Source organism: Strongylocentrotus purpuratus, unplaced genomic scaffold (genome assembly GCF_000002235.5).
Source record: "Strongylocentrotus purpuratus isolate Spur 01 unplaced genomic scaffold, Spur_5.0 spur5_scaffold_18, whole genome shotgun sequence".
Classification (NCBI taxonomy): Eukaryota; Metazoa; Echinodermata; class Echinoidea; order Camarodonta; family Strongylocentrotidae; genus Strongylocentrotus; species Strongylocentrotus purpuratus.
The window spans coordinates 32,555,787-32,627,875 of NW_022145603.1; the positions used below are offsets into that span (position 1 = coordinate 32,555,787).

At 35.9% G+C, this 72,089-nt stretch overlaps 3 protein-coding genes across 3 annotated transcripts; all 3 read right to left on the reverse strand.

Moving 5' to 3' along the window:
- Positions 1-47,231: 47,231 nt before the first annotated feature.
- On the reverse strand, positions 47,232-48,970 carry LOC115925349. The gene is made up of 2 exons (XM_030989017.1): positions 48,891-48,970; positions 47,232-48,640 (listed from the first exon to the last, which is right to left on the reverse strand). Exons 1-2 carry the CDS (start codon positions 48,940-48,942, stop codon positions 48,366-48,368), a joined length of 327 nt encoding a protein of 108 aa, XP_030844877.1. The 5' UTR covers positions 48,943-48,970; the 3' UTR covers positions 47,232-48,365.
- A 919-nt stretch (positions 48,971-49,889) lies between these two features.
- On the reverse strand, positions 49,890-54,695 carry LOC115925280 (ankyrin repeat and protein kinase domain-containing protein 1-like). Its single transcript, XM_030988945.1, has 7 exons — positions 54,523-54,695; positions 53,307-53,684; positions 52,621-52,716; positions 51,514-51,563; positions 50,874-51,020; positions 50,457-50,527; positions 49,890-50,039 (listed from the first exon to the last, which is right to left on the reverse strand). The coding sequence occupies exons 1-7, from the start codon at positions 54,693-54,695 to the stop codon at positions 49,890-49,892; spliced, it is 1,065 nt and encodes a 354-aa protein (XP_030844805.1).
- A 6,365-nt stretch (positions 54,696-61,060) lies between these two features.
- LOC593635 (ankyrin repeat, PH and SEC7 domain containing protein secG-like) lies at positions 61,061-62,960 on the reverse strand. Its single transcript, XM_793106.4, has one exon. The coding sequence runs from the start codon at positions 61,805-61,807 to the stop codon at positions 61,130-61,132; it is 678 nt and encodes a 225-aa protein (XP_798199.2). The 5' UTR covers positions 61,808-62,960; the 3' UTR covers positions 61,061-61,129.
- Between the last annotated feature and the right edge of the window lie 9,129 nt (positions 62,961-72,089).

A 72,089-nucleotide genomic window follows, 5' to 3' on the forward strand; every position in this document is an offset into this window, starting at 1 on the left:
CGTATCTGAACAAGCAATTGATTAAGCAAATACAAAGAGGGAGGGAGAGAGAGAGAGAAAAAAAAAGAGAGCGCGAGTGAGCAAAAGAGATAGAATAAATGATTGTGTAGACAGGAAGTAGGTATACAGAGCAAGCAGAAGGCGTGCAAGAGTGTTATGGAGATATGGAGAGTGATGAGAGGAAAAAAGGAGATACATTTAAAGAAGAAATAAATCAATGATATAGAAGTAAATTTAGAAATAAGATTGCATAAAATCAAAAAATGGCAACATATGAAAAACAAGACTCATCAAATTCAAAGCTGGTGTTTGCTAGGCTTCTATACTTAAAAAAAAAATCTTTTGTCCGTAGTAGGTCCTTGGTCCGAGTAAACCAATCATATTTCACCATTATATTCTGCCCAGTGTGAAACTTGATGTCATATTGTATTTCCAATTATCCTAAATAGCCCTCAATTTCTTTCAGATTATACTTACATATTTCTTTTAAATTCAACTTAATCTAATTTGTGCACAGATCTCATCACAGACTGAATAAGTATAGATAGAAGCGAAGCGCGCATGCGTTGATGAATGTCCTAACCACAATTCTACCTTTTTAAATTTAAAAACAGACGGGCTCCCACCCTTGGCCAAAAAATAAAATAAACAAAAGATGGTTACCACAATGTTTACATATTTGTTTTGCTCAGGGGCGGGGGGGGGGGGGCAGTTTCGGTGTTGAGTAAAATAAAATATTGCTTACTATCCTCGCCCCCCCCCCCTCCCGATTAATTGCCGACTGAATCGCCACTAAATATTTTCTCACGAATTAGGCCCCCACCCTCGCCGCCGTTTGGATCCGCTCCTGACTAAGATCTAGATTTAATCTCGTGACAGCGAAATCAGATACATCTACTCTACTTTTTACTGCCTTTGCCGAAATTACCCCCCCCCCCCTTAAAAATCCCAATAGTAATTTAACAGAGATGCTGAAATCCTTTCAGCTTGCTTTAAATTTCTAAAATTTCAACCTAGGTCTTTGCATGGAAGTTGGTGGGTATGTGTACTTCTATTTTCGACAACTGTCAGCCAAATTCAATAAAGGGGCTGTCGTCGGCAACGCAAAGTTATTGCAAATATTTCTCATAATACGTATTAAATTATAATGCATTGCTTCAATTATATTCCAAGCGCGCGATTATAATCGTCTCAAATTGACCACAAGTAATTATCTTTACATTGATACCAAACACGTAAAGGACCTAACATACATTTTTTTCCCTCGAGTTTATAGCATTTTAAAGCAGACCAGAATATGAATTTCACAAAATCTCCGCCTCCATGGTTGCTCTTTCGATTGCAACCCATGATAATCCTTATTCTTTGTTTTTAAACTTCTATCAATAACCTTCCCTTATAACCTTTTCTTAGTCGTTTGTTTTCTTCGACGCTTTGATACTCTCTTTTTATCCTTCCAAATGTATTCTTTGTTTGATTATCATCTATCATGTAGACGTGCCGTGGTCGAGTCGGTCACAAGGTCCGCGGTTCGACTACCGCCGCGGCACTAATGTCCTTTGGCAATACATTAATCTACATTTGCCACACAATTAATTCCTTGAAATGCGTAACGGCAGCCGTGCTTAAGCCAAAGGTACTACTCGGGTGTGCCAGGAGTGTCACGTCTGACGGACATGAGCGCTATACAAGAGCCCACTATTATTATTATTATTATCTTCTCACTTGCCATTGGCCAAAAGGAAACAAAAGACTTGTCGTCACTGCACGCATATCGTTGTGACACGAATACTAGTTGTTCATGCACATATTAAAGTTCATGTGTATTATGGTACGTGATAGCGCTTGAGAGAAGAGCCTTTCGTTTAAAACAATACTAAAAAAGAAAACAAAAAATGTCCGTATTTAATGTCCTGTCTGGCGTTGGTTTGCTGGCTGGTATTAGTGAAAGGATCTATGATGCTGTGCATAAGGTAAAACGTTTCAAATCGCAGAGTAGAACCATCGCAAAGAGAATTGAAGTTATCCTTCTACCCGTGAGCGCACTACAGAGGGAAGTAGAGGCCAATCCTGCTGTTCTGTCAGACCTGGAGCGGGCTGCCGTCGAATCCGGCGCCGATGGTGGTGGCTATGATTACCAGGAAGGTCCGATGATGTACATCCGGTATGATTCATGAATATTTTTGTAGACATTATAACTAGTAACTTTGTGGTTTGCATTTACCACAAAACGACAGGCACCAGTGTACTTTCGTATCCATTTTTGACCCGTTACTCCTACTAAAACCATGAACCTGCCTACGCTAAAACATACCAAAAATCAACTAAATCTTCATCAAATGTTCAATAAATAGTTATGATTTGAAAGTTGTTATGTTTGTTACCTGTTTCGTTTCAATTTTCTTATATCTTTTGGAATGTTTTTTCCTAAAGACGGAGACATTATAAATAATATAGGCCTACACTTTATCACAGGTTTCACGGCGAACCGTAGACAAAAATGACCGCCTGGCATGGGCCATTCTTTAAGAAAAAAGACATTTATCAACATTCAGTCATTCCCGATACACAGACGGTAAACCTAACCTAGCCGATTTTGAACCACTTTTGGTACAAAGCACTTCTCCCCCGTTTTTAGCTCATCCGGCCCGAAGGGGCCGATTAGCTTATACCATGGCGTGGCGTCCGTCGTCGTCCGTCAGTCCACAGCTTTCAAAATGCTTCTTCTTCGTTATTTTTCAACCGATTTTGATTCTGATTGTTTCATATAATAGGGCTAGGAGGGGGATTTACAACTTCTACACAGAATCGTGCAATTCATTATCTATGCTAATTTATGCAAATGTATTCGAAATATTAAAAAAATGCTTCTTCTCCTTCATTTCTCGATTTTGATTTGGTTTGCTTTATCTGGTAGAGCTAACTTTGGTACACTAAAATTCTACACAGAATTTTGAAACTGTTCTCCTTTAATTAATTATGGTAATTTATGCAAATTTATTCCAGAAAAACAAAAATTGCTTCTTCTCCCTCATTTCTTGACCAATTTTGATTTGGTTTGCTTTATCCGGTAGAGCTAAATTCGGTTCACTAAAATTCTACACAGAATTTTGAGATTTTGCTACATTGATTAATTAGGGTAATTTCTTCATATTTATTCCCAAAAAAAAAATATTAGGATGATTATTTGCAAATTTGATCCCTCACAGAAAACACTTGATTTGTGGATTAAAAAGAGGAGAAAAGAGAGGTTAAAAATAAAATTTTGTTTTCAGCAAAGCGCTACTCCCGGGCGCTACTAGTAGGGTGATCACACTGCCTGTACAAAAAGTCTGCCCCTCGAACACACACACACACACAACAGCAGTCAGTTGGTAGAAATAGCAATTTTTGTAAATGTATTTAAAAAAAACTTTTATTTCACATATATTTCAAGCATACCTTTAACTACAATTATGTGTAGTTTCATTGTTATTGGCATGTGGGAAATATGTTAATTATTGAATTAGAATATTGTCTTTTCAGCCATTTGACTCGCGCTGCTATTCTGCGTTGTGAACAAAATGCACCTCAATGTATAAAACTCCCCTACAAAAAATTAAATATCCTCATTTTCTCTGAAATTCAGTCCCTGTGGAATGTTGTGGCCTGTTGAATGGTTTCTCGGAAAATCGTCATAAATCCTCAAATCTGACATTTTTTTTTAAAGAAAATATACGGTGATGTAGCTGAAAGTTTACAGATTCTTATCATATGATCGGTTTTTCTGAATAATTTGTGAATCACATGAGGAAATAGCTGTGACGGTGATCCAAGTAATTTCCATCGCCATATTGTATTGGCATTGCAAAAATATTAGGTTACATATTTGATTACATATGCACATATTAATTAGGCGGACTTCGCAAAAATGGCAAAAATGACTTATTTTGTTGGCTTCTGTTTTCAAAACGGTAATAGATATATGAATTTTCTTTTTTGTATTTTTTACCACAAAGATGATAATTTAGTGGTTGATAATTTAATTTATTATTTGTGTCCAAGAAAGTGATGAATTAAGTTGTCAACTTTGTCGAATTATGCCATTTTTGACAATTTGACCATTTATGGCAGGTTTTTCGGTAACTTTGCGATATCAAACAAAATAATGGTATAAAATCACAACGCATTGACCGATTTCAATACTGTTTTTTTGTTTTTTGAAGCTTTTATAAAGCTCGATCATTTGCAACCATCAAATAACATGTGTTGTAATTATTTTCGGTGTGCTATACCTACTACTAGCGCAAGGCAAGGATAGGCCTAGGCATGGCAATCACACTGCATACCCCCCCCCCTCCCCTGCACACACACTTTGGATAAGTAGAACTATGGTAGTAGGGTCCATGGTAGAACATTGCTCACAGCTACTGTTTACGCTGGTGGCCCAATCTGGCAAAAATATAACAATTTTATAAATGATAGGAAATATCAAGAAATGATACATGTACTAGCGAATATAAATTTAGAAAAATGGTGGTCGATTTGTAACAGATTTGTGTTGCTTTCCAGTCTGTTTACCCCAAACCCCCGTTTTGCGAATGGAGCATTCCAGTCCAGCTAATCTGAGTCAACAGTGCAGTTTCAACCAATTTTCATTCCATTTCCTTTAGTTTCTATTTAATCTTGTACAGCTAAATGAAATTATGTCCCTTCCAGGGCATCAAATTTTTATTTTTTGACCAGTTCAAAAGTGTACCACATAACATTTACGATACTTTTTGTTGCGAGATGCGGATGAGCGCTACGTCATTGACGTTCTGGTTCCTAATTTACATCTAATTTCTGATTTATAAATAAAAAAAAAACATGTATATTTTTCTCCTATGTATAAATATCAAAGTTTTATCACCTATTTCCAAAGGCGAATTTTACGGACTTACTTTATACGAGTTATCCAATTTTATCTCAGAACCATTGAAACGGTACGTTCATGCATTCGAACTGGTAATTTATGACATTACTCCGCCGATATATTTCCGGGTCAACTTACGAAAACATAGCCAATGGCCGATCAGAGCACTCGTTTGATAATGGGTTTATGAATATGTATATATCACTGGGTCAAGCCGGGCTGACTCATACGTAGCTATTGAACGTTCGGAAAAAATGATGGCTGACAATAAATCATGTTGATTTAAAAATCATGATATAGATGATGATAATGCTGATGAAAAAGATCATTATGTGATTTATAATAATAATGAATAGACCTGTTTACAAATGTATTTAAATTCATGTTTTTCTCTATGCATGGTTAACCGGGAAGGGGTGACATAAGAATACAAGGGGTAAATGTAAGAGCTATAGAAAATTATCAAAGAACATTACAAAACATAAAAGAGGGAGAACGAGAACCAGAGGCGGGAAAGGGAGAGGGTGACAGAGAAGAAAAAGAGAAGGGCAGAGGCAGACTGAGCAAGATAATAAAAGGGAGGCAAGTCAAGAGAGGGGAAGGGAAACTACGTAAATGAGAGAGAGAGAGAGAGAGAGAGAGAGAGAGAAATGCAATGGAGAAATGGAATCGAATATTTACTCTATAGAGAAAAAGAGAAGTTATACATATTTAAACAAACTAGAAAACTATTAACGTCTGGAAAGGACACTAAGATCATAAAAATGGGACGAGTTTATTTTGTTTTAAATTTGGGAGATTAACCCTATATAGGTTTAATACACGACAAGGATTCAGATTTCCCTGAGGGTTAATAATAATAATAATAATAATAACAACATTTATAATGCGCACATATCCACCCCAAGAGATGCTCAAGGCGCCTAACAAGGTAAGTACATTGAACGAAAATAATTTAACATGATTAAATATAATTCAACAACATTAATTACATCAGATTGTGAAATACACTACGTCTTAACTAAGGAATTCAGACATTAGATAGGTTTTCAATTTTGTTTGGAACAAATTTTGATTGGCTGACATTTTGATTGAATGGGGTAGGGAGTTCCATAACCGGGGTGCAGCAGCTGTAAACGCTCTGTCTCCCCAACTCCTCTTTGTTCTTAATTGTGTTAAATTTGTTGAATTAGAGGAACGAAGACTTGCACGAGAACTTAAAGAGATATTAAGAAGAGAGGAAATATATTCAGGGACTGATCCATTTAGTGAACGGACGGTGAGTAGTAGAATTTTATATTTGATACGCTGTTATATTGGAAGCCAGTGAAGGTTCTTGAGTATTTGAGTAGTATGGGTCGAACGTTTAGATTTAGTGACAAGGCGGGCAGTTGCGTTTTGAACCTTTTGTAGTCTGTGAATTTGGTATTTGGGAAGTCCATAAAGGAGAGAGTTATATCGAGATGAGATGTTACAAAAGCATGAATCAATTGTTGAGTGGTTATACACAAACTATCGATATTCCTCTCTCAAAGAAATAACACACTCAATTAGGCATTTGATACATTTTGTTGTGATTGATTATGTTATGATAGTCAAAGACGGTTATAAAATCAAATGTAATACGGGACAAAAACAAAAACAAAAATTAACCTACCGGGAAGCGAACCTTGAATTTTCAGTAAGACCATGCTTCAAACCTTGGTAGATTGAATGGGAGGCAAATGCTTTAAACAATGGACGAAAATATTTTTCATAGACTTTACATGCAAAGATGACAAACTGCCTTGGCATGGTCACAATTTCAACTTTCTATTTAAAATTTCGACATGATCCCAACATCTGATAAAAAACAAAAGGCACATTTCTCAGCTATAAAATACCGGAATTCGGGAGAAATAAAGCAAAAAAATAAGCAAGATAATGCTCAAAGAACAATATCATGTAGATTCATGATGTGAACGAAATTCACCTCAGTAAAAACAAGCAAATTAAAAAAATTCTGACATGTCGCCTTTCATTAAAATTTTTACTATGATGACGTTATCAAAAAGAAGATTGGTGGCAATTTATTTTGTAGAGTATTGTCTTAGCTTCAACATATCAAATTTGGAAGAAAATCGATCAACATATACGGAGATACAATCAATTTTCGATAAATATGCTGACGTCATAATATGCAAATTCGTATTTTGAGTTCCAAGACCATTATGTAACGTCATGATATTTCTAATGGCCACGTGACACATGAAATTATATGTCCGACTCATACTCTATCTAAATATGAACACAAATTGAAGGTCCCTGCGCATCCAAAAGAGCTATAATGGATTTTTTCTTATAGGCATGTTTTTGCCCATAATGTATTACAAGACCTCGCACGTACGGACAATTATCTTTAACATACATGTACAAATGCACAGAGGGAAAAGTAAGGCGGTGAAGAAGAGAGAGAGAGAGAGAGAGGGGGGGGGGGGGGGAGAGGGTATAGCTCATTTCCCCGGTTCAGATTCAGTTTTCTTTAAATTATTAGACCCGGTACTGATGATCATTTATGAAAACAAGATCAAACACATCATCGTCATCTACAGGGTGCAACCAGACATTTCTTAACAACAAATGAAAATTCTTTCAGGAAGCCTAACAATAAAAGCTGTTTTTTTTTATTCGAAGAGCATTGTAAAGACGATGAACAAATAAGAATGATAATACAACGTCGTTAAGCGTGAGACCATTCACTTCTATCACTCCCCGCCAAATAACACGAACAACAGAATCAACCGAGGGAAAGAACTTTTAAACGAATTTATCATGAGTTCTGACAAAATTAATTACTACTGCTTTTCATAGTACACTGTTGGTCATAAAGGTGGAATAATTCCTCTGTAGGGCCATGTATAAGGGTTTAAGGCAAGGCCCTACACAGGAATTCGTCCTGGTGGGGACCGGGGGGGAATGCAAAGAATTATCGATAATTTATTGCATTTTCTTTGTATGTTTGTATATGTGGGGGCTGCCCCGTACCCTAGCTCCCCTTGCGTACAGTCATGATTCAGTGGCTAAGCAATGGCCTCGTTACCCCAGGATCAAAACCTTGTCGATCAGCTATATTAGTGCTCTTTCGTGAGGCATTAATCCTCATTACTATCAGTTATGACTTACAGACGTAGGTCCCCTAGTTGATTAGCATAGTAGCACACATGTCCTTTACAGTCACACAAAACAAACACTCGCAAACTATTATTCAATAAAATCTGAGAATGTATACTATCATATAGATCTATTAGGAATAAATCATTGTCACAATCATTCCATAAATTGGGGAAAAATAATAATAAATATATTTATTCCATCATTATGGCACAATACCTTTAAAAAGAATTATACAAACAAGAAAATCAACAAGTGGTATAGTTTCTCGAGTAATCACAAATTAGCAATAAACATTGTAGCTTGTATATACAGTGGTAAATGATATTATAATAAATAATTATATGACAAATACCAAACTATGTTTGGCAATTTAGATACACAACAAATGGGGAAGATCGTTTCGATATTGATGTTCTTTAGAAAGAACGGGTGGCATGTTAAAATTCCCCTCGTTTATTTATGATTGTTTTAATATACTTACAAAAGCGATCAATTATATTTTAGTTCTCAAGTTTCATAATGATTACAAATTTCTCTTCACCGCCAAGATCTTTAAACTGTCCAGATATGTCAGCCATTTTATTGAAAAATACCCCCCTTTCAACTTCTTTTTTAGTATGATCCATTATGGTATGACATTCATCCCCAGCCCTTCCAAAGTAACAATCATTACAAGTTTATAAATGTGAAGGTATTTCTTCCGGACGTATATGTCTTCCAGTTTCTTTCGGTAGGTTATGTAAACTAATTCTAAATCGGCAGATATTTGTACGTAGTGTACGGTTTTTAACGGTTTATAAATATTTCTCTGTATACGATAGATTATATGTTCTCAATTGATTTTGTTCATTGCCATTTACACAATCCCTACATAAATCCATCAAGACCTGGCGGTGGTAAATGTCTTCCATTTGGGTTTCTATTTCTTTTCCAAATACCCTCTCACTATCGGTAATGTCATTCAATTATAAACAATCATCATTTTAATCCACAAATAACTTAAATCCCCCGAGTAGCTGGTGCATATTAACTAGCCAGCATTCACAATTATTTTCAGTCATTTTTTGTTTTTTTTGGAAAGAGTGGTATAATAATTAATCAGTACTTATATTTACTCATTCGTGCATAATACTTTCCCAAGTTTCGACAAATTTGTATAATTATAGGGTACGATCCAACTTCAGCAAGAATAGCCAGATGGCTGCTTTCTTTATTAACAATTAAAACATTTCTCAACCATTGGAAGTGAGTATTTCATTTTTTTAATGAAAAGTTTTGGAGTTACCTTTTACGAGTTGTGTTAACTTATCAAAGAACGGCTGTAAAAGCACCCCATACCTCTGATCCATACATAAGTATTGGTTTTATCAAAGAGTCAAATAATCGTGTTGCTTTTTTCATATTTGGGAGGTGATATCCGAATGATTGGAATAATTTAAATACATTTCTCTTTGATCTATCTGCTAGACTAACTCTCGTGTCCTTGAATGTACCATACATATTAAAGACAAGACCTACATAAAATTATGCTGCCTGTTAAGAATTTCAATGTTTTCACCATTCACCTAGAAATTTTGTTCTTTCAACGTCTGTCCGTTCTTGTTACAAATAATAATTTTCGTATTGTTCAACAGCCATTTCTTACAGTACACATCAAGTCTATCTAACAATATTTGCATTCCAATTCTTGGCTTTGATACTAATACAATGTCATCTGCATAAATTAAACAGTTCAATAACTTTCCATTCAATTACACGGGATGAGTATCAATAGTTTCCAACTCATGCGGCAGGTCAGTTAGATATAGGTTAAACAGGGTAGGACTTATAGTACAGCCTTGTTTTATAAATTGGTTTTGGTTTTATTGGTTTCTGCATCTTTTTTCTTTTTTTAATCATACATTTTCATGAACATAATATGGTTTGATACAATATTTTAAGAGCATATAATTATATAAAGATAATAAACGAAATTAAACAAATATATTGAATGCATAATTGACATACATTCCAGCCCCCCCCCCCAATCCATGAACGGAGGGATACCATGCGTGTTCCCAAACTCCCTAAAGAAAAAGGTGTACCCGTATTGACTTTACACACACGGACTTTTGCTGAAGGGGGGGGGGGGGGGGGGTCGCTGGAAACACGCATATGCGTACCCTTAATAACACTGAGTGGGGGAGCCGGGCATACATCATATGCAGGAGGGCTACAGAAAAAAAGCAAAGTAGCTTGACGTGCCCGCAGCCCTTAACTTAGATACAACAATACAAATAAAGATAAAAGAGGGTGACTTGCAGAGTAGAAGAGGAAAGGGGAGATAAGGACGTTGATAATAACACAATAAATCGAATACATTTGCTGATTGAATGCAGGTTCATTCATGGATGGATGAACGATGCTAGGTCATGGACGATTAAACCTAATTGTGAAATGTACAGTCACTGTTGGTTTCAAAATACGGGGTAAATCCCTTCATTCAGCAATTACACTCAGTTTTAGTGGGTTATTTTACATATTAGTAATAATTTCGTAAAACTGGCCTCCGATTCCACATGTCAATATTTTATAAAACAGTCCTTTCCTCCAACCACTATCGAAAGCTTTTCGCAGATCGACAAAGCACATATATACATGACTCTTTTCACCAGCCTTGTTTGTTCTCTCGTATTTGTCAATTATGGTTTAAGTATATGGTCTGACGTTCGCTGTCCTTCCCTGAAACATATTGGGTTCTGGGCATTATATATCATCCATTAGGTATTTGACTAAACGTCTGTATAAAATACTGCAAAATAAATTTCCAACTGCGCTCGAAAGACATCGCAAATTCGATCAGCGTTAGTGTATATGTTTTTTTATTTGGCTGGAAACGGCATATCTTCAAGTATCTAAATCCAAAAAAAGAGTACGGGTTAGGCCAAACAGAACAGAGTTACGGCTACAGAAAGAAAGACAATACCCGGACTGTAAAGGGCGTTATATATTTTGTATAAATTTTGATTGGCTATGCGCATTTATCAGTGATTTCGAAAAACAAAGAATGTAGTGACCTTGATGGGATGCTAGAGACCATTCTTACGAAATTTGAAAGAAAAAGAGTAAGAGGATAGGACCTATAGAAATACCAAGCACTACTTGCACAGCGAATGTGATTTCATGGCAACAAAACGGAAGAAGAAGAACATTAATTGGGCAGAACGTGAACAAAAACAATGCAATGACGAAGAACGTCATTGGAATTAATAGAGAAGAATGCGAACGCAAACAATGCAATGACATAGATCGTTATTGCAATGGAACTTGATGCATGCTTTTATAATTGTATATGCCATGTTTGTCTGCATGTAAGTAAACTCTACAGGTACAAATGCATGTATTTATAAGTTTTGAATTGAGTCTATAATTTTAGTATACTAGCTTTCATTATAAGTATATAGCATTTTTGCCTAAGTCTTTGTCTGTTTTACGGTGAAAATTTTAGTTTGGTACCTAAGACTTCTGCTATCTGAAATGTACAGAGGTCAAAATCAAATAAGTAAACTTTTCTTTAGATTTTTGCCGAAAAATCACCCCAAAACAAGAATACTAAGCCCTAAAGGCATCGTTTAACAATGTTACATATGAGAATCATGGCCTTACGTGTTATAAGTTTCGATGATATGGTGTATATTAAAGATACTATGTCCCTTTTGCAGCCAACATCAAATTCTGTAGAACTTTGCAGGAATTATGAATATGTCATGTATGCCCTATCTGTGAAAGTTAGCAGTATCCTAATATTGAGATTATGCGAGGAAACCCGTTTACTTGCTAGACTTCACTGTCAGACACTATTGAGTGATTCACTGGCTTTTTCCTTGTTTGGTAATAACATACATAAAATGAGCTGTAAAGGGTACATGAGCATTTGTCTACTTCAATAATTCACTTCTTGTAATGGCCAAAATTAAACTGATTGAATCTTTGCGCAGCATAAATGTACGACCATTCCGACAATGGTCTGAAAATCAGACTATTGCTTACTGGCTCTACAGCTTTTAAGTCGAATCGACAACTAAGAGTAATTATTTTCCCACTTAAATACGTTTTTACCCCCCCCCCCCTCTTTTTTTTTTAATTTTAGGGAAGTTCTAAATTAGTATTATCTTTCAAATGTCATTGGAATTTAACCTTTTCATTTTTTTGGCCTGCAAATGGGACATAGTACCTTTAAAGCCCTAACAAATTGCGCTTCAAAATGATCATGAAGTGCCTCAAAAAAGTAAAAATCTTTTAGTGACCGGTTTTACCTTACTCATTTCCCCCAATGGACAGAAGTGATTTAAAAACAGACCATTAGGAAAACGAAAAATTAATAATCTTGATTTTCAATCATAAATATCTTGATAGTCAGACAGGCGATCGGCTTGTGAAATTCATGGGATTTCTGAGTGACTTAAAGGTTTATACTTATGATTGCAGCATGAGCCAAATCCAGGATTTTGTTTCAGAATCTTAGGCAATGTTACCGAGTCACTTTAATGGGGAGAGCTAATTGGTCTATGGTGGACCATATGAAAAGAAAGAGAAGGCGAAAAAGAAGAAGGGAAAAAAGACAACTGGTAATTCACATCTAAAATAAGAACTTCAATATGATTTTACACTTTGCTCTACATTGACATATCTTGCTTCAATTAGTTCCTCCCTGTCCAATGAAATTCTTTTAAATCTTTTATTATTCCATCGCAGACCTCTGAAAGAGTTGCAATCATGCATGGAGAACCTTGAAGCTTTTCTCTTAAAGCTTGGAATTACAAACTGGTTTGGCAAGTTTACGCGCATGAGGATAATCCAAGAAAATTTTGATGTTTACAATGAACAGCTAACCACCTTGCAACAAAGCCTTGGTTTTTGTCTTCAGGTAGGTCTAGTTAACCCTAATTTGGTTCCTTTCTTAGTTTCTTCGCCTATCAGCACGGTCGTTAATTTAGCCACACATGCAATATATATATAATTATATATATATATATATATATATATATATATATATATATATATATATATACACAAAACGGCACATATATGGCATTGTAAAATAAGCTGGAGCGCACAGTTTCATGTTAATCCTCATTTTCTTCATATTTTCGAATGCTTTCAATTGCATGTAATAATGTATAATCGCAAAAGAATATAGAAAATAATAAACAGAATAATAAACAGAATAAACAGTGTCTATAAATTGGTAATGCAGTGCAGAATTAATTGTCACTATATAATGTACAAAACAATCAACGTATTTGTTTAAATAAGTTTTCTCATTTTTTATTTTTTTTTGGCTGTTGCATTTTGTAATTGTCTTTCTGTCTGTCTGTAGGTTGTATCACTAGAGATAGTGACTGAAGATATGAAGAAACGGCTCAGTGACGCTTTTGATAGGGATAAAATGGAAAAGCAGAAGAAAGAAGATCTTCAGCGAGACTTGAAGAGTATACAAGAGGACTTAGATAAACTGAAGCAAGATGGAAACGATCAAAGTCAGGACATTCGAGATTTCAAGGAGAGTCTGAATCTCATATGTAAGTAAATTGTTAAGTTTGTTCCCCTTACTTTATCCTTCAGTTAAGAATTTAATTAAAAAATTATAATACACAAAGCCACTTCTTTTAGAAATCTGAAAAAAAGCAAAACATATGTAATATACTAGTAAGGGCTAATTGATAATGTAAAATATAGTATTTTCTTTGCAAGGTACATGTACATTAGGTTTCAGGAACATTACACAAACTGTATAGCTCCAATGGCAACAGCTGACTGCAAAATAGAGCATGATTTAAGATTGCCAAAATCTAGTATTGTGCACGTCTATAAAGCTAGTGTGTGCTTCGAGTTACCGACCACATGTGAGATTTCACCATACTTGATGACCGTACGTAGAAAGATGATGGCTCCACTAGAACTTAATTCAGCAGGTGCCTGATTTCAGGCCCTGTCGCCTTCCTTTTCATGTTTTTCAGACTTTATTTAACATAGCGGATAATAAATTCCAACAAGCTCATCAGGTGAAACCAACAGGTATCCCTGATTAAAACAGTAACATCAATTGAAATAGTACTTTTATGTCATGTTTATTATTTTATAATACAATTCAATAATATTTGGTTACCTATAGGACAGGAGCTACCTCTCACTTGCCCTGTTGAAGAATGGATGGGAAAGTGTTTACTTTAACCTGTTGCATAATGGAATCGGGTGGTTTATATATTAAACCCACAGGGAATAATTCGAAGTCTGTAATCGATGGGTTAATAATGCTACCTGAGTTCATGAACCTTTTTTTTTCAGTTGAAACAATGAAAAAGAAGATTGAGGGCCTTCGCAAACAAATCGAATTCTCTGAACACATGAGATCTGAGGAAATGTATGCCAGCGGTAAGTTCGAATAGGTGGTAGTGGTTGAAAGCTATGGTCACAACCCCCAAAAGTAGCCCGCTCGGCGGCCGGGCGGCGAGTTGTAAGCCAATTTCGCCCGCGGACACCGCGCGGCGGCCGCCCGGGCACTGCTTGTTTTTAGGGCCCTGCCCGGTCGCCGCCCGGTCACCGATGGGAGATCAGTCGGTCACTGGACGGCGAGTTCATAATCGGTCGGCAACCTTTTACCTAGCGGCTTCGATTTCTGATCTAAATCGCTCGACGGCGAACGATCGATTAGGTCGGTGCCCGGGCTACGACCGCCCGGGCACCGAGCCTATTTTGGTACCCCGCCGAACAACGGCCGGCTGCCGGGCAATTCTTTAAAATCAGCCGGTGGCCGGTGGGAGACCGCTCGGGAATCGGTGGGTCATCAATCGGTCACTGCCGGAACGCCGCCAGGAGAAGCTCCCCGATTTTGCCCAGTTTTGACCTAAAATCGAGCGGCGAATTGAAATAGGCATCCAATAATTGAGACAACCATTTGCTTAAGCTATTAAGCTACAGGTATTGTGAGGCGAGTGAGGCACCCCGATTTTCTGTTCGCATAAATGTTAAATAAACTGCGTATTTTTCATATATGATAAGAAAATTTTAACTTTTGTTTTTCAAGTTATAACCTTCAAGTTAAACGAACTTGTCGAAAGAAAAATTAACATTCTTAAGTTTTCGAATTATGTCACAAAATTTTAACCAAAACAGCCTGCTTGACTCTTCCAAAAATCGTTGGGCGATGCCTAAATTTCAGCGGCGACCGAGCAGGCTACAAATCGGTCTGTCGCCGCTCTGAGTTGTGACCAAAGCTTGCCTTGAGCAAGATCTAGTCACTGTTTTTTAAAGGCTAAAGGCCGTTGTAGCGGTGCCATGGTCTAGTGGATATATCATAAGAGTGTGAATTACATGGCTCACGGTCTGAGTCCTGATGCGGCACGATTGTCCTTTGGCATAATGTTAATCTACATTTGCCACTCTTCACCCAGGCTTAGTAAATCGGTAAGCCTACCTGGTAGGCATTTAATTATTGAATGCCTTGAGCCCCTTAGGACAGCTTGATTAAATCCAGGATGATAATGGTACATGGTAGGTGCCTTGAGCATCTTCTTGGATGGATACGTGTGCAATATGAATTATTCCAACTCCCTTATTACTTACCACTCAATCACTGATAGATTTGGCACCCAAGGATTTGCATCTCATGGGGACCTGCTATTATTATAATCACTTATTCTTGATATACAGAATTCACTGGGACCTGTATATACCCTTTTCAAGCATCGTAAACTTAACTGTCTTAAGAACAATACTTAACCAACAACAAATCCCATTTCATTTCAGTTTTAACGTTAGTCAAGAATTATCCAAAGTTAATGCACAGACATGGAGGAAGGAACTTATGGTCTTATCGTAAACACTTGAATTAGACAAAGAAAGAAAGAAAGAAAAAGTTATTTGTAAGCAATAAACTTCTTCCTAAGAACAGCTGAATGTGTGCACTTACAGGCATTAGTAACATGCCCCTAGGACACTTAGGCACCCAACATCTCAAAATGTTTACATTGAGGACCCTTTTGTAAAAGAAGTAGTGTGGAGCCCTGATGTATGTACGGAATTGTTCATGTTCTCTTTCTTATGCTTTCAATTTTAGAATTAAGAATGGATTACTCAGACTTCACTGAAGTAGAGGAATTGCAGGAAGGAACATACGGTCCTATTTCCAAGACTAAGCACAGGTTTGCTGAAATGCTACTGGTCATGAAAGCGTTTGATGACACGTAAGTACAACTCATCATTTGCAAAACTATAAACAAACAAACAAACAAAAATCGTAGTTTAGTAATGCCTAAAATAAATAATATGTTCTGAGTCTGTTGCATTATACTTAGCATTAATGGTAACTTCCATGGAAACCCTGATATGATTAGTTGTTGAGTGATGTTGCCATTGTAGTTAGGCTAAGTTTCCATCAGTGGTTTATAGTTTAATTCAATGAGCCATTATTACATTACATTGTGAATTTCATCATGTGTAGCGATTTTTAAAAGCAACTTATACTGAATACATGCTCATTGAAGTTATGTTATTCTTAATCTTCTAAAAAGACGAAACAAAAGGTATTTCATTAAATAATGCTGGGCTAGGAAATGTGTGGCAAATGCAAGGAGATGGATTTAGTAATACATGGATTATTCATGCTCTTAAGCTCAGGTTGACTGACATGTCAAAGCAAGAAATTATGTCAAATGTTTGGTCAAATCGCATATGTGTTAACTACCGAATTATCAAGAACGACATTTTATTTGAAAAGTATCTGGTAAAGTTGAATAGAAGAGGTGCAATCACTTTATGTCGATTCCGATGCAGGTCACACCGCTTACCATTTAATAATGGAAGGTTTGAAAATAATCCTGAAGAAAGTAAAATTGAATGTCCTTGTTGTAATTTAAAGGTTTTTGGAGATGAATTTCACTATAGTTTTGTCTGCCCTTTTTTCAAGAAAGAAAGGCAGTTATACCTAGATAGACAGTTTGTTGTGAGTAACCCAAGCACATTTCACATGGACAAATTATTTAATAGATCTAGCGTTAAACAATTAAGAAAACTCGTAAAATTCGTAAGAGTAATAATACAATTCTTTTCGTTGGTTCCTAAGGCTGAAGGGCATGGTCCTATTTTTGTTAATAAAAGTGTAGTTACTCGTTGTGGTAGACAAACCAAACCACGTGATATTTTAGACTTATAACTTTAAACTGTATAGTGTATACTTAGTATTTAGCTCATGTTTATTATGTTTTAGAAATATAAAAATGCATGTATCATGTCTATGTATTTTATTATCATATTTTACTTTGTTTTTATATATCTTTCTGTATCGTGTTGTAAATATGTTGTGCTCTCATACCCCGGAAGTGGGTCGATAGAGTCAATAAAATTTTATCTTATCTTATCTTATCTTATCTCTTATCTTACCTTATCTTATCTTAACTTCTTATCTTATGAAAAACCTTCATTACTTTGGCAGTGATTATTCTAAAATGTTCAAAGTAGGACTTTTCCTTGTAGACAAGATTTTGGGGTTTATTTGCAGCATGTGCTACAAACAAACTGGTTTACGTGTATTCGTGAATGAATTCTCCTTGTTATATAATGATTTATATGGAATAAAGAAGTCGCCTTTATAATAGTCTCTCCTTACAACTGTGGACTAAAATCTTCAGTAATGTTGGTAATTTGGTTAAGGTTTAAGCAAACTGAACAATCATAATGAAATTAAAAATGAAAATACAACAAACAAGATGCCATGGAAAAGAATAAGAGAAACAAATGAAGAGAAAATAATTCTCCTAATTTCTTTTTTTAAATCATGCCGTATCATAATTTATGATGATTTTAATTTCGAGAAAAAAAGAGTACAATTATAATTTGACAAGAGCAGTATAAATATGTGGGAAATGCTAGTTTGAGGTTAGAAAACAAAAGTCATGTAACACGAATATTGAGTTTGTTTTGTTGTTTACATGAATAACTTAAAAGCCTTCTACATGTATTAAGTTCACAATTTTGTATTTCACAGGGAAATATCTGCCAAGGTAGAGCTGAAAGACCAGCTGAACCTGTGGAAGAATCTCCGATTTTCCAGTTTCATTGTTCAGCTCGTCGGATACACCATGGACCATCAAAGTAAGGAGGAGAATAAATACATATATAACTACATATAATCGAAGGAAAAAGTCCATTCTCCAATTAAGTTTTTCTCATAGAAAAATGAGGTTTGGTGCGCCTAATCAAGTGGCCGTTCCCCCCTTATTTTCTAATTTTGAGGCATGGATTGATGGGTTGTGTTAGAGGTAATTTGCTAATTATGAATATCTCAAGAATGATATTATTTTTCCATACTTTTGAACCGTAGACAAGGTTCTTCCAGTTGCTGCAAACCTCAGGAAAAAAATATTGCAGTCCTCTCAACCCCATAGATTCCACTACAATTTGTTCTTAATACCCAGCTAACACTGACAAGATAGACACCAGACAGACGACAGACAGAACACAACAAAACATAATCCTGATTGGCCAGCAACCTGTCGGTTTGGTGTCATTGTAGAGTCTGTTTCCCTTCGTGTTTCGGTGACCCTCGTGAAATAGACCTATTACAGCCACCTTGACTACAAAGATTCTACTAGAGGCTCTCAGGGCTGTACACATTCCTTTCCTGCTCTTCGACTAGTTTCATCCATGAGTAAATCCATTCCCAGCAGAGATTTATAGGCCATAATACTGACAGTTAGAACAGTCATTGGGTTAAAAAATAGGCACAAACCTTCGATTAATTGCAACAGAAAATATTTTACCTTTGCTTGTTAGCTGTTGCTCAGAGTCATTTGGGCTTACGGACAATGGGAAATAATTATCAGTGATTTTAGCTAATTTTTAAAGCATTCCCCCGCTCAGATTCCTTATAAATCTTTTTTTTTCAGGTGCATTTTTGTGATACTATAACAGTTGGTATATTTTTGTTGCAATTAACGGGAGGTAATTTTTGCATGATCTCTGTACTATTTCTAGAACTCTTTCCTCTATTCTAGGTCGTATGTGCTTTGTGGTAGAGTACATGCCTCATGGTACCCTCCGAAGTGTTCTTCAAGACAAGAAGAATCATCCGTTGCCATGGGAACAACGGGTCACGCTTGCCAGGGATTGTGCTCAAGGCCTCGACACAATCCATTTTGGCCAGGGGCAGAATAAAATCATGCTTCATCGAGCAATCACTTCCACAAGATTCCTCATAGATAAAGACTTCAGAGCTAAGGTTTGTACAAAATTATTGTCGGCTGCCCGCAAAAAGTGTCATTGCTGTCATTGACAATACAAAGCGCTTGCGGGCGCCTACATTATTGTCTAATAACAATGTCATTGTTATTGGTTATCAAGTATTATTTCGTTTGTTGTTTAGTATTACTGTTGTTGCTGTATTCTTACCATCATCATCGTCATTATCAGATGCCTTAATCACCTCTGGCTGTTTGTCTAATGCATACTGTTGGTGTATTTGGGAATGTAGTTATCCTCATCAGAAAATGCTGTTCATATGTACTCAAATGCTATGACATGGAGTGATGTTTTATTTAGGAATAGCATTTTTTTCGCAATGATGAAGAAGAAGATCGATACATTCTCTGTATACTTCTGCAGATCTCTGACAATGGTTTCGTGAAGTCAGCATCGAAGATCAGTAAGAGCAAAACAACCATGTCATCTGGGGGTTGTGGTTCCGTTGAACAAGATGAAATGAACTACCTCTGCCCTGAGGAAACAAGTCCACATTTCAAGCCCAGTATCAAGAGTGAAGTCTATAAGTGAGTAAAGTGAAATAACAATGTTTTCTAGTAGTGTAGAGATACACTAGCCAGACTGAAGGTTTTGAGCCGAGCCACAGCCACTAAACTAAAACACAAATCATGTCAACTTGGTAACAGAAAACTGGTAGAAAAGAGTTGGGAACAAGTTTTAACACTCGGGAATTATATTTTTCTAATATGTTTGTGTTCATGTCTTCATGCTAATTAGGGTAATAGTTGTTGCAAAGTCCCATAAAATGATGACAAAATTGTCATGATCAGTTTAATGTTATTATGTAACGACCAGTCCAGGACCGGGTAAGGGTATTAAACAGTTAACGAGCCAGAGCAGTCCATGATTAGGGTTGCGAGCTACAGACCTAGCGTTTCTATACACATTTACCAGTAATGTGTGATCTTTTCTGTTTCCGTCCTGTAGACTTGGAGTCATATTGTATGAGATTGCTTCAAGGATGCAACCCTTCCAAGCCATGGAACAACAAGGTAATTCATTCATGGTACATTGACATGCACATTTGCAAGTCCAAAGTTTTTGTCATGTAATGTCCCATAAAATAATACAATAAACTTCATTCATACTGCTCACATATCCTTCCCACGGGATGCTCAAGGCACCTACAAGGTACTATTATTAGCCTGGCTTTAGCCCAGCTGTCCTATTTGCTAAAAGCATTCGAGGAAAAATTCATACCAGGTACCCTCTTACCACACCTGGGTGAAAAATGGAAAATGTAGATTAATGTCTTGCCAAATTGCCCAATTTAGTGCCGTGGCGTGACTCGAACTGTGAACCATGAGATCCATAGTCCGATGTCGTATCCACTAGACCACAACATCGCCACATAAAAAGATTAAGGGTAAGCCTAAGCAAGGAAGATATCTCTTTGGCCTAAGCTATTTGGTCATGTGGTGTTCCTTGCGTTAACAAGTATTATAGCGTAGTCTTTATTAAACGGGCGTGAGGAGATGCAAGGCAAATATTGGGATAAATACTTGTATAAACTGCAATGGGGATTAATTGACACAAATTCACAAGACTGTGATTGCAGACAGGGCCCCCAGACCAAAAGCCGTCTAGCTCTTACATGCTGGCTGACGTATACTCTGGGGGGGGGGGGGGGGGGGGGGGGGGGGCTGGTAGAGGCCAACGACGTGGCTCGTACCTTTGCTAGATATTGGGGAATAGATGTGTAAAGATTCGAAATGATAATCATCATTACATTTGGTCTCTGGAAACTTCGGAGCTCACAAAAAACCTAGAGTGCTCTTTCTGCACTGATGGACTTTCCGTAGCTAATTAAAAATTGAATAATGCATGAGTGAAGTCCACAGCCGTGAATGCATACCGATTAATATTGAAACAAATAATTCAATGATGGTTCCTTTCTTTTGCTTATTCCAGGTTATGCATTGGCAATAAAACAGTATTATGTTATTTGAGAACATTTTTTAAAACCACAAAACAAGACATTTTTGGATCAAGAAACTTCCACAAATTTTAGGTGATGGCAATTTGAATGGCAAGAAACTTTTGCAAGTTGCAAAAATGGAGTGTTGTGTGCAAAAATGTACTTGTTTTACATTACGCTCTTTACATGAAAATAATCTTAAATCCTTTTTTCCGTATAGCTGGAACTGTCCTGGACCATGAGGAGAAGTACAACTTCATCGAGGAAGGAAAAACAGAAGATCCTCCTAGCGACACTCCAAAACCTTTCAAAGATCTTATTTCTCACTGTCGGCAGAGGGCTCCTGATGAAAGGCCATCCACTAATGGTGAGCTAAGATAATAATATTACATTTATTAAGTGCATTTTCATTAGATACAAAGCACATAAACAAGAAATACCTACTAACATGAGAACATTAGCATACAAAGCTCACACTATTAACAAACAGAGAGGAATCTCACACAAATTAGAAAAGATGTGTTTTCAGGCACTTCTTGAAAACTGTGAGAGTATGGCAGTTCTCAAGTTCAAGGGTTAGGAGTTTCATGTTTTGGGGGCATTAACGATAAAAGCCTATCTGTTTACTGGTTCGAGGAATGGTAAGTGATTTTCTTCTGGCCAATACAGACGTTTAGGGAGCACCAGCATATTGATTGGGGGGGGGGGGACTGGTTTTGGAAAGGAGCTGCAGTATGTCTCTAATTTGTATACACATATAAGGACTTGCCCTAATTCATGACACATTTTCTTTATCATTCACAGCTGTTGTTGCCAAACTTATTAAGATGTGCTAGATTGGATCTCGCCTGCAATTGATGTAAAATGTCACTGCTTCAAGTGAATGACAAAGATGCAGCCTTCTACTTGTTGAATACTCTATGTTCATCATTTTGTACCAGTTCGTCTCTCTTCAAACTACCAGTGATGATGACGAAGCTGAAAGTGATAACGATATTATGATTATGACGATGATGATGTATAATATTTATAATAATGATAATGGTACAGATAATGAAGATGATGATGATCCCGACGAGGTTGATGATTTTAAAGAAGGTCATAATGATGATAATGATAATAATAATATTATAGTAATGATGATGTTGGTAATATGATGTTGATGTTGGTAATAAAGATGATTATGATCATCATAGTAGTAAAGATAGTAGTATAGATTAATGGTGTTGATGGTGATGATTATTACGGAGGTGGTAGTAAGGGGTCATGTCGATCCCACATCTTTGTCGATGGTTAGTTTAATTGTTTGATAACTTCTCTTCATATTCTTTCAAAAAGACCTTAATTGTAGCAATAATTACCTTATAATGATGAAATGGGAGAAGAACGATGTGTTAATAGTCCTTCAAGTACTTGCATTTTCCATGAAAAATAACTTTTAATGTTATTTATGATATTTTTAATGATCATTCCAATTATAATTACTTATGTATTTGATGTATTTTGATATTGAATCATTCAAGGTTATGATATTTAAATTCAGGATAAAGAAATGTATTTGTATAGTCTTCATATATTAGAGCCATAAGGGTTTGAACTCATAATTTTACACAGACCCTGTGTTCTATATTACATTTGCATTTTTAAAGAATTATTGAATTTTAGATATATGGCTAACCATGATATAATTGGATTCAGTAGTTATTGATTATCATATTCAATATATCTGATATTGTACTTTTAAAATGACTTTTAAACCCCCAGATATTGAGAATTTTGGATAAATGTATTGTGATGTTTTTTCTAAATTGAAAATTTGAAATTGATCAAGTTTATTTCTAAGGGTAAACAAATTGTATGTGTACAAAACATACGAGTCAATGACTTTGGGACATTGTACATTGATGTTAACAATGCATTACATAGTAGTTTGTCAATAATTTTGCGTCTCAAAACTCAGCATTGCAAAGTTAGTATTTTACTGTTTTTATGACCTTTACAAGGTGGTGGAGTGTAAATCATGGTTATAATCTCTGTGGACTAAAGGAAGCGTATGTAAGTGTATTATTGGTGCGTGCCCACTGGACATGATCGCTTACGACTTTTTCATAATGCGCCTTGTAAACTGTCGCCATTTCAAAAATGTAGTACAAATGGCAAGTGGGGATGAACAAATTAGCTGCATGAAACAAAAGTCCTACGCATACTCATATTTAATGTGTGATGTATAGTATGTTCAAAGTGTGCCAATCACTAAAGCATGTTCTGCTCGATGTTGCTGTATTGTAGTCAAACTTTGAGGTTCAAATTCTCTTTTACAGTTTGAATACACTCTCAGTGAAATATAACACACGCATACAAACTTGCATAGAAAAAGGTTTGTGTTCCATGCGTGCCCTAAATATGTACACAGGGTTGTGTTATCCTTTATTTCATTCATATTTGCTTATCCACCATGCTATGAATATTTGATTTCTCGATATATCAAGTTTAACTTATTATGTAATTCGTATTTTGCTTTGTATTTCGCATGCTTTATGTACTTTTTTATTTTCTATTGTACGTTTCGCTTTTACATGTTTATATGGTTAATAAGTTCAATTTAATTCAATATTAACCAAATTATGTTAATTGCAATGTTCATGTACATAATGTAGCAATTGAAGACAATACTTGTAAAATGATTCAATATCATTATATGTTTCCTCTTTAACATTTTTCTATTCACATTTTCAACACAAGTCTGGCAGATTAAAAAAAACAAAGGGAAAAACAAATTATATCCAGGAGGAATATATTATTAGGAAATACAAGACTTTATTTAATGTACAATAATAACCAATTAACCATAGCACACAAAATAACATATACCTGATTTCAAACATCTTGAAATCAATCAATTATTGAGAATTTTGACAAATTTGTAATTGGTGGCTGAGCGTACATAATTAACCCAATAACTCTACATTGATGTTTAGAAAGATGAAGATACTTGATTAAAGCCCAACTGTACTACTTGTAGCTACTAGCTCCCTCTATATTGAAAGCAACGACTATTCTGTGTAACTGCTCTCACTTCCGAGGCTCACTATGTAGAGCAATCTATGTACAATTCTGTTTGAAAAAATACAATTATTTGTGAAGATAACTAATCAATGATCACTTATTTTACACTGTATCATCGGTCAAGTCGGATATGCAAAGAAAGAAAATAATACCATGAAATCATAAACCTACAACCTATCTGTAAGGAAATTGATAATTGGAAGGGACAACATTATTCCAATCACTTGTATGAATACAATTAAAACGATTGAATGAGAGATAGCGAAATAAATGATACCATGTTTTTAAGGCGAAATACTCGTTATAAGTTTGATTTAAAAAAATACTTATTTTCTTTCTCCGTCATTCTCTAACAGTCTATGTACAATTTTGTGAAAAGAGAGTAGATTTACAATACTTTACAAATAAGGTACTGTATTCAAAGAAATTATCATTTGTTTTCAACATTGCTAGGTAGGCCCCTCTGTGTAATTAGGGAATGTACACGCATTACTCACGTTGTACAAATAATAGTAGTATTAATACAAAATGAACCAAACCATTGTTGCTTATGTCCAACTGTCTGCTGTATTGAACAAGGTGTCAAAATAAAAGAAAGGTGACAGGCTGCAACTTGTGCATAACCGACTAAATTTATAATTATGCTTTGAGTGCATCAATATTGAATGCGATGGCAACCACTTAAGAAATACTGACCTAAGGCAATTCCAATAGCCTTGTGCGTCACCTTTTGAAACGGGACATACAATAGGGTATTGCAATTTCCTTTGAGTTTAAATTTCGAGAATAGTTGCGCTCGTGTTATTTATAGAATTGAATCTGTGTTTCCTTGTTGTGACTCACGCTGTACGTATGTACATTCATTTGTTGGATAATAGTGCATGGAAATATATACCAACCGCTGTAATTAGATATGTACAGAACAATTACATAATGAAATTATGAATTATGAATACGAAATAAACACTTAACCGGTTTGTCATCAAAATAATCTGTAAATACAAAGGCCCATATAAACTAAATACAAGGTACATAACTAAAGTGAAAACGTAAATAGGAAAACAAATCTCTAAAATGAAATAATTATCTGACTAAAACTAGCATATCTTCTTTCCACACAATTTTAGAACAGTCTGCATGGACAATGTACAATTCCGGCACAGTATAAGACATTTACCATAGGCGCCAGGAGTGGGGGGGGGGGGGGGTACCAAAAGCGCCCCCCCCCTTCCCTGAAGTAGAGAAGAAAGAAAAGCAGTAAAGGAGTAAAGATGGTTTGTATTTTGTAACCAAAAAGAACCTAAATAAAGAACAAAACCTGAATCGAATCACATATGAATTATATTCCATTTAAATAAAAGGAAAGTAGACAGAAATTAAATTTCGAATACATTCCGCATGCCCCTAAATTTATTAATGGAGGTTTTTATAATATATGCTATTCGCGCATATCGTGGAAATATTGTAATAGGATGGGAAAGTGTTTTTTTATTTTATTATAGAGGTGAGAAGACATGAGCCCCAGAACACTCGCTTACTAATGGGCGGGGGGGGGGGGTTTCTAATTCGATACCAGTGATTTACAAATGTTGGTGAAATGACATTATTTTCCGGTATTTGTTCTCAATTGTGTAAATCATACGTTTTTATGCGTTTGTTGGAAAATTACTAATTTCCAAAATGTACAGTCGGACAAAAAAATATGCTTATTTAGAAGCGTTCATATCAGGGCCTGCAGAACAACGGGGCTTGGGGGCTCGAGCCCCCCTCACTTTTTCGAAAAAGAGAAAAAGAAAGAGAGAGAAAAAAATGTGTGACCTACAAATGTCACAAATGAGATATCAAAATATGCTCATCTGACCGTAATTAAATGCCAGCTTCCAGGCGCTCTCCTCCCTGGACATTACCAAGGGCCCTAAGGACAGTCCCTGGATGTTCATTTGACGGTAAGTCGATAACTACCCCCCCCCCGATCCCCCTGAATGTGAATTGTTTTATTTTTCACAAATGGCCAAGAAATTCCCCCAAAGAAGGGCAAAATATTTGTGTGTTCAGAAAATTAATGCTTGAAAATTCCACTTCAGTAGCTTTGTGAAGTGTCCGTAACACCTAACACCCCCTGTTGTGTTGCTGTTCATAAAATGATAACCAAGATGGTTTCCTCCAGGATATTGCAGGGTATTAACCCTAGGGTATGGATAAAAACAATTTGGGGTTGATGAAACTGCTCTATTGGATACTTAATTTTTGGACCCAAGTGCGAGTGGTTTTGCACCCTGATTGTGGCTATGCCGATTGCGTTGTGCAACACAAAGTGAAGAGAGAGAGGCTGCCTTTCATGACCTTCCATCTGATTTCAGTTATATGTATTTCTGTTTTGACGTTGCTCTGCTCGACAAGGGTCTAATCATACACGGTTAAGCCTTCCCTCCCTCTTCTCACAGATGCATTGTCTTTCACAGGTTGAGTATCATTTGCTGCTGTAATGGTGTTACTCTGGTGTCTGGCTGGGGCTTAATCCTGTACAGTTTATTTGTAATTCCTACAGATTCATTATCTGTATTTCCTTTTTTCTTTCAAGTTCTTCGCTGTATAATTGAAGTTTTGAGATAAACAAAATAAAAACTATCTAATAAAATAAAAACACTGTAGCTGTCAATCCCACATCCTTGTTGTTATTTAAATTGTTTGATAACTTCTCTTTGATATCGTCTGATAGTTCAGTAAAAAGAAATTAGAGTTCGTGCATTAGCATTTTAGCATTACTATACTTTGTTCTTGATTTTGGGTGTTGTATGTGCATTTTTGGTGTGTGTGTGTGTGTGTGTGTGTTTTGGGTTTTTACAGACGTGTATCAATCAGATATGGTTTTCTACGTCTGGGGACCAACCTTTAATGTCACCATCCAAAATATATGACTCCATTTTGAACCGGGGTCGTCCGAGCCAGTTTATAGGCGAAGACAGAGAGCTCACCTAGTGAACATGCCAATAGACCAACTCACATTTGTTACCTTGCAATAGTCTTGTATCTAGCCTTGACAATGTATTGATTCAACTAAAAGTGTGTAACATTTGAAGGTTCACCTTAACCATTCGTTTGTATAGTCCTTCAAAAAGACTTTAATTGTAACAACAATTACCTTATAATACTGGAATGGTAGAAGAACGATGTGTTAAATAATAGTCCTTTAATAACTTACATTGATGGTAATGCATTGCACAGTAGTTTTTTTAATAATTTTGCGTCGCATAACTCAGCAATGAAAAGTTAGTATTTTACTGATTTGTATGACCTTTACAAGGTGGTATACTAACATAGGCATTGTGAAGTGTAAATCACAAATGGCAAGTGGGGATAAACAAAGTAACTGCATGAAACAAACGTCTTAACCATATTCATATCTGTGTGTTATATGAAACACTAAAGTGTGATGTATAGTATCAGGGGTTCGATGTTGCTGTAATGTAGTCAAACTATGAGGTTCAAATACTCGTTTACAGTTTGAATACATTCTCAGAGAAATATAAAATATCCTGTGGAGTAGATTACTTAACGCATGCATACAAACTTGCATAGAAAAATGTTTAGGTTCCATGCGTTCCCTATATATATAAACACACAGGGTACTCAATATATTTCATTGAAACATAATGTATAGTTTATACCTGATTTCAAACATCTTGAAATCAGTCACTTATTGAGAATGTTGACAAATTTTAATTTGGTGGCTGAGCTTAAAGAATTAACCCAACAAATGTAAATTGAGGTTTAGAAAGATGCTTAAAACAATGATTTGTGAAAATAACTAATTAATGATCATTTGTTTTACACTGTATAAGACTATGCTTTTCAAGTGGGTATAGCATGACGGACACGTCGGATATGCACAGAAAGAAAATACTACCATGAAATTATGAAGTACAATCTAAACGATGGAATGAAAGATAGCGAGAAAAAAGATATTACGTTTAACAGGCGAAATACTCGTCATAAGTTTGATAAAGACTGATTTGATATCTTTCTCCGCCATTCTCGATCAGTCAATGTATATTTATGTGAGAAGAGAGGAGATTTACAATTGGTTACAAATTAAGGAATGCATTCAAAGAAATTATCGTTTGTTTTCAACATTGTTAGGTAGGCCCCTTTATGTAATTAGGGAGTGTACACGCATTACTAACGTGATATAAATAATAGTAGTACTGATACAAAATGAACCCAACCATTGTTGTTTATGTTTAACTGTCTATGTGATTGTATTGATCAAGGTGCCAAAGTAAAGAAAAGATGACAGAGTGCAACTTGTGCATAACCGATTAAATCTAAAATTATGCTGTGAGTGCATCAATAATTTGTGATAGCAACCACCTAAAAAATACTGGCACAAGGCAATCTCAATAGCCTTGTGCGTCACCTTATGAAATGTGCGAACACGACAATAGCTACGTTCAGTCGGACAAAAGTTAACCTGGGGTACAGGTCGTGCCGAGGTAAATATGGCGGCGTATATGGCGGGCCAAGCATGCCACTATCCCTACAACTATACAACTATACGACTATACGTCTATCCAGCCGGCCAATCAGAACGCAGGAAACTGTACCTCTAAACAACTATATCAGTGGCGGATTCAGGGGGGCAAGGGACATGTGCCCCCCCCCCAGTACAACAAAAAGGGGGAAAGGGGGAAGAGGGGAAAGAAAACTTGAGAAAAGGAGACATAGGAGACGGGAAAGAAAAAGGAGGGGAAAAAGAAAGAAAAGGAAAAGAGAAAGAAGAAGAAAAAAGGGAGGAGAGAAAAAGGAAGGGGAGAACAAGGAGGGGAAAAGGAAAAAGGGGGAAGAGAGAGAGGAGAGAAAAGGCGGAAAAGGGAGAAAGACAGAGAAGAGAAAAGGGGAAAATGGAGTATAATGAGAAGGAAAAAGAAAGAAAGGGGATTAATATTATAAAAAGGTGTTTTTTTACGGGAAAGGGGCGGGGGGGCACGCAGATGTGAAGTGTGCATAATATGGGGTCCCTCTTGCCAGGCGCGGAGCCCCCACCCCCCAAAGAAAAAAAAAGCACAAGAAGAACAACAACAAAAAAAGTAGAAAAAAAGGTGGAAAAGAGATATCTGTGAGTTAGAGAAAGGGAAACAAATGAAAGAGAATTAAAAAACGATAGAAGAGAGATGCGAGAGCATGACGAATTACATTTCATTTAACAGAAGAAAAAAATAGGGGGGGTCGATAAAGGCGGGGTGTTTTGGGTGCGACACTTAATCCTTGACTGAATTCAGTTCGCCCCCAAGGTTTGACGTTTTATTCAATAAAAAGAAGACGATTCGTTGTATTGTTTTCGACTCTTAAGATTAAGTTGAGTTCTGTTCATGCGATTGCATTGTGAAAGAAACGGTGTGAAATCGACGAGAAAAGGTTGATCATCTAGCATATAAGAATTTGTGTGTATTGGAAAGTTCTGGAATCATCAAAATGATACGAAATTTGGCTCAGTCTTGGTAAAGTTACAAACACTGTACACAGAAAGATGAATATGGGACTACACGAACACGTGGCGTAAAAATCCTACCCTGGATTTTTACGATGTTACATGACATATTTAGAAAAAAAAGGTATTTGAAGAGCCATGCTTTTCAGGGAACGTGTCTTATCTGGTGTTCTTCCACACTTGCATAATTAGAATGATAACGCTCACAAATTATTTTTCACCTCTTCCCAGAACTCAACCTTCTCTTTAATCCTTACTGAATTCAGTCCCCCCCCCCCCCTCCTGCGCAAAGCGCGGAAGCTTTCACGTTTCACTAAATTATTAGAGAAAGAAGACGACTCGTTGTACCGACTCTTAATAATTGTAATAATTTTCAAAAATGTTTCTTTGTCCGATAAAACGTCACAGTTCGAAGGGGGAAAAAAAATCCGGCCGACCAACATAATATAATCTCATCGACTTCAAACTTCTTTCTTACCCCCTCGACGTGATGACTTCATCCAACATCCTCCTCTCTCTATTACTCCCACCCCTCTTATCTCAGGCTCTAACCCCCCTCTCTCTCTCTCCTCCCTTTCATCCCCTGTTTAATTTATTTCTTTTTCTCTTCTTGTTTTCCTTTTCTTTCTTTTCTTTCTCTTCTTTCTTTTCCTTTCTTTTCTTTCTGTCCTCTTTTTCTTTCTGTCCTCTTTTTCTTTTTAATAATAATATTCAGTTTTTATGTAGCGCTTAATACATTGTCTCTAAGCGCTTTACACATATACTACTACCCCGGTCATTGGATTCGGTGCTTTCCCGCACTCACTGTGTGTACAATCTCCACTCCCTGGGGAGCATTTCAGCCAAGCGTTTCATTGACGCTCAAAAACTGTTTGACCAACAACTTCTCTTCTCTTTCCCTTGCAAAATTGCCTCCCCCCCCCCGCCCCTTGTCCGGTAAGAAAAAAAACCTTCGTATAATATCATCCCCCTTTCTTTTTTCCTTCTCATTATTCTCCTTTCCCCTTTCTCTTCTCCGTCTTTCCCCCTTTCTTCTTTTCCGTCGTTTATCTCCTCTCTCTCTTCGCCTTTTTTCCTTCCCCCCTCCCTTTTCTCCTCTTCCCTTTCTCTCCTCCCTTTTCTCTCATCCCGTTTTTCTTCTCATTTCTCTCTTTCCTTTTCTTTCTTTTTCCCCTCCTTTTTATTTCCCCTTCTTTTTCTCCTTTTCTCCCTTTTTCTTTACCCCTCCCACTTTTCCTTTTTTACCAGGGGGCACATGTCCCTTGCCCCCTCCCCCTGAATCCGCCACTGGTATAGTTGTATATATGTACAGTTCCATGCGTTCTGATTGGCCGGCTGGATAGTCGTATAGTTATACGGATAGTGGCATGCGTGTCGATTTGTATCCGTGGTTGGGGGGATGATAGGTGCCAAAATATTTTCAATGGATAAAAGCAACCAAGAGGTAGAAGCGTGTGGCAGGTTGCACCTCCTCCCTTCCAAGTTATTAGCTTTTTCAGAGTGGTAATAAAATTAATAACATGCTAAATGTTAGTCCTGACTCTTGCCTGCAGTGTAGGCCTACCAGACTGATATCATCTATTTTTAAACGAAATTTAGACATTACCACAAAGAATCCAATGGTGAGAAATATCAACTTGTAAACGTATTAAGCAACCAGCAACCAGGAAAGGTTTATGTAGACAGAAAATTATTTATTTCCTGGTGATAGAAACATACATTTTATGAATATTGATGTCTCTAAACAACATCCATCGTGAAAAACCCATTCCAATATTCTGTGTAAGGAGATCTATAAAATAAAAAAACAGTTCTCAGGGGCGGCCGAGCGACTTCCAAAGTGGGGGGGGGGGGGGGGTCACCAAGAAAAAAGGGCACCTACAAAGGGTAATCTCAAAGCGAAATTATACATTTTTTTAGACATGGGTATATCCCTACATTGTAATTACAATTATCAGGGATTATTTCAATATTTGTTTCACTTTATACACCATACAAGATATTGCTTAAAGATTATTCATTGCAGTTGGGTTTGATTGTCTAAAAAAATTGTTTGCGAGCGAGCGAGGAAATTGTTAAGATGTACGAGGTCGCAGTGTGAAATATTTCATCTTATAAAGAGGAACATAAAGAGAAGCACATTCTCATAAACTTAAAAGACCTTTGATAAGTGAAATGGGTATATCATCTATAGATGCGTGCGAGCGTAGCGAGCGAGCTTTATGGGAAATTGCTCTTAGTCGCCTGAAATGAGCTAGGGCGCGTTTAATGATGAGAGGACTAGGGGACACTTATCAGGAAAGAAAAGGAGCATGTGCCAAAGTACAAAGAGTAATTATCAGAGGCGAAAATGGGGCACTTCTTACACCCTCAAAAAGAGGCACTCACCAGGGATGGGAAAAGTCAGTCATGAGAACAGGAAATGGACATTTGTCGATAAGGTATTATCATATATTGTTAAAAGGGAAATTACAAGAGGTGAAAAAACTTTGGGCATTCTATCTGGCAATTCATGTACAAGTCGTTCGTAAAGTCATGCGTAACTTTACGAACTCTTTATAAAACACCCCCCAGATATGAATAGGAGCACTTATGTGAATGAAAAAGGGGCACTTGTAATACAGGTAAATGTGCATTAGTTTAAGGAAAAAAAGCACCGATCAGGTTTTAAAGGGGCATTTATCGGAGGTGTAGTGCAAAATAGTAACTTCTTGTACCTGAAAAGGGTCATTTACCAGAGAAGAGGCACTTATGAAAAGGGGAAGGGGCTCTTTTTAATGGGGCAATTATCATTGGGAAATAGTAACTTCTTGTACCTGAAAAAGGTCATTTACCAGAGAAGGGGCATTTATGAAAAGGGAAAGGGGCTCTTTTTTAATGGGGCAATTATCATTGGGAAAAGGGGCACTTATTAGAAAGGAAAAAAGGCACAAATATAAGGTGAGCTTATCCGAGTTAAAATGGGGGTAGTTATAAATAGGGGAAGGGGCACTTCTTACAAAGGGAAAGGGGCACTTGTCAAAGTAAAAGAGGCACGTTCCTCTCAGATTTAAAAAGGAGGATCGTCAGAGGTGAAGGGGGGACTTGAGTGAAAAGTGAAAAGAGGCACTTCTCGTACCTAACGAGGGACACTTACTAGAGATTAAAAAGAGCACTTATGAGAATGGAAAATAGACACTTATTGCAAAGGAAAATGGGAACTTGTCGAATAAAAGGGGGCATGTGTCCAAATAAAAGGGGCACTTATCAGAGTTAAAAAGGGGAAAGGGGACTTTTAGAAATTAATAGGGGCACTTGTCAAAGTAAAAGGGGCACTTTTCCTACGTTAAAAGGGGCACTTCTTAAAAAGGTTAAAGGGGCACTTTTCGGATGCTTGAAAAAGTTTTGTTTTGATGGTGAATTATTGGGGGGATGATTGTACAGGCCATGCCCCCCCTTGAAATATTAGGGGGATATATCCCCCTGCCCCCCCCCCCCCCTCCGGGGTCGACACCCATGGATAGTGGCTTGTTTGACTAGCTCATAACACGACCTTTACCCTAGGGTAACTTTTGTCCGTCTGAATAAGGCTAATGACGTAAAGTAAACATGATTTCCATGGGAGATACAATAGGGTATTGAAATTTCCTTTGAGTCTAAATTTCGAAAATAGTTGCGGTCGTGTTATTTATAGAATCGAATCGGGTTTCCGTATTGTAACTCACGCTGTACATATGTACATTCGTTTGTTGGATATTGCTGCGTGGAAATCTTTACCAACTGTGAGATATGTACAGAAAAATTACATAATGAAATTTTGTAATAGGGTATTGAAATTTCCTTTGAGTTTAAATTTCGAAAATAGTTGCGGTCGTGTTATTTATAGAATCGAATCGGGTTTCCGTGTTGTAACTCTTGATGTACATATGTACATTCGTTTGTTGGATATTGCTGTGTGGAAATCTTTACCAACTGTGAGATATGTACAGAAAAATTACATAATGAAATTTTGAATTACGGATACGGAATAAACACATTACCGGTTTGTCATCAAAATAATCTGTAAATACAAAGACCAATAGTTGTTTGTTCATCTTTATTCAAGAAAGTATACATGTAACATAATAATAAAGATGTGACATAAAACCCAGGACAGAGATTTGTATTACATTAAATGCATCTCATGCAGGGTTGAACAATTACAATACACAAAAACAAAACGGAAAAGAGAACATTATAACGTCAGTGTTTTAAATGAAAACATTAATAATTCCTAACAAAATAACAAAAACAAAAATAATTATTACTTTCTTAGTTAGCAATGCCTCATAATACATTTACATACCGTGGTCATATCTATCAATCTTCTTAATGAGTAATCAACCACGGGAACCTATCTCCATAGAGAGAGAGAGAGAGAGTTGAAGAAGGGGAGAGAGCGAAAGAGAGAGAGAGAGAGAGAAGGGGAGAGAGAGAGAGAGAGAGGGAGAGATAGAGAGGGAGTTCCCGTTATAACAATTTATATACGTATCCTAATTTAAAGCAATTACACCGCCAAGTGTTGTAGTGATTCCAAGTGAGTTCAGATAGGCTGTAAAAAACAATATAAACCCACAGAATATACTTTTGAAATATTACTTTTCCCAATTACATAATTATGCCACACCTTACATTCAGGTACCGTCATCATATCTGTCAATATAGTAGCATGCGTAATCAAACCACGAGAACCTGTCCCCATAGAGAGAGGGGGAGATAGAGAGAGAGAGAGAGAGGGGGGAAGAGAGAGAAAGAAAGAAAGAGGGAAAGGAAGAGAGAGAGAGAGAAAGAGGGAGAGGGAGAGAAAGAGGCCTCGCTATTGCAAGTCATACAAAGTAGTTAAACCACTTACACTCCCAAGTAATGTTGTGATTGCCAGGTGCGTTCCGACCGGCTGTAAAAAATAACATACGACCCAAACAGTACGGTTTTCAAGATTTCATTTCTCAGTTGTGGATACCTTACTTTGCATTTACATGTTTTCAACATATCTATAAGTCTTTTCTTGTTGTCAGGAGTTATCAAACCTCGGGAACCTATCTCTATACACAGTAATTTGGGAGTCCAGCCGGCTTCTGAGATATCATGTATAAGTCCGGCGTACCTGTCAAGCTTTCTTTGGTGAGCCTGTTGAATGTTGGTTTCAAATGGAATTGTCAACTCAAATACTAGTATTTCCTTTTTTCTAAAATTAATGAAACATAAATCAGGTCTTTGTTGTGTTGGAACAATGGTTGGGAGAACCGTCCCTCCACTGATTGTCTCCCCTTCCACGTCAGCATATACTTGGTGATCACTTTCAAGGCCGTTCTGTTTGATGCTGTTTAGCAGATTATGTACAATGTTATTGTGGCGCCACGTGTATCTATTTAACATTTCCTGACAATTATTCAATACGTGATGCAAAGTACCTTTGGCTTGACATAAACTACACAAGTCATTTATTCGCTTACCCCATCTATACAAGTTTTTATTACTCGGCAGACTATCAATCGCTGCATTTATTGCAAATTTCATAACTCCTTGTGGTAGATTGAAGATGATGGACTTCCAGGACAAGTCACAGTTTTCTATTTCTAGTACCTTCATGAATTCACCTTGGACTAGGAGAGGTTCTATTTCATTTTTCCACTTTTTCCTGCTTTCCTCTTTCAGGTTCATTTTGACTGATTTTTTAGTATCTTTCCAATTCGTTTGTAAACTGGTTTGATGAATTTGGTGTGCAACCTGAATTGTAGATGACTTTCTGGTCCAGTTTTCCTCTCTGGCCAGTTGTTGATCTAGGGCATGAACTACCATTTCGTCGCCTTTAACTTTCGATCTACTGTAGGCAAGGCAATGACATGTTTGGTAGAGTTCAGAGATAGTGGGAATATTAAGCCCCGCTGGGGCATGAACTACAGCAATATTGGCACCACACCGGGGGATGCCCATCCACTTTTTAATGTATTTGTCTAGAAGTGTATCTAGTTGTCCAAGGTGAGTTGCATGAAGGTCATGTACAGTTAACATATATCTCATAGAGGAGAGAGCATAATCATTAAGAATTCTTAGCTTATACTCGTTTTTTATGTTTACACTATCTATATTCGTGAGGGTACTATCAACCTTATCTCTGATGAAATCATATGTTTCTGAAGTCTTCATCCTGAAAGTAATTTGAGATCCGAGAAATTTAATAGGATTATTTTGTACAGATGCAATTTGTTCCCTAGCTAAGGAAAAATCCATAACTGTTGGTTTACCGCCTGAAATTGATAAGGAACGACACTTCTTAGCTTTGACTGTTAAGCCCATACTACTGAGAAGTTTATCTACTTCTTGAACAAGTTTTTGATGATACCTTTTATTTCCAGTTATCAGGTTGAAGTCGTCGGCATACGGGGTAGTTATTAATTTCTGGCCGGCGAAATCGTAACCATATTGCTGCTTCTGGGTTTCAAGATATTCAATAATTGGGTTGAAGCACATGAGAAATACAATTGGGGATAGAGGGTCTCCCTGAAAAAACCCTTTCCTGAAAGCAAAGCGTTCCGATTGCCACCCCGGACCGCATACTCTGCCATTCAGTCTTGAGTAGAGAACATCAATGTAACGGGCTACTGGTTGAGGTATTGCGTAACGGTTTAATGACGTAGAGATCAGCTGATGACTCACGCTGCCAAACGCGTCAGCCAGGTCGAAGAATGTGATGTGCAATTTTTTTTGTTGACATCGAGCATGTTTCAGAATTTCATGTACGACTTGGTTGTGTTCTATACAGCCGTTCACTCCGTTAATGAATGCCTTCTGGACCCGTTTATCTATGAATTCATTGGCTGTGAGATAGGTTGACATTCTCTCCGATAAGATCTGATTAAATATTTTACCAATGCAACACGTCAAAGATATCATCCGGAAATTTTCTGGTTTTGTTGTTTCACCAGATTTGAAAATTAAGGCAACTTTTGATTCGGACCACATTTCGGGGGGATCACCACTTTCCAAAATCTTATTATATAATGTTGCCAGGAAGTGGTGGGTACAGAACAAGTGTTTTAGCATACCGTACATCAGACCATCATCACCGGGTGCTGATCTTGCTTTTTTCCATTTCAGAACATTCTTAACATCCTTGGGTTTGAACGAGTTCATATCGAAGCTTTGGTAGTTTTCCGAATTCACGTTGACGTACGGGAACCAGGACAACGACGTAAGATCAATAACATTGGGGACGCTGTACTTTGTACAAAAATATTCGTCCGCTTCTATCTGAGAAAACGTTGGCCGAGGTGACTTTTCATGTAACGAGCCATTACAAACTTTCTTCGAGAAATCATAGAAGTTATCCCGAAATCTTTTCTCCAAGTGGGCTCTAGATTTTTCGTCCCTGTGTTCCTTTGTTTTTTTCTTTAAGTACGATATTGTTTTTATTGCAAGTTTAAATGCTTCCCGGTCCTCTTTGGTTGCATTTTTGCCGAATGCTTTTTTCGTAGTAGGTTTTTCCGTTTCCTAGCCTGAGTAAGCGTTTTTGGTTCGTGTTCAATATACATCTGGTTGGTTCGATTTTCCAGAAATTCATTTTGCTCCTGAAAATATTCAGTCACGATATCGACAAAAGAGTTTGCTGCCACTTTAGGGCTAACAATGTTGGAGCCAAGATCATAATGAAGGGGGGCGATGCGATCTTTCACAGCTAGGTTGTGAACGTTCCATTCAGAATCACTCAAGTATGGGATAGTGAATCTTCTACCTTCTGTTCTTTTAATGGCAGCAATGCAGAGAATGACTATTGAGAGTACGTACCTGAACTCCATGGTTAGGCCTATATATCAAGCGGAGTCTTAACAAAGAAGCACGCCTGAAGTAGCGGCGCAATGGAAGGTAATCTTCCGATAGGTGTAAATGATTCACAGTGAGATTTTTGTCCTCGTAAAATATCAAAATATCCACAATTTCGCACACTAATTGGTCTGCAATATACCTGTATACGAAGAGCACAATACAAACTCACAGAAAGTATCACACAAAACAGGATGAGGGGCAGCCTGCTGACAAAATTTGCAAATTTGCAGTGGTATCCTGGAACCGTGTCAGTGGCGCCGTATCCTCTAAAAAAATACAAAGGCCTATATACAAGGTACATAAGTGAAGTGAAAACATAAAGAGAAAAAAAATCTTTAAAATGAAATAATTATGTGATTAAAATTAACATATCTTCTTTCCACACCACTTTGGAACAGTCTACATGGTCTATGTACAATTCTGTCAAAGGATAAGACATTTACAATAAGGCACTGTATTGATCATTTGCTTTCACAGTCAAATACATTTTTATTTCCAAATATGTCTACATGTAAACGTTGTTAGGTAGACCCCTATTGACAGTTGTTAATCTACCGTAATGCTCATTAGGCGTGTTAACACAATGTAGCTAATCAAAATACATGTAGAAGCAAACTTAGAACGCTCCTTTTAAACTTAAGTATGAGTCCTGATTAGGTATCATCAACCCTCTCTCAAATCATTTCATTTCATTCATTTTCCACATTAAAAATCAGAAAAATAAACAAGGTAACAGAATACATTGTACACATTTGACACATAGAGCACATGAAAAACAGATACATTAGCATAAAAGAACAATGAAAATCTACATCAGTTAACAAACATCAACATTACAACATAAAAAGGTAAGTAATGTAGATGGGGCTAGAAAAAGCGAAGCTTATCGAGTCTAGCCCCGGTAGCAATGAAGGGGAAGTCCACCCTGAGAATGTGTGTGGCCAAGTAAAGGCGGAGTAAACAGTAAACTCATCCTCAGGGTGGACTCTCCCTTCAAATGTTTGGTTTTATAATTAGATTAAATTGACCTGATGAAAACGTAATTGCGATTTGAAACATAATTATAATTATTTTTAAATTGATATGACTATTTAGAATTGCAAATATATTGTTTATATTTAAACTTAAATTGTCGTAATGATGCAGATTGTTTGAGACTGTCATCTAAAGTATATAGTATAGTCTATGAACAATTCAGTCACAAGAAAATTACATTTAAAATATTTTGTAAACGATACTAAATTTACGAAATATTCCTTTGTTTTCATCCCTTTAAACATATATGTATTCTGAACGTGAATGGTATGCAACGTTTTTTGTTATTATTGTATTAGTATGCACAGGTTAGGAAGGTATGAAAATGAATCAAATTAATTTTGAGAATTCGCATACAGCTAACATAATTATATAAGATACATGTTTATAACAACGGCAATTAAGTATGGCAAGAATATAATAATAATAATAATAATAATAATAATAATATTTAATTGTTATATAGTGCTTAATACAAATGTCTCTAAGCGCTTTACAGATATACTATTAAATAACATAGTGCAGAGTAATTGAATATTTCCAGACATCAACAAATTACTTTTCAACACATAAAAAAACACATATGTGAGATTATAAGGATTATAAGATTATAAGATGTGTAACTTTATTTTTAAGGGTTGTGTAACTATTCCACAACTCAACGTCTTTTGTAAGTATGGCAGCTCTGTGAACAGAGTCACGCTGTTTCATGAATAGAACAAAATCGTCCGTTATCCATGGACAATCATTTTTACGAATTCGTTTCTGGCACAACGGATTATGCTTGTTTACGACTATCTTTCACCTTCTCCCCCGCTTGACTGTTCTAATGACCGTGATCCGTCTGTGTAACTAACTAATGAATGCAAATTGGAAAATGTTTTAAACTTCTGACCTAGTTGCCTGTATCATGTTTACCTCTAGCGTTTTTACCTCTGGCGTTTGTCCTTCTGAAATGTTTACGTCTGCAGCATTTTAACGTCTGACACTTTTATCTCTGTAATTTTTTTCTGTGACATATTTACTTCTGGCATTTTTACATTTGACATTTAAACCTCTGGCATTTTTACCCATCCCCTGACTGTGAAATATTTCTTTTTAATACTCCAGTCATAATACCACAATATGTAAAGCAGGTAAAGAAAAATCTCTGCATCGTCATGCATGAACACTGGACAGACATCAGTGGCGGATCCGGGGCCGGAGTGCTTTCAAATGATATATTTATTTTAGCAATCCATAACACAGTTCTCTGAGCACCATTATATTGAACATGGCATGTAAAAATCCATTTGAGCCAGATTGGAGAGAAAAAAATTACAATTCTGATTACACGCAAGCATGACTTGAATAAAACAAAAACTGTCAAATCCAATGAGAAGGTAGTTTTATTACGTTTCTTTAATATAATAATGAGGGCATTCATTGTTTTTCACTTTTTCAGAAGAGCAAGGCATACAGTCAGGTGAATGTTCAGCAAGAATCAGAGTCAGGAGGACCGTATATTTTGATAAAGGGGAAAGGTATATTCCAATGGGCACATGTAGGCACATCATGAAATATCGGAATATATTTTTTCCCCTCTCGGATGGTCACCCCTTTCAATAACAAAGGGGACACATTTTCATTGCTCTAAGGTTAGTAATTGATTTTGGGGAAAACTAAGGGTTTATGCCCCTGTCATCCCGGAAATGAGTATTGCTTAATTAAAGGGACAGTTGAGTTTCTTTTTTTAAGATCGCCAATGCCTTAAACGTGCATAATTTTTGCTCAAAATTGTTTTTTAGTGACATTTCTAAACTATAGTGCCATTTTAGGACCTAAAATTGCTTTAAAAATAAAAATGAGTTCTGGTCATGCGATTGCATTGTGAAAGAAACGTTGTTGAATCGACCAAAAAAGGTTGATCATTTAGCATATAAGTATTGGTGTGTACTGCAAAGTTCTGGAATCATCAAAATGATACGAAATTTGGCTCAGTCTTGGTAAAGTTACAAACACTGTACACATCAAGATGTATATGGTGCTACACATACATGTGGCATAAAAATCCGTCCCGAATGTTATGATGTTGCATGCAATATTTAAAATATTAAGGCATTTGAAGAGCCATGCTTTTCAGGGAACATTTTACATCTGATCTTCTTCCACACTTGCATAATAACAATAATAACAGTTACAAATTATTATTCATCTCTTCCCAGAACTTAACCTTCTCTTTAAAGGTAATTTTGGGACGCACTATATATACAATATATACATGTTTATTCATATATATATTTATGTATGCATTTATATACATATGTAATTTTAAAGGATAATTATTATGATTGAACAGTGACGCCATTTGAGAACAGCCTATGTAATATTTCACTCACGACGGAATAATTTTACAATGCTTTTCATTAAAAAAAAAATTCTACCACCATATCGAACCCTGACTTCCATGAAATTATGTAAATAATTATGTACGCTGTAGGAGAACTGGTAGGGAAACTGTCTCACTGCTCTAGTAACTACATGTTAACACGAAGTCTCTCTCAAAGTTTGCTTTCTAATATTGTACATTGCTCTATTATCCCTCGAACATCAACCACACAAAACCATGGGTGATTATAACTGGTAAAAGAAAAAATGAGTCGATTGATTTTTGTTAAATTTATTAACTTTTGTTTTGGGAAGAAAGGCAGCTCAATCTTTGAAGTTAATAATGTTACAGTTTGTCGTGCTCTTGGTCCTTGCCTTAAATTAGACACTCAAAGAAAATCACAAATATGGCCTATAATGTATCTCTAAAAAACAGGAAGCTTACAGATGACACGTTGCCTACAAATATGGCCTATAATGTATCACTAAAAACCAGAAAGCTTACAGATGACAATCGTATACGTTTTCGGTCAAATGCGTGTAGGACAATACCAAGTTAACACAAATAAAACAAAATTCCTTTAAGATACTGATAAATTTAGCAATGTTTGAATTATTTTACATCAGACACAAATCATACATTATTATTTTGTATTAAACTCACAACATTCTAGAACAGTATATTTATAAATCATTCACAAGATAGTATTTTTTACTAATGCTTTTCCTTAAAAAAAAAAATCATAATTTATTTTCACAGCATGATTATGTTGACTTCCATGATCTATTTGATCATGTGTTTTTTAGGGATACATTAATTACGATGTATATCATTATGAATTTGAAATGAATGAGAATGTACACCTAGTATACGAAGATAAGTACACCGTTATAGACTGATAGAAAGTAGAAAGATACAGATACTTGTTTAAATTATTAATACATGTAATGTAGACACTTGAAGAAAAACATAGAAATAAGCCTAAAACACGCTGAAATAACAATTCTGAGTAAGTGTTTTCACCCTTTCCAGTTTAAAACAATCTATGTACAATTCTGAAAAAAACGCAATGATATGTGAAGACACTATACAAAACTATAATGTTTAAGTTGGTATATTGCCCATTGCTCATCGGACATCTCGGATATGACTGCTAAGAAAGCATGCGTGTGCTTGTAATTAAGCAACCAGGCAACCAACTGTTTTTAGTTCTCTCCGACGGACTTGGTAATGAGGATTAATGCCTTACTAAAGGGCATAGACGATCGACTTTATACGAGACCACTGCTCTACCACTCAGCCATCACGCCTCCGTTAATTGATTTGTATTGACACAAAATGAACCCAACCAGTGTTGCTATTGAATTGAGACGGAGGAAGATAATTCATATATAATGTAGATACTTGAAAAACAATCCCCATTGAAACAGGTTTAATAATGCAAATTACCATTAGGTGTTCTTTTACCCAGAAACCACATCGGAATAAATACAGTATACTTGCAGGACCTTCATTTATTTTTCAGAATGGCAAAGGTGGATTAACGTCCGTCCAAAATACTTTAGTGACGGTTGGAATTCAAACACTCAATGCTTGGACTGAGAGTCAAGTGAATTAACCACTATACCACCATACCACGACACCTCCACGCTTAAAATACTGAACAAATAATTCTGAATAAATATTCTCACCGTATCTCAATTGAGATCAATATAACATTCAGTCAAAACAGAATATTTTCACAATACGTTTTGTATAACCCTACATTCATACACATTATAAACTGTTATTACATTGAATTTAACTTGTTTAAATACATTTGTTCGTTCATTGGACTGGTATAAGTATGTACATTTAGTGTTAAGAATTTGCTCAACCGCTTTCTCTAAATAACAGAACATTCATTTTAGTTGTTAAGAAACTAAATATTTGTTGTCGACCGTCACAGGACTTTTTTTTTCAGTTTAGGTATTCCTATTTCACTTACTTCTTACCTTTATTAGCCCGCATGGTTTGAAAACAATAGGGAAAGAATGAATACTAATAAGGGGCGTATTGAGGAAGAAAAAATCCACTGCCCCTAGGTGGGCCATTAGTATTTAAGTGTAATAATATGATAAGGCTCTCAAAGTAATCCCTAAATTATTATTGGCCCATCTGACAAAATCATTAACAAGTTTATACTTGTTTTAAACAAGTTAGTTACAAGAGGATATCTACAGTACTTTGTGAATAACACTTTATTTATATACGTGATCACACGTTATCTTGTCATAATTGATTTGATTTATTGGTTTCTGCATCTTTTTGTATTCATTATACATTTTCATGAACATAATATGGTTTGATACAATATATTTCATGTGTATATAAACAGAAAATAAACGTAGTTAAACGAATATATTTATTGCATCATTGACAGTGGATTGATACAATAGTTTATATGTATATAGTCTTATACCAAAAATATACGAAATTAGCCAAATATATTGAATGCATAATTAACATACATTAGATGAAGGAGGGCTACGAGCATAAGCAAAGTAGATTGGCATGCCCGCAGCCCTCAATTCAAATACAACAATAAAACAATTAAAAAGCAGAAGAGTGACTTGCATCTAGAAGAAAAGGAAAGGAGAGAGAAGAAGCGTTGGTTTTCTGTTAATACAATAACATTAATACATCTGCTTATTGAATGCAGGTTCATTCATGGATGGATAAACGATGCTCGGTCATGGATTCCACATTATTGGCTGAGTGTACTGTCACTGTACACACAGACATGAATAAAGTAGAATGAGACACGACAGGATCAATACTTAGACAACAACATGTTTGTAACCGCCTTCTTAAAAAAATACAATGTCCTAAGGCTTCGTATTACAATGGGCAGAGGGTTACAGATGTCTGGGCCGGTGTGTCTGATAGATTTGAGAGCCAATATTAAACTTTGACTTCTAAAGACAGAATGAGTCAGTGAAAATGGAAATCCACATTCAAGCCCCATTATCATAAAAAGCAAGCAAAATTGCTGGAAAATATTATAAGGTTACCATGATAACGTTTTCTTTCATTAATAAGTTACTCATCGAAATGCGATCATGGGTGACAGAGCACTGGCCATTCTAAAAAGCATTTGAAAATCGACCTTGCCAAAGTTTGTGATAATAATGTTCACCAGTTACTTGCATTATTATTGTATGAGTTTATTTAATTAGGAAGAAGACCATTGAAGTCAATTTAGGGTTGAGCATTCAAAACTTGGCCAAAATCTAAATGGACGTGCTACTGTTAGCTGTCTATAACATTTTTATCGATCAAGGAGTCAAAATAAGGAGAGTATGACATGCTGCAACTTGTGCATCACCAACTAACATTGGTTATTGGGGCTTGTTTAAAGTTTAGGTGTTTGTTTTGGAAGTCAAAATAGTTGAATTGTAGTAAGAAATGAAATATAAACAAAAATGAAAATACATGAGTTAAAAAACAATGAATTACATACGAAATTATCAAAACAAGAGATAACAAAAGGAATAACCTAGCTCTTCCAATTTGTGTGGTTGTATTATTGTTCCAAATGGTCTAACGAATACATGTAGTGAAAAAGAATGCTTGAATATAAAGGATATATGATTTATGGGTAAAAAGATGAATTTTATGACATTATTTGCATAAATTACCATCAATATGCAAATGTGTGAATTTTTCCAAAAAATGAATTTACCATAGTATTCTTTACATTTTATTTGACATGCATGCACATTTTTCGCGGCGATCGGCCGAGATCTTAGGGGGGGGGGACCGTTTTAAGACCTCCAATAGCCCGGCATTTTTTCCCAAGCCAATTCCAATAGCCGTGTTCGTTACCAATTGGAATGTGAGAACATGCCAATGACGTATTGAGTAAACATGATTGCCATGGGACATACAATAGGGTATTGAAATTCCCTTTGAGTTGAAATTTCGAAAATATTTGCGGTCGTGTTATTTATAGAATTGAATCTGCGTTTCTTTGTTGTGACTCACGCTGTAAATATGCACATTCATTTGTTGGATATTAGTGCATGGAAATATATAGCAACTCTAATTAGATATGTATAGAATAAATGGCATCATGATATTATGAATTATGGTTACGGAATATACTAATCACCCTTGTCATAAGATTAGTCATTTAATATATAGGCTTATATAAACTAAATACACTGTAAATAACTGAAGTGAAAACGTAAACAAAAACTAATTACCCTTACAACTAAATAATACTTCTCAGTGTGAAAGTCCAGAAAATAGTTGTTGGGAATTTTGTTGCGTAAATTACAGTTACATAAAGAATCTGTTATAGACAATCTTCCTATTCGCATAATTAGAGAATGTGCATGTGAATTGAGTGTACCAATCATCTGCAGCACCTTGTCTTTGGAATAATTTACCATTTAATTTGAGAATTATAACTTCCTTAGAGACTTTTAAATCCAAGCTGAAATCTTATCTTTTTTAACAATACCTGTACTTGGCACTATGACACTCATCCGAACTTTCTCGTCCAAACTTTCTCATTCTTTCTATTTTTCTTGTGCGCCTCGGAATAGCATTGTCTAGATAGACGGCGCTATACAAATGCCTATTATTATTATTATTATTAATATTATTACCGTTTACTAGGATCCTTAATATATCTGTCAGACAAGGAGTTGTACCTTCGCAGTGGAGATCCGCTCAAGTAACTCCTATTCCAAAATCGCACCCACCTTAATAATATGCGTCCTATAGCTTTGACTTCACTTTTTTCAAAGTTGGCTGAATCTTTTATGGCTCAATGGTTATTGAAATATATTGAGAAACTCATTGATATACATCAGTTCGGTAACAGATCAGGGTTATCTACTACACATTATCTTGTTGGCCTTTTACATAATCTGTATAAACATGCAGAAAACAACAGGTCTATATCAACTATTGCATGTACAGATTTTAAAAAGGCTTTTGATCGCTTGGATCTCAATATTCTAATTGAAAAAAATGGTCAATATGCACATAAGACCTTGGAACATAAGTTTTTTAGAATGTCGTAAACAATGTACATTATATCATCTTTCTGATATTAAATTAAGTCATGCCGGTGTTCCCCAAGGGATACGTCTTGGCCCAATTCTGTTTTCAATTATGGTTAATGATTTTTGTGAAAATATTCCTATAAATTACTTCAAATATGTTGTTGATTTATCTTTAGTACAATGTCGTAAATCAACAGACGTTTCACAATTACAACCCATACTTAACTCTGTGCAATACTGGTCTCAATCAAACAATATGTCACTCAATCCTTTGAAGTGTTTTACCCTGCAGGTTACTTTCATGTACAATATTGCTTCTCCTGAAGTTCTTTCCATTAACGACTCTACTTTATGTAATGTACAAACTCTCACAAATTTTGGAGTCATTATACAATCTGATTTAAAATGGAATTTACATGTTAATGATGTAGTCAAAAGGTATAATAGAAAACTGTATATGTTAAGAAAACTTAACAATTTCAATTTACCTTTTAAGGATTTAGTGACAATATACGTAGGTTATATACGACCAATTTTAGAATATTGTGCTCCAGCGTTCCATAGCAGTCTGCCAGTAGCACAAAATAATAATCTTGAAAAAAAATACAACGTAGAGTATGTAAGATTATTTTACGGCCTAGTTACATTACCTATGAATGCATGTCAAGTATGCAATTTACCAACTTTTGAGGAGAGGAGACTAGCACTTTGTAGAAAATTCGCAAAATCTCTTTCAAATCACTTTATTTGTCAGACCTGGTTACCTCAGAAAACATACTAATACAATTCGTCACCGTATTTCCATTTATCAACAATTTCAATTCAAAACAAAAAGGTTTAAAAATATCCCACTGTCATTTTTAGTTGACATACTCAATAAAAGATGAAAAACTTGTTTTATTTTGTACTATTATCGTTATTGCAGGTATAGTTAGTGGTTGTTTCCTCCCCTCAAGTAGGCTGTTTAAAATGTAGCTATTTTAATCTTTTTACCATGCTTGTATTGACTTTTATAGGACATTTGTAAACAATGAAAGCTGTCTTTCTGGAAACTTGTGCAATGTGTTATGGGTTCTAGTAACATAATCTAAGTCTTATTTTTGATATTGCAAGTTTTTTACATGTATATAATTAAAAGTGTTATCTATTGTGCCGAACATGTAAACATGAATATTCCAGCCAAGGCTGTCCTTCATATAAAATTGTATTTGTATGAACCATGTTTGTGCTATAATTAAAATCATTTTTGAATTGAGTGGTAATAATGTGAATAAAACTTAAGTATCTTCTTCCTTGACCTTTTATGAATAGGTAACAATTCAGTCACGAGATAAGACATGTACGATGTTTCTATGTGAATAATGAACCGTATTGATCATTTGCTTTCACAGTATACACTTCTATTTCCAAATATGTCTACATTGTAACCCGTAACAACATCGTTGTTAGGTAGGCACCTATATTGACTGTTGTACATCTGCCAAAATGCTCACCAGGCGTGTTTATACAATGTGGATAATAAAAGTAGAAACAAACTTAGAACAATCCTTTTAAACTGAAGTATAAATTCTGATTAAATATCATCACCCCTCTCTCGAATCGGTATAGGCTATGTTCAATTCAGTAACAACAAATTACATTAAAAATATTTTGTGAACGATACTAAATTTATGAACATAATCCTTTGTTTTCACATCATAATAAACTTTGACTTGAATACACATACACCCTGAACACGAATGGTATTGACAGGTTAGGAAGGTATGGACAATCAAATATATTCACATTTAGAATTCGCAGACAGCTAACATTTACAAGCTACATAAATATATACCAATGGCAATTAAGAATGGTAAGAATATGAGATAACATACGAATACTAGACAAAACCATATCGCAACTACTTTCGAGAAATCAACTCGTTTGTTTGTTAAAAAAATAAAAATGTACGTAATGCAGAATAATTGAATACTACATTAACACATGTTTCCAGACATTAACAAATTACTTTTCAACACATAAAGAAAACACACATATGTGAGATTATAATTTTACAATTAGCAGGAGACCGCCAATTTCAGACAACTCCAATAGCCTCATCCATCACCTCTAGAAATACGTGAACATTAAAATGACGTATTACGTAATCCGAACATGATTCATGTAGTATATACATTCGATTAATGAAATCGTATTATAAGTAAAGTAAAAAATAAAGTCAATAATGAAGCAGTTATTGATTCATTTTACTTTTGAGCGCTCTTTTTGATCTTCGCTTTGAAAATTATTTCTGATTTCTCCAGTAACTTATACACGTCCTTCATGTCTTCCAGGGTCTTTCCTGATTTCCATTTGCTGAGTAGTTGCTCGTAGGTTACAGAGTAATCGAACTTGTTCAAGTCTAAGAGGTTCTTAGCATGTTCAAGATCAAATCCAATGGCTTCACAGAACAGGTCGAAATGATTTTTACCGAGTTCTTCTGACAAGGTATTGATATGTTCATTCATCTCCTTCTCTGCATCTACAATGAAATAAAGGTAACTAAGTAAATCTCATGTTAACCAGTTCTACTCGGGGGCCTAAATGTGTTGAGGAAAAATTTGATTATTTTCTTACTTTTTTTAAATTCAAACCTAGACTTTAATGAAGAAACTATACATTCGAAGTTTAATCAAGATTTCTACTCTACCTTTATATATCTCGTCATTTATAATTTTGTGTTTTTAAGACTATTTTTAGTCTATGAATTAGGCGTATAACAGATTGTTTACCTTCCTGATTAACAATGTCACCAGTAACGACGTTCAACTTCATTGATGTCATCGCAGTGAACGCCTCTGAAACCCTTGCAGAACCTTTGTACACAGAAAAATAGGTAAAGGATTTTGTCAAATCAACCGATATTACATCATTGACCCCCCCCCCCCCCACCCGCGTAGTTTAAAAGCTTTTAATAACGGAACATTAAGGAAATGTATGGGAAATCAATAATTTCACTGACTGTAATATTGAAACATATGCTATATGTTGTGTTGAACTTATTGCTGAAAATCGCGGTAAATATATCGTATATAGACACTTTAAAATGTATTAAAAATGTTTGAGGTCCATTTTCTGGATTAAATCGTATATATGGGCCCACCGAAGGGTATTTTGTTTCCGCCTAAATTGTGTACTGATCATTATATAATATTGCACTATTCACTCCTGTTTTCATTTTTTCTTTAACAGTTTCACATAATAATGCATATCATAGAGAGCAAAACAACGTTCTGGTAACAGTGATATTATGAGTAGATCTCAGTAAATAACAACTTATAATCAGTAGCTTAAGAATGTATTATTCACTTTTATGACTGCCAAGATATTTTTTCCTTCAAAATAGTAGGGTGTGTTGAAAAAGTATGCCTGTTTATTACAGTCCCTAAGATTGAGTTAAAGCAGTCAATGATTAGGTCATATAAAGGAAAGATCATTTGATCATGTTCATCAAACGAACAGACAAAATGTGGGATGGGTAGGTGGACAGTAGTTCTCCCCTTCTAACCTCTTACAAATATAAATAAGTCAATTGAAAGCGCTATAATTATGGTGCTAACAAAGAGAGAAAGAAGAAGGAGGATAAAGGAAAAGGAATTTAAACAAAGTAACTGAAAGTGAGTGATTCAGAGTGTAGTAAAGCTAGAGAGAGAAAAAGAGACAGAAAGAGAGAGAGAGAGAGAGAGAAAGGGATGAATGGGTCCTGCTCGTTAAGATGAAGGGGATGAATATTATGACCTCCCACCTGATTTTTGTGTCACTGTTTCAGTAATAGGTATTGCTGTATTGATGTTACTCTGCTCGACAGGGGTGTGATCATACATACCTCTACTCACAGATTCATCGTCTGTATTACCTTCTTCTTTCCTGGAAGACCTTCGCTGTATAATTGAAATTTAGATAATAACACTGTGGCTACATTTCAAAAATGAAAAAACAATGTGTGATACATTTTTTGGAATGAAAACATTCTTTTATTTTCACAAGCCACTGGATGACGCAATATTCCTAATCCTACAAACTCTAAATTAAGATGGATCAGTTCGTCAATAGGCCTACTATGTAAAACAATTTTTGTGTGTTTGTTCAGTAGAAATAATATGCAGATTACCTTCTTTGTCGATGTATTTCGTTAATCACACACATTTACATGTATTTAGTACTAACTGTAAAACATTAAATCAGATAATGACTACTTGATCTTCTTAGATTTGCCTCCAATAAATAGTAAAATTTAATTTTGCTTCACCTGAAGTACAATAAAAAACAAAATGTGACAAAATAACAAACAGTCTTACCTCTCCTAAATAGAGTCCAAGTGATTTATGAGTTGGTTCAATATCAAGTTTCTTCACCCTATCTGTAATTTCTGTTTAAAGAAACAAGAACAATAACAAATCGTTGAATGGTTTGAAATAAACCACATCTGTTTTAGCCGAGACCTAATCAAAGTCTTTACAGTGTATTTCGCCAAGATCACTACCACTACTGTAATGTATTTTTAATTACGCAATCTTTCGCTGACAGCGTACATAGAGCAATTTCCGGTCCTGTATCCAAGCTTCATCATGCGCGTGTCATGCAGTTGGTGATGCATTGTGGGACATGGCTATCGACGCAACGGGACATTGTGAGCAGCAGACGGCAGCAAATGTAAATCTGTAGTAGTATCAGTAGAATACCCTGCCTCTAAGGTCAATCAAGTATCAACAAACCTCCGAAATTTGGACGATCATTCGCTTCATAGCTCCATGAATCTCTCATTACTTCGATCAGAGCTTCAGGAGTGTTTTCTGGAACAGGATCCTCACAGGGAGTTGTGTTATCTACTTTCTGTTGCTTCACAAACTCAAATTCTCTGTCTAATATACAAACAGATTGAAAAGTGCAATACAGGGAAATAAATTGAATTAGCAATACGAATGAATGAGTAAAACTTACAGTTAAATCTAAGTGCAATAAATATCAAAATTTATGAGCATTAGCAAATTGAGCCTATAGCCTCTGTGTAACATTATTTGTTATTCATTAGCTGACTTATGATCTAGTTGAAAACAAAGTTTACACCAATTTGAGGATGTGATATGGCTCAGTGGTAGATCAGTTATCTCATTCCTGGGAAGACCCTGGTTCTAAATCATGTGGATTCACTTGACTAGTGCTCTTTGGTAAGGTATTAAACCTCATTACCATGTCCCTCAGAGAGGATGTAAACCCGTCAGAAGTTCATAGAGCGTCATCGCAAAGCTGCGGGTTAATGTATGAAGAAAAAACATACACTTTTTGAGCTATCACGTACAAAAAAGACAAATCAACATCTAAGTAATGCTATCAAAACAGGAAACAAAAACTCACCGGAGTAAGGGTGAATACCCGTCAGAAGTTCATAGACAGTCATCGCAAAGCTGCGATTTAATGTAGGAAGAAAACAAAATAACATGTACATGTACATTTTTGTCATTTTCCAATATGAAATAAAGTAATACATGAAATAATAATTTGTATATACATAGCTTAATAAAGATATTATTAGTATATTAGGAAACTATTAAATCAGGTTTTTTTACATTAAAAACATGCGTTTTAAATCGCCCTTCTTTTCTTTTACATACAATTGGGTTTCAATGCACCCAAGGACATGTGTTTTATAAATGTTTATATGCAATTGTTTGTTGGGTCGTCTAGGTTATCGGTTCTAGATCGATAGTGCATGGTACCCTAAAACGAGGGGCAGATCCAGCAGGTGGCGATTGCGGGGGCCAAAGAGGGGGCCCGATTCGAGAGAAAATATTTTGCGGCGACTCAAGCAGGTAGGGGCGAACGGGTGGGGTGGGGGTAGTGAGCACTATTTCTTTGGCTGAACGGAGGGGAGGGGGTGGGAAAATGGAGCTCTTTTTACCCCCCCCCCTCCTTGAGAAGAAAGAAAGAACCCCCCCCCCCCCCACTGGAAGAAAAAAATTAAGAAGGAAAAAAAGAGAAAGGGAGGCAAAGGAAGGAAAAAAAGAATGAATGAGTGGACTAAGGTTTGAGGAAGAAGCCAGTAGAAGACACGTTTTCTTTCACAATTCAATCGCATGACCAGAACTCAACTCCACATATTATTGTTCAAAATTCGAAACTCTACTGACGTTTAAGTATGTTTAACGTTTCAAATTTCGGCAGCAAGGTTACCAAAATGATGCTGAAATAACATTTAACCATAATGAAATAGTGAAACCAGGGTATGAAACAATACAAAAACACTTTTAAAAATAACTAAAATTATTATAAAAAAAGATAACCTGCATGAAATGACCTTCAGTTACTATAACCTGAATAGTATCTCCCTCAAGTACTTTAATGTGTAGGACGGTTAGAGTATATCCTAAATTCCTTCAAGAACTCATTCAAGATTCAGAATATACATTAATTGCTAATTTAATGGACTTCTGAGGAGTGTTTATATGAATTATATTTTCTCACCTGTAGACATCATACTTTGGAGTAACAACCTTAGTTGAGTCGGGTAAGTCTGTTCTAAAAGCTTCTGGCGGCTTGTGGCTGTCCGTGCCCCAACACCTATCACCAAATGAAGTTTGGAGATTGGTTGCAAGGCCAAGATCTGAAATCTGTACATGACATCAACAGAGAGAGAGAGAGAGAGGACACCTCAAATTCACATCACACTTTTCTAGACTGATGTGTCCTGAACAGTGAAGGTAATAAATATCTTGTTTGGCAGGAAAGCTCATGTGATCTTTGTTTGATTTCTTGAAGGAGAATTTCGGGGAATCGTACATGCTGTCCCATCTTCCTATAATAAATTTAGCTGCAAGCTCCATCATGATGTGTGATATTAAAATAGTCTATCTGTCAGAAGAATTACAAATTAATACCCCAAAAAAAGAAGATTAATTGAATATTAATTTTTGAAGCTTTAGTGACAAATCTACATGTAGGTTCGAGGGCCAGGCAAGGGGGACCATCAACATTATAGAGTTCCTTAGTTACTCCTGGAAACCTTGTCAGCAGAAAGTCATTGATGGCGTATGATAAGATCGGATCTGGGTGACCACAATTCATGAAATCGTCATATTAAGTAAAAGTTCACCGACATCCCACTGAAATTTGTGTTTATTGCAATTGTTTCAATGGGATATCTTAAGTACTTATGACGGTTTCTTAAAATGCTGCAGAGATGACAGGTGTTGAATGTTACCTTGACATTAAGATCACCATCTACTAGAACATTCTCCAGCTTGAGATCACGATGAATGATATCATTGGAGTGGAGAAAATGCATTCCGCACGAGATTTGATAGATCATCCTGTTGGTCAGAGGCCAGAGATCAGGGTGGTGTAGCCATTTAGTAGTGCGGAAGTCCCAAAGAGATCCATTCTCCATGTATGTCATGACGATACCAATAAGGCCACAGGTACATGCATCATCTTTACACTCCACAAACCCTTTGATGGAGACAATATGTTCACATATGAGGGAATTCTCGTGCTTTTGAGCCTCTTTCTGGTACATTACCACTTGACCTCTATATAGGTTAGTGAGAAAAAAAAAGAAAATTATACACAAGGCATGAAGATTTGTTTTATTAATATATCTCTTATAACTGCATCTCTACTGTATGAAATGGGGTTCTTAAATTTAACAAAGCTAAAAATCTTTAAATTGGTTATGCACAACCAGGCGCGTACGCAGAGGGGGGGGGGGGGGGGGGTTACCCCCCTCACATTATTTGTTGTAATGTGTGTATTTTTGAGCAAAACCTCCCCATTTTTTTCATTTTTTTTCTTTTTTAATAAATTAACAATAATTAAAAAAAAAAAAAAAATATGCCCTCTTACACCCCCCCGCGCTTATTCAGCGGCTGGCTGAGTCGTTGCAATTTTTTGGGGACCAAACAAAAATGTCCTCTTACCCCCCCCCCCCCCCCCCCCCCCGTACACAGCGAATGACGACGAATGCACAGCGTTGGTAAAGAGTTGTTCAAGCGTTGGTCCAGCGCATTCGACGAACGAGTAACGAAGGATGACGCATGGAAGCAGGAGACCGTCAAATACATGGATATGCGATGTGTCGTAATTCGAATTACCACACTACCTAAATAATTACGTCTTGTAGTAATTCGAATTGTCACACTACGTCGTGTGGTAATTTGAAAATTTCGTAACGACTCAGCCAGCCGCTGAATAAGCGGGGGGGGGGGGGCAGATCACATATTTGTTACAGTTGGGGGGGGGGTTGCTAAGGTCACCTTTTTTGGTCACCCATTAGCACAATTGTTTTTTTCTTTGTATTAAACCCAAAAAATGATGGGGGTTTCGTCCAAAATACACAAACATTTAACTAAACAAATTTGTTTAACTTACCGTTTACCATATTTAGCAAGCTTCACAGCTACATCACCATGTACTGCATGTGTAGCCTTGAAGACCTCCCCAAAAGAGCCTCCACCCAAATGACAGCCTTCCAGCTTCCTTGCTTTCTTCTCGTGAAAGGGAAATCTACCCCCACTGGAGTCTGTAACAGTGAGGTCCGCCATCACAATTGTTTTAAGATTTACTTCCGGTTGAGGAAAAGGCAACCTAGCATCAGGGACTTTATCGGCTGCTTCTAATGCCGTTTTTAAATCAAAGTGAAAACAAAAAATACTCAGCAGTCATTATGACAATACTCAAGACCGTTTACAAGCAGATTGCAGCTAACCTACGTTCTGCATACCGATACTGTATATGCACTTGTAATAATGTAACTGTATATATATATATATATATATCCAGTGCGTCCCAGAAAAAACGAAACCGAGAATCATCGATGTTTTATCATAACTTAATCACAATTATAATTAATAAATGACACACAATTGGAAAGCTGAGATCCTCTTCTTTCATTTGATGCAACTCATATGATGCATATTTCACGCATAAGTGATTTAAAGCAATTTGAAGAGAGAAACCAAAAAATCATTTGGCGGGTGGTGTCTAAATTTTAAAGAGAAAATTACATTCCCTAGAAAGTTCAATTTCTCCCCTTTTATATGACACCTCAATCAGGAAAAATAAGCCAGGAATAACAAAGTTCTGTTTGTTTAAAGTAATGCTTGCATTTCCATAATTTTATCAAACGAGTTCGTTTTCAATGGCTGCCTTCCTTTTCATCAAACAGAGTTGACAAAAGACTTAAAGAGAAGGTTGAGTTCTGGGAAGAGGTGAAAAAAAATAAGTTGTGAGCGTTACTCATTCTTATTATGCAAGTGTGGAAGAACATCAGATAAGACATGTTCCCTGAAAAGCATGGCTCTTCGAATGCCTTCATATTCTAAATATGCATGTAACATCGTAACAATCGGGGGGCCGGCTTTTTACGCCACGTGTTCGTGTAGTCCCATATACATCTTTCTGTGTACAGTGTTTGTAACTTTACCAAGACTTGGCCAAATTTCTTATCATTTTGATGATTCCAGAACCTTGCAATATACACAAATTCTTATATGCTAGATGATCAACCTTTTCTGGTCGGTTCCACACCGTTTCTTTCACAATGCAATCGCATGACCAGAACTCAACTTCATCTTTAACTCCGTTTCGTTGACAATCAGCCATGCACAAAGAAGGCGAAAGACCTGATGTATGGCTGATCATGTTGCATCAAATGAAAGAGGAGGATCTCAGCTTTCCAAATATGTGTCATTTGTTGATTATAATTGTCATTAAGTTATGATAAAACATCGATAGTTCTCGGTTTCGTTTTTTCTGGGACGCACTGTACATATATATACATGTAACCAGGTGACTGTTCTATAAAGACTAGTCACATACCAACATCCTGTTTCCACATAAAATGCTGGATTACATGACTCACTTTATGCAAATATCTTTTAACACGTCACCCCGCAACATTACTTTGTCCCTTTGTTTCTGAACACCTTGAACTCGTGAACCCGCTTGACTCCTCGCAGTCCGTGTCACGAGTTTAACCATCACACATCTCTTCTTCGCCTCCTGTTTTACAGGTAATTTACCATATTTTGTATTATACTTATATTTAAGTAAATCATTATTATCATGTTATATAACTTTGTGCGGTTGTACTGATGGATGATTGGATATGTTCTGATGTTCGCATTTGTAGATATCGTTGTTTTAAGAGAAGAATTTAAGTTAAGAAAGTGTAGCTTTCTTACAACTATTTGTGAAGCGTTATACTGTATGGGTGAATGGTACCCGCGAATATACAATATTTCACATTGTACATAACTATTTAGCTTTCTTACTTAAAGATATGAGCTAATCAATATTTTGTCGTTTATGAACCACTATTGTGATTCTAGTTAGCATTTGGCATATTCTAGTTGGGGAAATATTATTACGATTTCCCATATTCGATTTGATAACGTTTTGAGAGATTTCCATCTCAGAAGGAGATAACCTTCGATTTGACATTGAACCGGCCAGATTTTGCTAGTCTATAAGTCCATCTTTTCTTATAATATGTATCTAGTTATTATTTCGTTTATTTTGTTTATGATCTTACAATATCATGCCAAGATAATAATCATGTTAATATGTGTTCCGATATACCAGGGATTGGTGTGGAATTGCGGATAACTTTATAATCATTTATCTACGATACATTGGTGTCTGCGTGATTAGACTATGTACGTTCACACGGTGTGCAGGGAGTGAGCGCATCGTTGAGAACAAAGAAAGGATTACAACTTTTAACTAATAGTACCAGTACAAGTATTACCTTGACAAAGAGGAACTTGGGCTTTTTAGGTTTATTTGTCTCAACTCTGTAATCTGTATAGAGCAGGTACTATAGTATTAGAAGCTGAAGTAAATATGCTTTAGCCGTCACTATTATAAATGTATGAGTGGGTTTTATTATGGTCCAAACGCTCATGTATCTTTACAGTATGAATTAAGTTAGAGAACAACAATTATTATTCATCTGCACGATATATGTCTAGTTTACGAAAGCACTATATATGTATCACTCGGTAATCTCCAGTTGTATATTATTAGTCAGACATGTATAAATCTATTTAGTCTATTCCTTTTATGTTAGTTATAGTTTCTTCGTTATAATTAGTTAGTACATATTTGTTATCGTCTTGTTTACTTTATTTAGGTTCAGTCGAGTTAGATATTGGTTATCTTCGTAATTCAGCAGTTATACGTTCCGAGTATTTGATATTAAGTTACTAGTTACTATACATTATCCATTCTAGTGAATGATAAGTCTTTGTTTGGTTAAATATTGGAAAGGAACATGTTGTTGATATTTACTTTGCTATTTCATGTAATGGCTAAGTTTGGATGTAAACCTGTATATTACGTCCTTGTTTTCTTTTTAGTAGGATAGGAACTATAGAAGTGTATTTGTGTTTTGATTATGTAAGTTTGTTTGTTGAATATGAATATTCAATTATGTTTTATATATATTATTACTTGTTATTAAAAGGCAGTCCGTGTCACGAGTTTAACCATCACACATCTCCTCTTCGCCTCCTGTTTTACAGACTCATCTCATCTCTATTTGTGGTACCCTACTCTTACAAAAGTAACGAGGGCTACATATATATATATATATATATATATAAAAGTGCGAGAATTCTCAACTCTGACATGACAGCGGGTGTTCCAGAATATATAGACCTTTTTCTTCACGCCTATATATATATATATAGGCGTGAAGAAAATAGTCTAGGAACGTGAGACGTAGCTGTACTTTACCATTTTGTTCACGCCTACATATTCTGGAACACCCGTTGTCATGTCAGAGTTGAGAATACAACCTAGCGATAGTTGTCGTCTAATAAAAAGTATTTACTAACAAAAAAGTAGTCAGTCTTCATGATTTCTTTGTAGTTATGTTGAATTAATTTCTCATTTATGATGGTATTTCAACTAGTGACAGGGCTACCTTGTTGAAATATTATTATAATAAATAAATGAAATAAAATAGTATAACAAGAAGAAATAAACAAATACATAAGCCAACCTTAACATGGCCCTGTCTCATAAAACTTGTTAACAATAAAAGGTATAAGACTGAAAAAAGAAACTGAGATTAATAAGTTTGATTGTTTGTAAACTGCTTTGTTATTGAATCAAGGAAAATGTCATTTCTAATATCTGTATATCAACAGAGGAAAGTTGTTACAGGTGCACACGTACTAGATCAAAGCTCGATTCATGGAGCGCCAAATAGTTTCCTCCCACACACAACAATTACCGTGTATACACAGTGACTCGGCTCGGGGGTTGAATCCGCGAGCCGTGTTCAACCCGGCAATTTTATGAAATGTAAACGGGATCTCAGTGATCCACGAGACGTGTCGAACCCGCCTGTTTGGACCCACCAGAATGGCAGGTTTCAACCCGCGGGCCGTGCTATTTTATGTCATGTAAACGGGATCTCTGTGATCCGCGTGTCGAACCTAGCCATAGAGATCTATATACCTGTAATAACCACTAAAGCACTCACTACGCATTCGTGCACGCACAATGCTGCTGTGCGCAATTGAAACGGTTGAAGGTTAGAATGTTATTAAGTTTGAAGTTTTGTTTATAACACCCTTCCAATAATTATGCACCTTCTATTAAAAAAAAGACTGGTTATAGTTTTTGAAGAAAAAATAATGCTCTGTCAGGGTCTGAGGGAAATATTATGCTTATATTTTAGAGCGTATCTGGTATGATAAGTATACCTGGGTGAAGAAGGAGATAATGGAAGTTTGTTTTTTGTTAGTTGGAACACAAGTTTTATATTATGTTTTTCAGAAACAGACAGTTTGTATGAGATCAGGAGTGGACATTTTCTGTCATTTTGAGAACCAAATTTCGCATCAGTGATATTCTGTTTCATTAAATTGAGTTTCCCGCAGAAAGGATTCAGTTGGTTTAATTAAAGAAGGAAGAGAGTCAAATGAAGAACCAAAAGCAATATGTTTTTCATTTATTAATGAGAACTGTGTTTTTAGGAGAACCCCTTACACAAAATATTGGAATGGGTTTTCTTAATGTATGTTGTTTGAAGACATCAATATTCATAAAATGTATGTTTCTATCACCAGGAAATAAAGAATTTTCGGTCAGCATGAACCTTTCCTGGTTGCTTATTAATGCATTTGCCCACTGGTAACATAATACTTTCACAAGTTAATATCCCTCACCATTGGATTTTCTGTGTGGTTATGTCTAAATTTCGTTTAAAAATAGATTATATTAGTCTGGTAGGCCTACACTGCAGGCAAGAGTCGGGACTAACATTTAGCATGTTATTCATTTTAGTACCACTCTTATATTCTCTGAAATTTTATCTTTATTGAGGGTGACTTGAAAAAATTAATAAAAACCACGGATACAAATCGACACCCCTGCTATGAATCGAGCTCGCTAGCGCGTACCTTCTCTGCTGATGATAAATACCCCACATTTTTTATTTTCTTTATTCGTTTATTTAGCGTGACATACCAAACCTAGACTTTACTGATACAATAATTTATTCCATTTTTTATGAAAATGTCTTCTGTACCTTCAGATGTTTTCGCGGCGGACGCCTCTGAAACACTTGCAGAACCTATGTACACAAACAAATAGGTGTAAATATAAATTTTGTCCAACAACACTTTGTCCATAAATCATTTTGTCCAAAATCCTTAATTTTGTCTAGGGAGTCATGCACTTAAACCAACAAGAAGAACCTTAAGTTCCAGTTTATTTTTTTTCTCTCTCTCTCTCTCTCGTTTGATTGTGTTGGGCGAGTGCTCCCCCCCCCCCCCATCGGGATTAGTCTCCGAGCCCCATATCCATTAGTTCTAATACTTCCACACAGCAATCTGCCAAACGGATCAGGGCTGCGTTTCATCAAACCCTTTGTCAATAACAAGTTCCAATAATTACTGAAATCATGGCGTTTGTTTGGCTGAGAGCAAAATTGTCAAAAACAATTAGCATTTGTTTTTAATGACAAGTTTTATGAAACGAGGTCCGAAATTTTTTGATAGAACATGCTACTACCTCACATGACCTACCCTTCTCCAGATACACCGTCAGAATCAGAAAAAAAACAAAGGAAGTTAATCTGAATACAAATAGCGAATTCTGTGGAACTATATAGGAACCTCCAATATCTTCTTGGTTAACGCAAAATAAAAAATCCAAGACTAATCGGACATTTAGACTTAGGCCTAACGGTAGTGGACAACAATGGTAAAAGACCTATTTGGCAATTATACAAGATGAGAGTTATGACCGAATGTTGATTGGATCAAACGATGATTAGACTATATGGTTATTAGACGAAATAGGATTAGACGGAATCAAAATAGAACAAATGAATTTATAGACAAACAGGAACATGATGATTGGACAAAATGGGAACTGACAATGTATGGCGGGTATATCGGTTATATGTATACTAGGTGTAGACTAAATAAAGTAGGACGAACTGAGTATTGGAGCAAGTGGCATTTGATCAAACGGCAATACACAATTTATTTGATTGAAATTCGTTCAGTTATAGGATGAGGAAAACTCACTGAGTTTGGTTTTACAATGTGGGTAAGGAGGTACAGGTAGAAGAAGAAACAAATAATAAGGAGATTTTTAACAAATACCTTTAACAAAAGGGTATGATTTAAAAAAAATAACAATTAAAGGGATAGTTGAGTTTTGCAGAGGGTGCTACACAAAATAACTGTTTGGCGAGATAATGAAAAAATGAGTGTCAAATTTGAAAGAACATACAATTTAAATTACGAAATAATCTTCTTGGTGTCAAGTACAACATTTTTAGGAGAAAAAAATACATCGTTTTTCATTTATATAGGGAAATGTTAACAAATACCTAAACCAAAAAGGGTATGATTAAAAAAGTTAAACAATTAAAGGGGCACCTCAAATATTTGATAATTTTGAACCAGTCGTTGAAAAAGCGAGATAGCGCCCTTCACGTTGTATCCGTTATTTACATGAAATAGCCACCCATGATCACTGTTAAAAAAATGTTAATCATACCTTCAGGTCGTGCGTTTGTCCTCTGCTCTTGTTCGCTCTCGAGATACTGAACTACATCAAGATGACCTTTGCGTGATGCAATAAGAAGTGGTGTCTCACCAGCATTATTGCCCAATTCAACATGTGCTCCATGATTAACGAGGCACTTAACAACATGAAGATGACCTTGATGCGATGCCAAGTAAAGAGGTGTTTTACCATTTAAATTAATAACATCAATCTTTGCTTTTTGACCAACGAGATATTGAACTACTTCAAGACGACCCAAGAATGATGCAATATGAAGTGGTGTCTCGCCATCATTATCGCCGCTCTCAACCTGTGCTCCTTGATCAACGAGGTACTTCACTATGTCAAGATTACCATTGCCTGATGCAATATGAAGTGGCCTATGACCGTCAATATCACCCTTCTCAACCTGTGCTCTGTGATCGACGAGATACTGAACCACGTCAAGGTGACCATTGGCTGATGCATTGAACAGAGGTGTATAACCTTCTTTACCACACGCATCAATCTGTGCTCCTTCACCAACGAGATACTTAACTACGTTAACACGGCCATATAAGGCTGCCACGGCAAGGGATTTATCGACCTCAGTAGGCTCATTTGCTGCTCTTTCAGCCATGTTTTGTTCTGTCTGTGGACCCAACCGTGAAGCGAATCTTATGGATATCTCTTCGTTCTAGACCTTATATATTGTGTCTGTCAAAGTCATCTTTGCGTTCTGTAAATCGTTCTTGGAAGAGACTAAGTACGTCAATGTAGTCACCCGCATTATAGCCTGAGACTGAGAGGTATATATCTTCCTCTGTTACCCTGTAGGTTTAAACTTTTCGAAGCCTACTAATGCTTATTATATGCATTATTACGGCAAATTAATGATTTTAATTTAATAAAGTGATACTTGCAACTAAGCATAATCTCGGACAGTCCTTGCCCTGTTAGTACAATTTTGATATCTCCACTTTATTCGTCCTACTAAAACCAACGTGCTCCGGTCTATCCAAATATAACATTGAAGGTATGGTGCTTCAAAATGAAATTGTAGATTGTCCATTCAGTTCCTAGATCAGTCATTAAATTGTTCCACAATAAATCGCAGGGACTTTTTTATTTTTATTTGGCTCTCTTCTTGTTAACAGACAAAACAGTCATAGAGAAAATGGCAGATCCTTTTGTGCGAAACGGGCGTTATTTTGAAAAACATCATCGAGATAGTACGTCATCACGACCTTATTTAGGCTACGATGGAATGCAATCCAGAAGTATATGAAAAGAGAATATATGCATGGTTGACTATTTAGAATGAGCCGAATCAGCTAGTCGCAGCAATTTTTATTGACATAATTTTTATTGAGTTTACCCTCTTGATCGCACAAGGTTTTTCTTGGTCCCATGATACATCAACATAATGTATGAATGCAAACTGAAGGTTGATTAAAACTTTCTGTATTAATAATAACGCAAGAATAAATGTATCATACTATATACACACAGATTATTATTCAATCATCGGAAAATATGACTGTTAGTGCTATTTTAATTTATGAAACACTGTACCTTTTCTGAAATCTGCCCCCAAAATCACTGTACATTGTCCTTGGAAATGCAACAAGTTCACCACATAGGACAGTTTTATCAAAGACGTTTTGGCATTTACTTGAGCTAATTTATCTGCATCTCTCGATGTAGGCTTCAGCCCAGGAGACCGGAATTTTTAAATAAATCTTCCTCTATGTTTTTCTTTGTTTCGTTGGTCTAACGGGCTGTAGGTGTCTATTGCCGTTGGCCTCGTTGACCTTTCAAAACTTTCCCCATTTCTATATTTCCTTATGCATTTCTTCCGTTTGTCGGTCTCGATCTGGTCTAATGGTAAGTCGCGGTCGTGTGCACCCGTTAGTCAGTTTTGGTCTCTTGAAGCTAACTGTGTCATTGCAGGCCCTTTGGGCGGTCGCTCTAGTGGACCGTCAAATAAGAATATATTTTTGTTAATATCGGTCTCGCGGGCTCTCGGACAAGTAAATTACATAGAGTAGGGAATAAAATGAACGAATGCTTTCTGATACATAGCTGTAGATATTTTGACTTCCAAACAAAACTTTACTCCCTCCATGAAAGCAAGTACTTGCTTTCAATTCCACGTGTATTTCCCCAAGCAACGAACCAGTATTTGGACTGTATGATGTGCTTCAAGAATGTGAACTCAAATGCTCAGTGGCATACATCTTTTTTCTGAGGAGGGGTGTAGGACGGGGGGTGCTTGGGAGGTGAGAATGCTCGTAATCAGGCGCCGAGACTTCTCGCGCAAACACCTACACACGCACGCAGCCAAAGGTCTACGGTCACGCATAGACGAGTGAGTAATGGCGTCTGAACTCTAAGAATAGTTTTCACATGTACTTACTCGGACACTGGCACACATTATCAATTTGTACATACACTAAATTTGTTTTGTAAAAGAAAAAACTTAGTAATTTCATCCTGCTGACTCATTAACTCATTTTTAGCCTCCATAGATAATGGTAATGTCCCAAATAATGACAATACGGTTACAATGATGATGATGATGAAGATGATTAGGTATAAAGTATATCCATGTATTGATGTACCTATTGTCATGAATGGCACACGCGAAAAACACAAATGTAATGTTCTTGAGATAGATTCGATTTGAGATTAAATGTTTAGACTTATCTGAAAGGAATGACTACATAACCTACCCCACTCGATGATCCAGCGAATTCCATTTACCTAAACTGAGAACCATTCACGCCCAAAACACTTTTGTCTTTACTGGTCCTAAGCTTTAGAACAAGCAATAACACTGAAGGCGCAGCTGGTCACGTCTCATTTATAAGCAAATTAAGAAAATGCATCTAAGATTTATGCAATACACTATAGATTTGTAAATCCTATTTGTTTGTATTGACCATTGAACTTAATGCATATATAATTGTACTTTTGATAGCGCGGCATTAATGTCCTTTATACAGACCCCCTGTTATTTCGTTGCTCACTTTCTTCTTGAATAATCGTTCTCTTCTTGAAATGTAAAGTCTTCGTCTAGTCGCCTTCCTTGGTAGCGTCTTTTCTCTGTTACTTTCTTGGTACAAGAACCTCATTGTACAGTGTTAGTTCTTTCTTGCCAATTTACAGACGTTATATTGTGAGTTTTTCTAGTATTAACAATTAGTTTATTAGAGATCAACCATGATTTTATTTTCAATAATTCATCATTAAAATCAAGAATCAAATTATGAATATTGTTATCGGATAAAAAGATACTAGTATTATCGGCATATAAAATATATTCAACTTTTGAGATGATACACAAATAACGTTCATACAAATGTTTAAAGTGGACTTGATTAGAATAAATGAAATATATTATAATTAATATTGGTCACTTGAAGCTTAGGCTCTGGAGAGGCGACACCTCTGAGTGCTACTGTCTTAGAGCAGCCGCATCAGCCGACCTGCTAGGGGTTTGGTGACTTTAGCTTGGCCCACCAGAGTCGGGCGACGGCAGCATGTTTGGCCTGTATATTGTGAAACTGGGTGTGGCATTTTCTTGCGTTTCTAGCTTGTACCAGAATTGTCTGTACTGGTCATTGGGCTGCTACTGTCTTCTAATAAGCGAGTTCGTAAATAGCTCTGGAACGCATGGCCCCAAAATATCCACAGATCTTTTACACGATGGATAATAATAATAATAATAATAACAATATTTATAAAGCGCAACATATCCATCTCTAGAGATGCTCAAGGCGCATACAAATAATTTTAATTAATATTCAACATACTTAAGATTAAAGAAATATTAAATGTTAACTTGCATTAGATCATACAATGTGGCACAGTGCGATTGTTTGTTTTGCATGCATTGTCCCACATGTGCATTTTAGAATAATCACTGCCAAAGGAATGGAGGTCCTTCATGAATACCTTTTGTTTGCCTCTTCAGAAGAATACTTCCACCTGTGTATCAGATAAATGTACTGTTGGCTCATAAATGAATACTGATTACATAACTTTCATGAGCACGATCCGAGTATTCGTCTCAATGGTTTTACAGTTTGGGTACGAATGACCTTTATATGCCCATGCGCAATCCTAATTACGAACTCGCTTATTGTCCTCGTCACCAGTTAAAGTGTAATTGAATTCTAGTTATTTCTCTTTTGCATTAATGAATTAAGCAAATTGTCAGAGACATTAATTAATGGAGAAATAAGATAAGCCTGGATGACGATTATATATAGGCTCTTTTGACCTGAAGTCTTTATTTGTAGATCATTTAATGAGTATAGTCTTGCATATGTAATACTATCTTTGACAGAATTTTTTTTTCTTATTTAAAAATGAACGCTCTTCAGTACAATCTTTTTGTTGCGTGTTATATGATATCTAAAAATATGAAGATATTCTTATGACACTAGAATATGAAGTTAACGTTTGCATTTGTATCATTCTTGGAATAATTGGGGTTATTATAACGGCATAAACAGGAAGATTTGTTTTAAATAATTTTTTCAAGGATAGGTAGTTTGTATGCATTGGTATTTTATTATTGTAGATGGTGTTAACTATTGGGTTAACCATGGCGTAAACTTCGATGTTTAACCAGGATATAAACCACGGTGTAATCTATGGCGTATACAATGATGTAAAGTCGACGTAATTCCCATGTGCACTTCAATACTCAAGGTGTTGAATGTACAGTAGTCCGGCCGAACGTCGAAGACTTCGACCACATTACACGTCAACGAGTTGACTTCGGTGTTCATCACCACTCCAAGCTCTTCACAACAGGTTCCATATTTAAGTAGAATTAAGGAATTGAAATGAAAGAACTTTTAGACTGAAACTTAAACTAAAGCAATGAACTGTTAATTTCAATGCATAAGAAAGTTGCCATTGTGATATATATATATATATATATGGGGCCTGTCACCACGAAATGAGTCTAGTTGGTCAAAAATTTTATTCCTGTTTTTAAGTATTATATGAATCTACATTAAGTAAGCTTTAAATTAAGGGGTCACACATTAAAATTGATAAATTATATCCAGAAATATGAACAAAAACCTAATTGGACTTTATAAACAATGGGATTACCCAGTTTTGAGATAATTAGGTGTAAAGTTAATGATGCGTAACATAGCCTATATTATTTGCCAAAAAATGTTAGAAGGAGATATTTTCGTGACCTAAGCTCTGAGGACATAAACTACAAGACATTAATAAGTCGATTTTTGGAAAAATCTTAAATGTGGTAGGTGGGTCAATTTTCAGTACATACACACTATACATCGCTATTACTACAATTGAGCCTAATGCGACACTGGACTCATTTCGTGGTGACTGGCCCCATATATATATATATATATATATATATATATATATATATATATATATAAAATATATATATCTGTAAAGCGCTTTGAGATGGCCTTCGGTCCTGAAAAGCTATTATTATTATTATTACTATTCAGGGTAGGAAGCTTGGTAATTTGCAGTACTAGGTTGCTTTGCAAGCAAGATAGAACGTGTGTATCATTTGAATGATTGAACTGTTATTGAATATTATGCTCTGTATTGAACGCTAACATTGACATTTCTGTACCATGACCATGCAAATATTATTTGGAGACTGGAATTAAAATAAATTCCCCTGAAATTTTGTGTCACTTGTTACTTTGTCTGAGTTATGTATCTTAGCAGTTGTCACTGGACCAACAAGCTAACACACCCTCCACTTTGTTGTGCCAAATATGATAGCAACTAATAACGAACTATGAATCTAAGTAATTTCAATAGCCGTGTGCGTCACCTATTGGAATGTGCGAACATGACAATAGCATATTAAGTAAACATGATTTCCATGGGACATACAATAGGGTATTGAAATTGTCTTTTAGTTGAAATTTCGAAAATAGTTGCGGTCGTGTTATTTATAGAATTGAATCTGTGTTTCCTTGTTGTGACTCACGCTGTACATATGCACATTCATTTGTTGGATATTAGTGCATGGAAATCTATAGCAACTCTAATTAGATATGTTTAGAAAAATGACATCATGCAATTACGAATTATGTTTACGAAAAAAACTAATCACTTGTTTGTTATAAATTAAATCCGTAAATATAAAGGCCTACAAACACTAACTAAACAATAATCTTTCGAACTAAATAATAATGTGACTAGAATTATCATATCTCTTTTTAAAACCAGTTTAGAATAGTCTATGTACATTTCTGGCACAATATAAAGCATTTACAATAATGCACTGTTTTGTTCACTTGCTTTCACAGTCATAATTATCTTTTTTATTTCCAAATGTGTCTACATGTAAAGTTAATAGGTAGGCCCTTATTGACATTATCTACCGCAATGCTCACTCCTTTTAAACTGAAGTTTAAATGCTGATTAAATATTAGCACCCTCACTGAAATCGATATAGTCTATGAACAATTAAATCACAAAAAACGTAAACATTACAGATATCTTTTGAACGACATTAAAATCATGAACATAATCCTTTGTTTTCACTCCACAATTAACTTTGACTTTCATACACATATGTACTCTGAATAAAAATGGTATTTTCAGGTTAGGAAGTTATGAAAATGAATCAAATTTATATTCAGAATTCGCATACAGCAAACACTTATAAGATACGTAAACATGTATTTAACAATGACAATTACATATGGTAAGAATATGAGATAATATAAGAATGCTAGACATAACCATATCGCAACTTCTTTAGAAAAATCAACTTCATTGTTTTTTGGTTTTACATTTTATTTCTGCGTTCATAACGTATTAAAGAATACTTGAATATTACATTAACAATTATATTTCTAGACATTAACAAGCAATTTTTAAGCACATAACAAAAAACACATATGTGAAATTCCATGTTTATATTTTTCAGTTCACAGTATCTGTGAATGCGGGAGACCGCCTACTTCATTCAATTTCATTAGCCTCGTCCATCACCACTAGAAATATGTGAACATTAAAATGACGTATTACGTAATCCGGATGATGCCAAAAGAGGTGTCTTACCATCTTTACCACATGTGTCAATTTGTGCTCCTCTACCAAGGAAATTCTGAACTAGCGCATAACTACCATTTTAAGCTCACATGAGTATAGTGCTTTATCGACATCAATATGCTTATTCGCTGCTCTTCTAGTCATGTTTTAATATGTTTGTGGACCCGATTGTGAAGCAAATCTTATAGATATTTCTTCGTTCAAGATTTTATATATTTAAAGCCTGAGAGGTATATATCTTTTCTGTTACCCTGCAGGTTTAAACTCTTCGAAGCCTAACTTACGATCATGCATTATTACGGCAGAAGAATACTTCTAATGTAATAGAGTAAAGCAACGATCTCTTGCTTAAAAATTAATTGTAGATTGTCAAATCAGTTTACAAATCAGTGCATAAAATCTTTTTTCTAAGGTAATTGGAACACAGTAAATCTTTATACTCCTTCCGGTACCAAAATATAGTGATTTGGTAACCAAATATGTCTCAGGTACCCACAATTTTTGTTTGTGAGGACCCAAATGTAAAATAATAATAATAGTAATAATAATAGTTAGCTCTTATATAGCGCATTTAATTACCGAAGGTAATACCAATGCGCTTTACAAATGTAGAAGACAATAGAAATAATTACATATATAGAAATAATTACATATATAGAAATAATTACATATATAGAAATAATTACATATATAATCAAAACTTACAAGTAGGCATACAGTAAACATTAGAAACAATCGAAAGTAGCTTCTATTAAAGGTGATACATGTAATATAATATTTGAAAATGATTATAATGGTGAGGAAGGCCCAATGCAACAATATAAATAAGTGATTTAGGAGCAGAGAAGACATTGTGAAGTGTTTTTAGTGAAGGTATTTGTCAAATCAACCGATATTACATAATTGTGTGGCACCTGACCACCCCCTCCCTCTCCCGGAGCTATGAAGCTACTTATAACGGACCAATAAAGAAGTGTTTGGGAAATTATGTATTTTACTTACTGACAAATTGAAACTTATGCAATATTTTGTGTTGAACTCAATGATAAGAGTCATGGTTAATACACTGCAGGCGCCTTAGACTTTTATTAATAAGTTTAAGGTCTCTTTTCTAGATCGTAAATCTGGGCCCACCGAAGGGTACGTTTTTTCGCCTAAATAGTGTAGTGATCATTATATTATTAGATGGCTTTTCGTGTGTTAAAATAATATATTGCTCGAGCTTTGACAATATTGAACGAGTCGGAGACGAGTCAAATATTATCATAGTGAGAGCAATATATTCTCGTATCACAAGTAAACAAAGCCAAACAATATTGTTATTACTATCTATATCAAGCCAAGGAGGTGATAAAGAAGAAGTGGAAACAATTGTAATTTATGCAAACGCATGCGTGAGTTCTAAAGCGTTACAATGGGATGTGTAACATTCCACTTGGCTTTGAAGTTCCATGCTCCGAGCCCCTCTTCCACTGCGGGGAATTTCGGAGGCCAGTTTCACATTTATTTAAAAATATTACATTTTCGGCAAAATTTTAGTTTAAATTATAAACTTTTATCAAGAGCAAACAATAAAAAATTGCCTTGGCATCACCTCCATTTAACTTTCCACTTCATCCTCAATCCCTACAATACTCTGACCGTCATGTTATCCAGACTCTACCGCATTCATGGTTATTCAGAAGGTTTCAAATTGAATATTTGCTATATACCACGCATCGTTAATCACTGTGGTGTACTACAGACGGACATCCATGTTATTACCACACGTTCCGGTTATTTGTAACTTTTCCCCCAAGTATTCATTCAAAATCATGGTTTAACATAACAAATTATTTTGATCATTTGGCCCTATATTTAAATCATGACCGTTCTTACACAGATTTCAAGAAAACGTTTCAAGAAAACGTTTCATCATCAAGTCGCTGGATTTCCACATTCCGAAGGCCCCTTATTTAGCAGTTGATATCAGGAATTAGTTACCGCGTGCATACTTGCACAGTTGAACCTCGTATCCTACATAAAATCACATTCGACCAAGCAATACTTGTAAACAATAACAATTTTATATTACTATCACTCTTTCTATTCCAAGACTCGCTGTTAAACTCGATCATTAACAAATCATATTTATCTTATTGGATATACATATTATTGACAATGATCACGACTCAAAGACCAACTATCATAATTACGTCAAACCCATGTGAGATTCACTTTTGCCACTGCCATGCATGTTAGAAACTATGAACTTCTATGAACATAATCTACGAAAGTATACAAAGTCATGTCCTTCTTCTTTTTCTTCTTACTTTGATTACAGACCTCTTTACAAGAGTAGTATCGTACTATACTGGGATGTGTGCAGGTGGACCACTACACCGGGGTTTCCCCCTACTCTTATACGAATAGTGCAGTGGGTTCTTAACGTGCAAAGGTAATGACTCTTCTCTACACGGGGCCTCCATTTAACGTCCTATCCGAGGGACGGAGTGTTTTCCACTTGACATAACCTGCGTCTATGAACAAGGGAAGGGGCATGTTAACACACAACGCAGGCTTCGGTCATCCGCCTGGGTGGGAGTCGAACCCGGGATCTTTGGTTCGACAGACGGACGCTTTACCGACTTAGCCAACTCGCCTCCGATACGACCACTCTGAGCTTGAATATGTACAACAACATGACTTGTGAGATTGTACAACCAATTAAAACTGCATACTATACACAATTGAGACCCGTTGCGGATCTTACCCACACTCCAAAAACTGGAACGCCAAATTACCACTATAAAAAAAATATTTTAAAAAAATCATAGGTTTTCGTGTGATATCGATAGGATATCGATGTCGATAGTAGAAGTTCTCGGATGACTGAGGAATACAAAAACAATATTGGTCAGTCATCCGTGTACTGCGCTAAAGACATTGAATACACTATTTTGTTGTACAACTTAGAAGCCTTATTTAGATAATACTCATGCATAACGTAGGAGCAAAACAAAGTAAATTTCAGGTAACAGTGATGTTTTGAATATATCTCAGTAAATAACAATTAAACATTAGCTTAACAACATACTATTTACTTCTTTTGACCTTCAAGATATTTTTTCTTCAAAATATTAGGACATGTTAAAAAATGTAATGCTTGTATATTACATGCCCCAAAATTGAGTTAAAGTGGTCATTACAAAAAAAGACACACAACAAAACACCACACAAAGTAAGGAAGTCAATGGAAAGTGTTATAAGATGTTAACAAAGTAAGACAAAAGAGAAGGGGACTAGAGGGAAAACAAATTTTAAAAAAGTAACTGAAAGTGAGTGATGCATAGTGTGGTAAAGCTTATTAGAGAGAGATACAGACAGAAAGAGAGTGTGAAAGGGAGAGAGAAAGAGAGACAGACAGAGAGTGAGAGAGAGAGAGAGAGAGAGAAAGAGAGGGATTAATGGGTCCTACTCTTTACGATGAGTGTGATGACTTTCATGACCTTCCACCTAATTTTGTGTCACTGTTTCAGAAATAGGTATTACTGTATTGATGCTACTCTGCTCAGCAGGGATGTGCTCATACATGGTTAAGTCTTCCATCCTTCTTCTCACAGATGCATTGTCTTTCACAGGTTTCTTCTCACAGATGCATTGTCTTTCACAGGTTGAGTATTATTTGCTGCTGTAATGGTGTTACTCTGGTGTCTGGCTGGGGCTTAATCCTGTACAGTTAATTTGTCATTCCCACATATTCATCGTCTGTATTTCCTTTTTTCCTTTCAAGACCTTCGCTGTATAATTGAAATGTTGAGATAAAATAAAAACACTGTAGCTACATCTCCAAAGTGTAAAAC

Coding starts and splice junctions, on each gene's coding strand:
- LOC115925349 (XM_030989017.1), bottom strand. CDS start 48,942: ATGACATCAATGAAGTTGAACGTCGTTACTGGTGACATTGTTAATCAG. Junction 48,641..48,890: donor TGACATTGTTAATCAGGAAG/GTAAACAATCTG, acceptor ATTTCATTGTAG/ATGCAGAGAAGGAGATGAAT.
- LOC115925280 (XM_030988945.1), bottom strand. CDS start 54,695: ATGGCGGACCTCACTGTTACAGACTCCAGTGGGGGTAGATTTCCCTTT. Junction 50,528..50,873: donor TGATCGTCCAAATTTCGGAG/GTTTGTTGATAC, acceptor TTCTTTAAACAG/AAATTACAGATAGGGTGAAG. Junction 50,040..50,456: donor TTGGACTCTATTTAGGAGAG/GTAAGACTGTTT, acceptor TCAATTATACAG/CGAAGGTCTTCCAGGAAAGA.
- LOC593635 (XM_793106.4), bottom strand. CDS start 61,807: ATGGCTGAAAGAGCAGCAAATGAGCCTACTGAGGTCGATAAATCCCTT.